Raw genomic sequence first — 72,089 nt, forward strand, 5'->3', positions numbered from 1 at the left:
TTTAGCAGATGACCCTGGTTGAAGGGCTCTCTCATAGACTCCCATGTTAAAAATGACACAGAAACTGCTTAATATGTGAAAAACTATACTCTTTTGAAAAAATAACATTAATTAAGCTTAATGAGGCAGGCAGAGCTGTTACCATATTTGGTAACCATATGGCATTTGGCTGTATTTGGCAGCCATATTTGTAGTCTTTATCAGACTTTAAGCATTATATTTGTCGTATTGATCATCCTTCAGCTGTATAGTATTCGGCTGCTTCTTTATCAATCGTTACGCATGATATCTGCCATATTCATTGCTATGGAGCTGTTTGCTACATGTCCACATCGCATATACTGTGTTGTAGAGCAACATCTTGTGATTCTGGCTGTGTCCATACTTTTTGTCTGAAGGCTTCGGTTTGGACAAAAGCAGCAGTTGTTTAGAGGGTGTTTTTACATTGGAAATGCATTAGGAGGGGGTCAGAGAGAGCTGCAGCTAGGGGCAGTTGAGAAACATTCAGGTTGCCATGGATACAGGCAGGCAGGGCTGTTACCATGGTGACAGGCACACATCCCGTGTGTGTGTGTAAGTGTGTCTGTGTCTGCGTGTATTGTTGCGAACTCCATTCCGCGTGATAGAGAGACCAGAGAAGTGTAAACCCAGGAACTGTAGAGACGGTAGAGCTCCTGGAGACGTTAAACCAAACTGTTTTGCCTGTAGAGCCAGCTGTTCGGGAAGAGTGCCGGTCTTTTCCTCATTCATTGGTGAAGTGACTGGACCAGAGCAAACATATTTCTAACTCGCTGTGCCATTTCCACAATCTTTTACAGGATCAACATGAATTGCAGACATTTGTAGAGCAAACACTTGTGATGGTCACGGTTTTTAAATTGTTTGTCTGAGTGTTTTGGTTTGGACACACCAAGCAGCTGTTCAGACGTGCAACCCCTATTAAAATACATGGATCTGCCCTAAGGAACAGGAGGCTGACACACCTCAACATTAATTAATTCAGCTGCTTTATGACTGATTACAGCTTGTGTTCAGAGTAATTCAGCCCTTGTTCTGCCATTCAGCTTCTATTCATATGCAGTTAGATGTGTTTTTCATACTTTTAGAGTTGTTCAGATAAGCTTTCAAGCAATGCTTCAGGTTCTGCAATCAAACTTGCATTTCCTTCAGGAGCCTTTACAAGCAGCGTATCTTCAGCATACATTGACCGATATTTTAGCCATTCAGCTATGAAAATGTTCATCTCACAGAGGACATTCCGGGTCAACTTTGTGCTCAACGTTTTTTCAAAAAACTAGAAAAGTGCATTTCCTGAAGAAAAGGCACGTTGATTGCTGCAGCTGAAGCATGCTTGCTTTGCTTTGCTGGAGAATCATAGCAATTCAGAGCTTTGTATGCCTCTGTGTGTCAGCCTGTCACCATGGTAACCGCTCTGCCTGCCTAATTAAGCCTAATTAATGTTGGAGAGAGAGGTGTGTCAGCCTCCTGTTACTCCTCTCAGGGCAGATCCCATGTATTTAATAGGGGTTGCACCCTCCTGAACAACTGCTTGGTGTGTAGTTTTTTGGCGCAGCGTATCTTCAGCATACATTGACCGATTTCAGCCATTCAACTGTCTCTGTCCCCCTCCTAATGCATTTCCAATGTTTCCCATCCAGGGTGTGTTGTGTGGTGACAGGGTATACCCCGCCTCTCACCCAAAGCTAGCTAGGCTAGGCTCCAGCCCCCCGTGACCCTCCACTGCAGGACAAGCGGGTTAACAGAAGATGGATGGATGGATGTCCAAACTGATGCCTTCAGGCAGAAAACAAGAAGAGAAGCGGGAGAAGAAAGGACAAACGGTGAAGCAGTTTATTGTGAAATCAGACGGCTTGATCACTGGACTGGAAAAGGCCAACGGGACCGTCCTCACAAACGAAAATGAAAGTCTCAGAAAGGCTGCCGAAGAACATGCCCAGTGTTCTTCCAAGTGTGAGGAGCTGGCCAACCAGGTCTGCACTCTGAGGAGTGACCTACAGAAGGCCAACAAGACAGTCCAGGAGAAGAACAGTAAGATCAGCCAACTGTCAGAGGACAGGTCCTCCTTAGAAGATCAGCTGAAATGTGAGCAGGAAGCAAAAGAACCAGAGGAGCTCAAGCAACATGACAGCGACCTGATTGCTGAGAGCAAGGATCCCTGCAACCAACTGTCCAAGAGCAGGGACAAGTACAGACCGTTGGACCCCGAACAAAACCTCCAAAAAGAGAACGTGTTGCAGAGACACCAGATAAGAGATTGGACAGGCTGTTCCGCATACACGAGCAGGGCAACCTAGACCCGGACAACCTAAGCGACCTGGAATACGCAGACTACCAGCACGGCTGGGACTACAACAAGAGCGTAGACCACCAGGACCGATACAGCCTGGGCAACCCGAAGATTGGAGATAATTGTGGAAAGGAGACAGGCGAAAGACAGACAGGACGAAAGAAGAAAAAGAAGACACACAGAAGATGCTGAAGTAGACCTAAGTCTCTGAATTTAACCTGTTTTTTTTCTGACAACCACCACTCATGTTCTGTTCTGGTCATTGTGTGTCTGTCATGTCAGTTTATAGCCTCACATTTAGTTTACATTGTTCACCTTGGCTTTTACCACTTTTATGCATGTTTTATCTTGTTTACTGTACTTGTATTATTTTACTTTGATACATTTTAATACATGACTGACTCCTGTCTACAGCACTTTGGTCAATGAAAGTTGTTTTTTTAAATGTGCTTTATAAATAAATAAAGCACATGGGGTGAGTGGTGACAGCTTTGCCAGCATCCTCTGATCTCCCACCTCCTCCACAGGATCAAGGAGGTGGAGTCTGCTCTGGCCCTTCTTGTAAAGTGCAGCTGTGTTGTTTCTTGTTCAGATTAACACCCAGGTACTGACAAGAATCCACTATCTTCTATTCAATTCAATTCAGTTTTATTTATATAGCGCATATTACAATCAGACATTGTCTCAAAGCGCTTCACAGGAACCCCCCTAAGAGCACTGTGGCAAGGAAAAACTCCCTTTAAGAGGGTAGAGAAGATTGAAGCAAGGCGTCTGGACTTGTAGAGTTTTCTAGAAGACGTTTCGCTGCTCATCCAAGCAGCTTCATCAGTTCTAACTGTTTGGTGGGGAAACATGGTTTATATGTGGTTACAGACCTCAGTGGGTGGGTCTGGGTAAAACTTTAAAAAACTTACAAACAATAGCACTAAATGTTTCCATACTTACCTGTGATGTTCTGGCTGACTGGGCCAGGTGTGTCTAACGACTGGCTAACGACTATGAAACTGCCGGAGGGGGACTGATTGACAGCCCTTTGTTCTTACTGTGAGTATGTGCAAACTTCCTGGGAATGGATGGAATCACTGCATTGTATGTGGTAGAAAGATGATGTCTGAGGCCACCACCTCTGTTAAGGGAAGGTTTTTCCAGCTTAACATAGATGGCTTCCTTAACTCCTCTTTCATACCACCTTTCCTCCCTGTCTAAAATGTGAACGTTGTTGTCCTCAAAGGAGTGTCCTTTGTCTTTGAGGTGGAGGTGAACAGCTGAGTCTTGTCCTGAAGAGGTGGCTCTCCTGTGCTGAGCCATTCTTCTGTGGAGTGGTTGTTTAGTTTCTCCAATGTACAGATCAGAGCATTCCTCACTGCACTGGACTGCATATATCACATTGCTGTGTTTCTCCCTGGGAATCTTATCCTTCGGGTGAACCAGTCTCTGTCTCAGTGTTGTCATAGGTTTGAAATGGACCGGGATGTCATGGTTGTTGAAGATCCTGCGGAGTTTCTCTGATACTCCTGACACATATGGAATGGAGATGTTTCTTTCTCCGCCTGGTGTTGTCCTTCTTCTTGTTGTTGGGGGGTCTTGTTTTTTGGTGCTTTGATGAGTGCCCACTTCGGGTAGCCACATGTTTGCAGGGCCTTCCTGATGTGGTGTTGCTCCTTCTTCTTCCCCTCTGAGCTGGTGGGTACAGTTTGTGCTCTGTGTTGCAGGGTCCTGATGACTCCCAGTTTGTGTTCCAGTGGGTGGTGTGAATCAAACAACAGGTACAGGTCCGTGTGTGGGTTTCCTGTACACTTCCACATTGAGGCTCCTGTCCTCCTCAATATGTACTGTGCAGTCCAAGAAGGCCAGATTGTTGTCCTTGGTGTCCTCGCGAGTGAACTTGATGTTATTATCCACTGCGTTGATGTGTTCTGTGAACCGTTGCTGACTAGTTTCTTCTTGTAGTTTCCGGTGGGGTCCCTCTTCAGTGTCTCATATGTGGCTGTGTCACTGAGGAGTTCTGTCACTTTGGCGTGGTAGTCCTGTGTGTTAAGCACCACTGTGCATCTTCCTTTGTCTGCTGATAAGATGGTGATGTCCCGGTCCTTTTGTAGTGCAATCAGGGCCTTCCTTTCATCACTGGAGAGGTTGGATGGCGGTGCTTTAGCAGTGGAGAGTGTGGCTGTGACCTTCAAGCGGAGTTGCTCAGCTTCTGTGTCTGTCAGGTTGTTGTTCTTGATGGCTGACTCTGTGCTGTCGATGAGGTCCACCACTGGAATCTGCTCTGGCGAGATGGCAAAGTTGAGTCCTTTGGCCAACACGTCTTTTTCCCGGCTGGCTCAGTTGTCTGTCTGAAAGGTTCTTTACCCATTTGTCCTGGGTGTCCTGCTGTGGCAGTGAGTGGTCTTCCCTCCTCCATGTGTGAAGGTTAGCTGTATTTTTAACAGAGAGAACAGTTTTCAATTTATGGAATTTGCGTTTTTGTCGTTCCTTACCCCTGGTGTGCTGTGCCGTCTGGACTTTTTCAGTCAGTTTGATGACTTCATCCACGACTTCGCTGGGTAGGAGGGTGGCAAGCTGTGATCTTGTCTGCTCCGTGGTGACCATGAGAGTGTCTATGGTGAAGTTGATCTGTCTGATCCTTTCGTTGAGGAGTTGGTTCTGGGCTTTCTGCAGGATGGTGTCTGCTCTGTGGCCCTTGACAGTGGATCCGAGTCGTAGGCTGTTCGGGGTTAACTTTTCCTGTCTGCATCTGAGGCTGAAGCGTAGGTGGTTCCTGTAGTCTGCCAGTTTCCTAGAGGTCTTTTCATGTTCCCTCACCAATCGTAGGGTGTCCTTCCCAAAGTGATTGGCAACATGTTGATGAAGATTCTCAGTCATCCAGGTCATCATACGTAGAGAAGATTGAAGCAAGGCGTCTGGACTTTAAGAAGAAGAAACCTTGAGCAGGACCCGTCAACTTAAGGGGGAACCAGTCCTGCTGCTAGTCAGAGAGGATGAGGGAGAGAGAGGAGAGAGAGAGGAGAGAGAGGATGAAGGAGAAAGAGAGAGAGAGAGAGAGAGGAGCAAACATGATACAGTACAGAGCAAACATGACAGCAAGATGAAACAGTGATTATATTGCAATGGATATCTATATATCGTCAGTCCATAAGTAGGAATAGTAATTTGATAGCAAGGATGAGCAGCAGGGGCTAGTGAAGTCGATGAGCACAGGAGAGATCAGGGACCAGACTGCAGGTCAGCATGCAGGTCTTGAGACCTGCAAAGAGAGAGAGCGAGAGCGAGGCACAGAACTACAAGGAAGACGGTAAACACAGATTATGAGACGATATTACCCAGTATGATCCAGACTAAGGAGAGTGGAGGAGAGGTCAGAGGGTGCTCAGAGGATCGTGTTTGTGCCACCCGACAACGTAGAGCAAGAGAGACTTCACGGGCCGGACTGCAGGTCATCATCCAGGTCTTGAGACCAGTGTGAGCCAGACTAAGGAGAGAAAAGGAGAGGTTAGAGGGTGAGAGGGAAACTGCTCAGTGGATCATGTTTGTGCCCCCCGACAGCGTAGGCCTAGAGCAGCATAGCTGTGCTACACACTAGGTCTAAGGCTAACTGTACGCCTTACTAAACAGAAAAGTTTTAAGTCTAGTCTTAAAGGTGGAGGCAGTGTCTGCCTCTCGGACCCAGATTGGTAACCGGTTCCATAATAGCGGTGCCTGATAGCTGAAAGCTCGTCCTCCCATTCTACTTCTATGAATCCTAGGAACTACTAGTAAACCTGCACTCAGAGATCTGAGTGTCCTATTAGGAACATATGGTACAATCAGGTCCTGCAGATACAATGGAGCAAGTCCATGAAGAGTCTTGTAGGTTAGAAGAAGGATCTTGAAGTGTATTCTTGAGTCCACTGGGAGCCAGTGAAGAGACGCTAGAACAGGAGAGATGTGATCCCTTTGGCTGCTTCCTGTCAGAACTCTAGCTGCTGCGTTCTGGATCAGCTGCAGACTGTTGATGGAGTAATGTGGACATCCTGACAATAAAGAGTTGCAGTAGTCCAGTCTTGAAGTGACAAAAGCATGGATGAGCTTTTCAGCATCACTCTGAGAGAGGATGCTCCTGATCTTAGTAATATTACGCAGGTGAAAGAAAGCGGTCTTGGAGAGTATCATCAGCATAACAAAGAAAGTTATGCCGTGCTTCTGGATGATGTTTCCTAGAGGGAGCATGTAGAGGGTGAACAGGATCGGTCCGAGCACAGAACCCTGTGGAACACCGTGGTTAACCCTTGTACCTGTGGAAGACACATCGTTAGTGTGAACAAAATGAAATCTGTCAGATAAATATGATTTAAACCAGCGCAGTGCTGTTCCTGTAATCCTGATCTCGTGTTCCAATCTGCGTAGCAGGATGCGATGATCTACGGTGTCGAAGGCAGCACTGAGATCCAGTAGAACGAGTACAGAGACGAGACCCCGGTCCGATGCCATGAGGAGGTCATTGGTGACTTTAAGCAGTGCTGTTTCTGTGCTGTGATGGGCTCTGAATCCAGACTGGAAAGCATCGAACAGACTGTTCCTACGCAGGTGGTCGTTTAGCTGACTTACAACAGCTCTTTCGAGTAGTAGAGATAAAGGTGAGGTTGGAGATCGATCTGTAGTTTCCTAGGACGTCCGGGTCCAGTGAAGGTTTTTTAAGTATCGGAATGATCACAGCAGTTTTAAAAGCCTGCGGTACATATCCTGTTTCCAGAGACAAGTTGATCTGTCCTAATATAGACTCTCCGATCAGAGGAATAGCATCTTTGAGGAGCCGTGAAGGGATCGGATCCAGAAGACAGGTAGTAGGTTTAGACTTGCTGATGCTGGTGGTCAGCTCAGGGAGGCCGATGGGCACGAAGCAGTCCAGGGTTAGATCAGGATCCGTTTCCAGAAGTGGCGGTGTATCCTCAGCCGTCATAGAGAGATTGTGGTTGATTTGTCCTCTAATAGTGGTGATTTTATCAGTGAAGAAGCTCATGAAGTCTTCACTACTAAGAGCTGCAGGAATGCGAGGCTCCACAGAGCTGTGGCTCTTTGTCAGCCTGGCCACGGCGTTAAAGAGAAAGCGCGGGTTGTTCTTGTTTTCTTCTATTAGTGACGAATAGTAGGCTGTCCTAGCTTTGCGAAGGGCCTTCTTATACGTCAGCAGACTGTCTCTCCAGATCCTCCGGGAGTCATCTGATTTAGAGGACTGCCACATCCTCTCCATCCTACGTGTAATCCGTTCAGTGATCGGATGTTTGAGTTGTACCACGGAGCTAGCCTCTTCTGGTTTGTAGTTTTCTTCTTCTTCAGTGGAGCAATCCTGTTTAAGACTGAGTGTAGTGTGTCTGCAGTGTTGTTGACAAAGCGGTCCAGCTCTGCAGGAGTAACATTTAAGTTGGTACCCCCGTCAGTACTTGGGACTGTGGGGATTACTGGTAGGATTGCTGTCCTAAACTGCTTTACGGCGTCTTCAGACAGACATCTGCTGTAGTAGACCTTTTCCTTGGTGCTGGTAGGTCTGAAAGAGAGAAGTCAAAGGTTATTAATGAGTGATCTGAAAGAACAGGATTTTGAGACCACACTAGCAGGTTCTCCGCTTCCAGGCCGTAGGTGAGAACCGGGTCGAGGGTGTGACTGTGGCAGTGTGTGGGTTCATTTACTAACTGAGAGAACCCAACTGAATCCAAGAGTGAGTTGAAGGCAATCTTCAGACTGTCGGAGTCGACGTCCATATGAATGTTAAAGTCACCCACTATGATGACTTTATCTGTGCTAAGCACTAAACTTGATAAGAAGTCTGAAAACTCCAGCAGGAACTCTGAATAAGCAGCAGCAGGTGGACGATACACTACGACGAGTAAAACAAATTCTGACTTCTTCCAGCTTCCGTGAGACAGGCTGAGAGTGAGACTCTCAAAAGAAGTATGAGTAGACTGAAGTTTAGGATTCATCTGAAGACTGGAGCGGTAGATTGCTGCCACTCCTCCTCCGCGGCCTGTAACTCTAGGAACATGACAGTTAATATAACAAGACGGAGTTGATTCATTTAAAGCAACATATTCTTCACCCTGTAACCAAGTCTCAGTGAGACAAAGTATATCAGTGTGATGATCAATAATTAGATCATTAACTAAGAGCGACTTAGAGTGTAGGGATCGTATGTTAAACAATCCACACCTGAGTGTTCTGTTACCTTGTTCTATGTGTTTGTGTGTGTTAGTGTGTATTTTTATGAGGTTATTATGATTAATATATCTTAACTTGTGTGCTTGATGAACTGTGGGAGGACGTGTGACCGTCACCACTTCTATAACATTATTAAGCTTAGTGTTTCTATGTGTAGTTGTATTTAATGTGTTTCTAACTGAGGGCGGCAGTCCTCCAGAAGCAGCAGAGAGGTGTGTAGGACAGCGACTCTGCCTCCTGGCCTCGACCCTGGGTTGACAGGTTGGTCTAATAAACTTGGCTATGTTTCTAGAAATCAGAGCTGCACCACCCTGGGTGGGATGGATGCCGTCTCTCCTAATAAGGCCAGGTTTCCCCCAGAAAGTTTCCCAGTTATCTATAAAGGCCACGTTGGTTTGATAAAAACAACAACACAAAAAAACTATTCAGCAGTGCAGAAACATGATGTTCAGTCCTGACACCGAACACACATAAGCAGAACACGTCCAGAACATTCAGTCCTGACACACAGTAAATATGGTCAAATGTATGTGGACAGCCAGTCAGGACATGCTTCTGCTGTATCCTCCATGTTTCTGCATCCCGTCCCGCCTATTTGTAAAGTCTGATGAAGGGCGATGAGGTCATCACAGACACACAGAGTGATCATCTACATCCTCATCATCTGCTCTAAAGCTGCAACAACGATCAATGAACGGAAGTTTGAAGCTTTTCAGGACGTTGTCCACTGTTTGTCCATCAAATGTCAGAATACACTGATTGATTAATCACAGGCAATCAATCAATAATGAAACAATCATCAGCTGCAGCTCTAGAAAACTCTCTGAACACAGACTGCACATGGCGTCTATTGACAGTGTTTAAAATCATGCCAAATGTCCTCTGTCATACTGGGCCTCGGCCACCAGGGGGCTGCTCGTGTGACCTGCAGGGAGCCTGTGAGGTCTGTCAGTGAAAGCAGGCGGTCCTTTCAAATCCTGTTTTCGGTGTCACTCTTCCTCCAGAGCGGAAGACTGAGAGTCAGCAGGGCTGCTGTGTGTATAGAAGCCTCCATCAGCAGCCTGCACGGTGATCTGCTGGATGAACTTCCTCCAGTGTGAACGGGGCCTCATCAGTTTCTCCCTGCTTGCAGTCATTGTGCTACTTCCTGTATTTGTGCTTCCAGCCAGGCTGAGCAAACAGTATCTCTCCTTCCAGCGTTAGTGCTAAGCTAGGCTGTTTGTTGTGTTGGATAAACTCTAAATTATTCTATTACAAGTCCAAAGTAAATGAGCATGTGTCTCATTCAGCAGGTGTGAGCAAAGAGAAAGAGCTCGATGAAAAGCTTCAAGGCTGATCTGTGGGGGATTTAGAAAGAACTTCTAATCAGAACTCTCAGACCTCTGCGGCACACTGCTGAAACGAGCCCAAAATCAAAGTGGAACACGTCACATGGCTGACAGCAAAGTCGTTCTGTTTTAGTGCTGTGATCTGTGTGGACTTGAAGTCAAACTGCAGATTCATTAAGTTGATTTTAGAACCAGAAGCCTTCCATGTCCGCCGCTGCAGATGGATGAGAAGCAGAACCGAGCGGCAGCTGGGAGGACAACGAAGACATAACGGAGTTTTCCAGGAAAAAAGGAAGATATTTGCGTTGTTGGGCTTTGGTGAATTCTACACAACAACCTGTTTGAAAAATCATACCACGGATCAAATATTCAAAATCAAACCTATATCTAACCCTGAGCCAGAGCCACCTGTGTGTTCTGAGGAGGCTCCGGTCCTTTAACATCTGTGACCATCAAACTGAACTCCTCCCTCTGAGGTCAGATCTAACACACTGTCTTGTAATTATTTGCATATTGGATTTATTGTAGACAAGATTTCACTGCACACAGTGTTAGTTGTATTATACATGACTTCAGTCTTCACTTCCTGGAGTTTACTTGAATGTTTATTAATGTCTAGAATTTATTAGGTTTTATTTTACTCTTACTACTTTACCTTATTTTATATTTCCAACCTGTTTTTTTTGAGTATACACGGAGCACCTGGAATGAAAGCACTTTCCCCCTGGGATCAATAAAGCATTTCTGGTTCTGATTCTGATTCTTTACAACAACGTTCAATCGGACCATTCATGTTTTTGCACTGTATTCATCCTGAACTGTAACTCTTCTGTTATAGATAAAGGTCAAACAGCAGTGTTGACTGGAGGACAGAGAAGTTACAGTGAAGACGCTGAGAAACACAGAGTATCAACAATGTAGGCTAACGAATCCAGCAGGGGGCAGTAACGCAACGTTGCGGCGCCAGCTGCAGTAAAATAAGACGAGGAAGAAGTAGGACCACCGTAGGTCGCCATTGTTGTTGTGGTCGGAGTGAGCGCATGCGTGTTAGGGGAGAGGTGGAGCTATGTCGTCATCGTTTCAGAAGAATCTCGTGTAAACACAGAAACGTGTGGTCGTGGTTTGTCCGTGATATCAAGGGAGCCGGGTTCAGATGTTCTGGTTCCGAACGGCCGCGTCGTGTGGACGAGGCCTCAGTGAGCGGATGTTCCGAAGCCAGATGATACAGGTCTGCGCTCGGAGGCCGGTTTGGTCCGAATGACTACCCGTAGACCACGTGACTGTTGTTGTCACACGCCGCGCCGCTGCTGCACGCGCATGCTGGACGCTCCGAAGCTAACGGACAATAACACGCGCTGTGGACGGACCTGGAGCCTCGCGGGACACAGTCCACTGTGGGAGACATGTGCTTCTCCACGGGGGACTCGGCGCTGACGCTGGCGGTGCCGCCTGTAGAAGCAGAAGCTACCGGGAGCTAGCATTAGCGGCTATGCGGCTAACTGGATCCGCCGGGTCCACAAACACCCGCCCGCTAAGGAACGGGTCCACGGCGTGATACGGAGCAGAGCGTGTTGTGTTCGTGCTGGACTCCACAGAACCAGGTTGTGGGAGTGTGGAGAAAACGGCAGGAGACGCGCCGGGGGTCGGTCCAGAGGACCAGCTTTCCAGCCGGGCTCGGTGAGTAGTGGATCCACAAAGGTGCTGTTTGGGTCGGACAGTGCGTGTTGTGCTTGTGGGGGTGCAGTGATGAGACGTGTGTTCTGCGAGCTGTCAGTCAGAACCACGTGGCCACAGTAGTCTGTACAGTAGGATGTAAACATTGTGGTGGAAACACGTGGAGTGGGTCGGGTCGGTACCGCTTCTCCTGAGGTGTGATGGATTTGAATCGGCTCGTGCTTTCATACAGATGTTACAGATGCAGCAGTTGTCATAGCGCTGTAAACTTAAACATGTTGACGCTGCGCCTGCGCAGAGTGTCTGACTGACGGATGCTCTCCTGTGTGAGGATGAAGTGATTTATGGAGCAGGTGGCCTGAGCCCGTGGCTGTGTCGTCACTGTGTCGTCACTGTAATCACTCTGATCTAGATGAACTGCATCGTGTCTCCAGCATGAAGCCACTGTTCCAGGCTGCAGGCCTTTATTGAGCATGTGCAGAAGTGCCCACTGTCTGTAGTGTGCGTGACGTCATGCATGACAGCAGTAACGGTGACAGGACATGAGGAAGGAGGTTTTTTAAATGTGTTATTAACAGAACAACAGAACAGAACAGACTCATTTTACTTTTATGTTCTTTTTTTAAAAACGTTTTATTTTGGTCATTTTTGTCGGTGGGAACATAGAGAGACAACAATACAAGTGGAACTAACTAAGAGTTTGGGAAGTGAGACATGTAATACAGTATGAGAAGAAATATCAGTTGCGAGAGCTGAACACACTTTCTGCATCGTTTCTCTCCAGTTTCCTTCTGTGAGTGTATTTCACAATATGAACACAGTGGTCAGCAGCAGGACAGGCTTTTTTTTACTGGCAGCCATGAAAACCTTCAATAGGTATGTGTCTGCTGCGCTCATCCCAACAGGTAGAGACACACGTGTTGTAGTGGAAAAACCGAGCGACTTTGAAATGATGGTGGAAACCTCCTTCCAAAAGACCTGTATACGTGGACATCAGCAGTCTCATGTCTTTCAAACCATGTGTGGTGTGAATGTGAGCATACCTTAAAGGAATGAGCGCTGTGTTTGAGGTGAAGGTGAACTGCTGAGTAAGTCTGATCTGTCGTGTGTGTCGTTTAATAGGCGGCATGTGTTCACCATGTGTAGCTGCTGATGTGGTTGTTGGTGAATGAGGACGGTTGCTTTGAGCGTCATAGATGTCGGTGTCATAGTATTTGTTGTGTTACTAGCGGTGGCTCGTGCAGGTGCCGGTAACATAAGAAGTGCATTTAGTTGGTGTGTGATTTCTGCATTTGGTGTTTTAGAGCATGCTCATAAGGGCATTAGGTATTAGGGCAGCAGTGGCTCAGTGGTAGAGCAGGGTTGTCCAATAACCGGAAGGTCAGCGGTTCGACCCCAGCTCCTCCCTAGTCATCGTTGCGTGTCCTCGGGCAAGGCACTTTACCCGCATTGCCTCCAGTGCGTGAATGCGTACGAATGAATCGGCGGTGGTCGGAGAGGCCGTAGGCGCACCTTGGCAGCCACGTCTCCGTCAGTCTCCCCCTGGAGCTGCGGCTACCACTGGTAGCTCACCACTGCCACTGTGTGAATGTGGTGTGAAAGAATAATGCATCTCAATGTAAGCGCTTTGAGTGCCTGCCCAACAGAGCAGAAAACTGCAATATTATTATTATTATTAGGTGGTGCTGGGTAATGATGTTGTGTTGTTGATGTGTGTTTGGTAGTTGTAGCTGCAGTGTGAGTTGTGGCTGTTGTGCATTTATTGAGTTGTCGAGTATGCGCTTGTATGTGAACATTGTGTTTTGGGAACAGTCAAAGGGGATCGATTGTGGGTTTCAGGTAGGGGTGTGCGATTTGACGATAAATGATCGTGAAGGATTTGAAGGAATCGGCGATCTACTAGAACGGGCGTGTGTGTGTGTGTGTGTGCAGTGGGAGGGCCGTGTGTGTACATCAGATGCAGACAGAGGCAGCAGCTGATGACGTCACCAAAACAATAACGCAGGCATTTGATGAAGAGGCTCCACATGAGGACTCTAGTAAACGGTGGACAGAGGTGACAGCAGCAGCTCCGTTTGTCCTTAGATATGATTCCCATTAAAGTTTGATCATTTGTTCTAAATCACATTGAACTTTAGGAGTTACTTAAGTCTCAACACAGAAACATGCAAATTAGCGTCAATGTAAAAACAAATTGTGATTAAAATCGAGATTGTGATTTTACGATTAAAGAATCGTGACATAACATTTTGACCCCTAGTGTCAGGTGAGAGTCCTGCAAGATAGCAGACAGAGGCGTCCATATGGAGCATAGGAGTAGTAGCAGGTGTGCAGAGTGCGTGTCGATTGTGGTGTGTCTTATGTTGTGTGGGAGGTTTGTACGTGTCAGTACTCGTCCTTTGAGTGTGTGTCGAGGTGTCGGCTCATAGCGGAGTGTTTTTGCCAGGCCCTATGCCTTTGACTGTGTTTGCAGAGGTAGTTGTGGTGAACTTTGGTGCCTGTTGGTTGTGTTAAAGGTAGGGTAGGCGAATTTGAAAACTCAGCGAGAGTCAGCCAGATTTGGAAAGTAAACACACGCCCCTTTGTGTCGGAGCTCACCCCGAAGCCACGCCTCCCAACCAGTCTCTGGTGCACGCAGGGCAGGAAGAGAGCGACAACCAGCCAATACTCTGCACAGGGGCGCCTCGGAGGATCGGCCGATGTTTTTTATAGCTTCCACAGACGATTCATATTGTTTGTTTTTTATAATAATAATCGGTTGCTGATTGTAAAGAGAAGTTACACTAATGTAACAAAAAGAGCATCAGAAATCCATCAGAATGGAGCAGTATCAGATACAGGTCACATTCGTGCCAAAAAATCGGATTTGGGTCACTTTAGCCTGCAGCTTGTAGCCTGTGTTTGTCAGCGTGTCTATAAGAGAGAACAATGTGTGAGCATTGTCGCTCCTGTCTGAGAAATAGGATGGTTTTAGGATCGGAGCATAGTTTTTGCCCTTTTTGGTTTGGTTTGAGTTTTAACCAGTGCAGCATGTCTCCAAGGTTGCAAGTGAAAGTGCTTACGAGGTCGTCAACAGGAGCCGTGGGCAGGGTTGGCGACGGTACAAAAGTGCGGGTGAACAGCGCACAGGTTAGGGTTAGGGTTACAACCAAGCGTCACCTAAAATGCCTTTGTATAAAGCGACGAATTCCAAATCATTTGGCTGCCAAAGACGTAACATTCGGGAGCGCTAAATGTAATCTACTACAACCTTTGTCCTGTGTGTGGTCTGAGACAGGTTGTGGGTGTCTGTGGCTTTCTTTTCCTTCCTCATGACACATAATTTGGGTGGAGGAGCAGGTGGCTGAATGTGTGTTTGTGCTTCCAGTTGAAAGATTAGAGAAATGTGTTTTTTAAATTGTTGGAACAGCTCCGATCGGCCCCTCTTGGTATTAACTGCACCCGCATGTAGAACGATACGTTTGACTCCTGGGTGGTCTGACATGACCCGGGGGAGTAGTCCACTTGCGCCGCACGTTGTATTCTGTGCTTCTTGTTTTTATCGACTGCAGTGTGTTTACAGTCAGCTCAGACAGCGGTTCATATTGGTTTCTGATCACACGTCTTTGTGCGTTTGTCACAGCAGCGGAACAGCAGGAGACACGAGGAGGCGAGAAGAGGACACGATGAGCCCGGCGGGGCTCAGGAGGACCTCTGACATCAGGAGGCAGCAGCGGTGGCTGAAGAAAAGCAGAAGGCAGTGCACAGATGTGAGTACATGTATAGTGGATCTGTTGGGTGAAGGGGAACCCTGCAGGGTGCGTGTTGTCTTTGAGTGTCCTAAAAAGCACCACACAAGTTTGATGTAGTGTTACGATTAGTATTGTTGTATGTTACATATGTTCAAGATTCAAGATGGTCGCCTGCAAACTTCAGGATGATGTTGTCTGTGCGGGAGGCCACGCACTCATGGGTGAACAGGGTGTAGAGGATGGGACCGAGGACACAGCCTTGCGGTGTGCCAACGTTTGTTAGGATACTGGCTGAAGTCCTGTTTCCCATCCTGACAGACTGAGGCCTGTCAGTCACAGAGGACCGGGTGTAGTCTGAGAGGTCTTGAATGCGGAGCATCCTGATGTAGGAGTCTTTATTCTCCAGGTGCGAGAGGGAGATGCGCAGGACTAGTCGGTGGGTCGTTGTTAGGGTTTGAATGGGAGCGAAGCCTGCTAGGAAGTAGGGGTGGAACGGGTCACTAATACCCCGGGAGCGGGATTTGGGCCTATCCAGATGTTTTTTTTCTGAGCGTAAACACCTCGAATCCGGCAGCATCCAGTTTGATTTCAATCCGGCTAGACCCACCCACGAGAGGCGGATCTAGCCGGATTGGCTCAAATGTGGCTCAGGTGCGAACACAAATGTGGCTAGCGAATCCGGCTAGCGACACGCTACTTCCGGTTCACGGGCCGCGACACGGAGCTGGAACGACTTTCTCCAGTGCGAACGTCCTCCATCGGAGACGGTGGCGTGACCCTTTGACCCAGGTTGTCCTAGATGTTGTTTGATGACAGCCCAGTTTGATAGATGAGTGTCGTTTAAGTCCTGATATGTGTCATGGAGTCCAATTGAAGAAGGATGGTAAACATTTTGATAATTGTGAAGCACGCACCGTGTATATGTGTGCGTCTGTCACACGAGGAGGACGGAGGATGAGAGGATGACAGAAGAGGGAACGTCAGAGCGCGGGAGAGCGTTGTTTAGCAGGGCGCACGTCTTGAACATCCTGTAGGCGGTGAGGTCGACGGTGAACGAGGAGGGTCACTTTGGGTGTCGTCAGCGTCGGCGGCATAGCGTGCGTCCATGCGGAGCGTAGACGACGTGCTCCGTGTGATGTTCTGTGGGAGGTTTGTGTGTTGTTAGTGTGTGTGCTGCGGGCAGGCCTCCTTTGAGCGCGTGCCTTTTGCGATGAGCTGCTGCGTGAAGGAGGCGTGTTGTCGGGAAGGCGAGCTCGTACGCCCGCGTGGCCGACCAAACAGCGTAAGGCCTGTAACGGTTTGTAGGTTTGTCATCGTCCTGACTTGTGCGAAGGAGTCTCTGCTCTCCACAGCTTTTAGCAGGAAAGGGGGAGGGGGCCGGCCGTGACGCGAGCGAGACAGTTGAACGGTTACTGCCGTTCCATACCGTTCCGGCACGGAGGTACCGTAGCGCGTGAGAGGTGTGTGTGCAGAACTCCTCATACGGCTCCTACACAGGGCACGTCACAGATAAAAGGCTGACAATGCAGTTGTGTTGTGAACTGCGAGCACAGTCGTGGTTACCTGGCGTTCAGGGAAGAGGGCGCACAGCTGACAACAGATAGAAGATCAGTGCAGCAGACCTCTGGTCTGTGTGAACGTGCGGATGAGCGTCTGCAATAATACATCCCGTCTGGCGGTGTTTAATGTGCGTCCAGCCACTGTAACACCGTGATCATTACCGGGATTAGTTTTTATCGCCACCTTGCGGACAGACTCTCTGTGCGCCGTGTTTCTCCTTCCAGAAGCCGTTTGGCAGCCGCTCATCTAAACTGTCCACGGTCGCTGTGCTTCCTCCCTCTGTCTGTGTGTCGTGCACCCGAAGAAGCTCTCGGCTTCTCCACATTCATCACGGCCACAATAAATTTTGACCAATCACAGCACGGTCGCTGCACAGCACTGAGAAAAAGTTCTGCCTGGACCACGTGTCTGAGAGCGCTGCACAATGGGCGGTCCGAGAGAGAAACGAGGTCATTTTGTGGGAGCGACGCTGGCAGCGAGGTGCGAGTTGTGTGTTCTGGCGGAGTACGGATCCAGCTTTAGTGTTGACGTGGATGTGTTGTCTGTGTTGCTTACGTGTAACTCTAGGTGTCCACCGTCTTTGCGTCTTACCTGTGAGAGGGTACGAGACGAGAGAGCGGCGGCCTGCCTCTGTGCCAGGATTATCGATGGCTGCTGTCACTTTGAGTTTCAGCTGGTGTGCCTGTGTGCAGGTCAGGTCAGTGTGTTTGCGAGCGTGGCAGAGATGCGGCGAAAGACGTGCGTCCTGTCGATGTGTCTTTGTCGATGTGTCTTTATCTATGTGTGTCTGGTGCTTTCAGGTGACAGAAGGGGCGTCACAGTGGGGATGTCCAGAGAGCACAGCGGATGGATCCGAGGTCACGCCCGTTGAGGAGGAGAGGAGGGGCCAGGAGGAGCACGGCAGAGGTCAGGAGGAGGTGCTGACACGGGAAGGTGAAAGCATAGAGGAGCAGATGAAGCCAGGCTACTTGTGTGTATGTGTAGAGTCTGGGTCAGAGTGTGTGTGTGTGTGTGTGTGTGCGTGTGTGCTGTGCTGTGTTGTGCTGTGCTGTCTGCATGTGTCACTTGAGCGTGTGCTGGTTAGGAAGTGTGTTTGTTAAGCTGGATCCATACTCCGCGAGACAAAGACATTTTTCCCCCCTGCAGACGTTACGCCCACAAAATGACTTCATTTTTTGTCTCTGACCGCCCGCTGATCCGCACTCCTGTGCACAGGGTCTGGGCCGAACTTTGTCTTTCAAGGCTGTGCGGCAACCATGCTGTGATTGGTCGGAATTTATTGTGGGCGTGATGAAGTGGAGAAGCGCAAGAGCCTCTCCAGGTATATAGGTAGGTGTATAAACAGCGCTGATACAACAGATTTAGATAAGACCATACTGGTTTTGCATGATGAGCAATAAAAGAAAGAAAGAAAGGCAAGTCAGGGTGATTTGTCACCAATAACTCCAGACAGCCATTCACACATACCAGATGGTGACTGTTATTACCATTCTATATACTCCTACATACCCGGGCATAATAGGCTCGTTAACAATGTCTGTATATCTTTGCTATTGTTACTTTTAATGTTGCATCTTCACAGCTCATTGCCGGACATCTCACGCTGTTGCAGGCACCCTCTCTGTATAATGCCCTCTTGCCATGGCACAAGTCTTTGTGGTGTGTTAAAAAACTCAGTAAAGTCTTTCCTTATAGTTTAGTGGGCGGGCCGTATGAGGAGTTCTGCACACACGCGTCTCGCGGAGTATGGATCCAGCTTTAGAGAGCTGTGTAGAATGTATTTATGTATTTTAGATACTGTATTAATCCCAGAGGGAAATAGTTTAGTGTCTTTAGCAGTGTCATACAATGACTAGCAAGGCGCGCCACAGGCTAGGGTGAAGTGTCTTGCCCAAGAACAGGGAGGAGTTGGGATTGAACCACCAACCTTCCGGTTACTAGACAACCCTGCTACCACTGCCACTGTGCCACTGTTGTATGTGTGTGATTGTGTAGACAACATGTTAGTAGTCAGCACCACCACAGGTTTGTTGTTGAAACATGTGTACAGTGTAGTGCCTTTACAGGTGGTGTCTGTGTGTATTAGAAAATGTATGTGTGTAGGTTGTTATGCATACATATGTATATGTGTATACATGCTCATTGACTTCATCAGCCCCTGCTGCTCATCTTTCCTATTTATGGACTGATGATATATAGATATCATTACAATATAATCACTGTTTCATCTGCTGCATGTTTGCTCTGTACTGTATCATGTTTGCTCCTCTCTCTCTCTCTCTCTGTCTCCCTCCCTCCCTCCCTCCTTCATCCTCCATCCTCTCTCTGTCTCCTCTCTCTCCTTCATCCTCTCTGACTAGCAGCAGGACTGCTTCCCCCTTTAAGTTAAGTAATATGTGCTGTATAATAATAAAAGTGAATTGAATGTTTGTGTTGTATTGCAGTCTAAGCCATGTAAAGTGTAAATTTTCTGTAATGTTTGTGTGACTTAGTGTAATAAAGCTTGTTTTACTTTGAGGAAAACAGTGAAGTGCGTGATTGTTGGACTTAGTATTTTTTGGCCAGCCAGCCCGCCTCCGCCTCCAATTCCAATTCAAAGTCAAAGTCTAAGTCGTTGGCGTTGGTGAGTCTCCAGGAGTCTCGAGCGTCTCGAGTCTCGTGATTCGTCTCGTCTCTGCGAGGCGAGGCGAGGCGAGGCGGTTTACAAGTACTAATGACAAGTACTTGATCCGAGACGACACCAGGGAGACGCAGCATTCCGGCCAACTTTGACTTGACTCACGCAGCATTCCGGCCAACATTCGGGTACGCAGCATTGTCGCACACAGCCTCCCAACCAACATGAGCCGCACTTTGCGGGTAGTCCCAACCGGGAATCGAACTGACGCTCGACTACTACCACACAAGCAGCTTCGCCTCCGCAGCTTTACCTCCGCAGCCACTGTGCCGACAACAGAACCGGTACACAGGCTCCACTTGTCCTTCACCTGCGGGACAACACGTTGTGACATCACCAACAGCTGGACAAACGCACACTGACAACTGCTTCAAAGACCGACCGCAACCTTTATTAGCGCATCAGCCAGGGCACACAACACAATTACAACACAATTACAACACTGTCCGTGCACGGCTCACAGGAACAGGCAAGAATACAATAGAGTCAAAACAACACCTAGGTGACACTAACATTACACAGCACATTATCACAATAACAACACACAACTAAGTCTCACTGACATTACACAGTACAGCATCTACACAACACTACACAAACACTATGGCTGCACAGCCAACATACAACAACAGGAGGAGGGTTCCTTTATTCATTACAATTCAATTCAATTCACTTTATTTATACAGCAATTAGAATCACACGTTGTCTCACCCCCCTAACAGCACTGTGGCAAGGAAACACTCCCTTTAAGAGGAAGACCCGTCAGCTGAAGGGGGACCAGTCCTGCTGCCAGTCAGAGAGGATGAAGGGGGGGGAGAGGGAGGGAGGGAGGGAGGGAGGGAGAGAGAGAGAGAGAAAGAGGGGATGAAGGAGAGAGAGAGAGAGAGGGGGAGAGGATGAAGGAGAGAGACAGAGAGGAGCAAACATGCAGCAAGATGAAACAGTGATTATATTGTAATGACATCTATATATATCATCAGTCCATAAGTAGCAAAGATGAGCAGCAGGGGCTGATGAAGTCCATGAGCACAGGAAAGATCAGGGGCCGGACTGCAGGTCAGCATGCAGGTCTTGAGACCTGCAAAGAGAGCGAGAGAGAGAGAGAGAGAGAGAGAGAGAGAGAGAGAGAGAGAGAGAGAGAGAGCGAGGCACAGAACTACAGGAAGACAGTGAACACACATTATGAGATGATATTACCCAGTGTGAGCCAGACTACAGAGAGTAGAGGAGAGGTCAGAGTGTGAGGGGGAAACTGCTCAGTGGATCATGTTTGTGCCCCTGACAGCGTAGGCCTAGAGCAGCATAGCTGTGCTACACACTACGTCTAAGGCTAACTGTACGCCTTACTAAACAGAAAAGTTTTAAGTCTAGTCTTAAAGGTGGAGGCAGTGTCTGCCTCTCGGACCCACATTGGTAACTGCTTCCATAATAGCGGTGCCTGATAGCTGAAAGCTCGTCCTCCCATTCTACTTTGATGAATCCTAGGAACTACAAGTAAACCTGACCTCAGAGATCTGACTGTCCTGTTAGGAACATATGGTACAATCAGGTCCTGCAGATACAATGGACCAAGTCCATGAAGAGCCTTGTACGTTACAACAAGGATCTTCAGGTGTATTCTTCAGTCCACTGGGAGCCAGTGAAGAGACGCTACAACAGGAGACATATGATCCCTTTGGCTGCTTCCTGTCACAACTCCAGCTGCTGCTTCTGGATCAGCTGCAGACTGTTGATGGAGGAATGTGGACATCCTGACAATAAACACACAACACACAGTCTCCGATGACATCGCACCACACTTCCGTGGACTCGCCCCTCTGGCCGCCTGCAAACACAAACACACAAACACATCAACCGCTGTCACCACTTACACATATTACACATCACTACGTAAACACTGCCGTTACACAAACGCACATGGATTACAAATACAAATAACACTAACTCCACTCATTACACATCCGTCCGCTCAACGACCGCTAACGTACCGCACTCCACACATCCTCGGGGGGGGGGACTCCTTCAGCTGCCACACACGCTCACACCCCCGGCCCGTTCCACACTCCGACACAAACGACCACAGCAGGACCTCTGAAACACAACGCACACAAGTTCAAACACACCTGCAACAGCACACTTCATGTCACCCACACACTTACACTACTGAACACACATAACACACGTGTCCTCAGGTAAGCGACCGCCCTCTCGTTCCCAACGCTCCAGGAGGCGTGGTCTAACCTGCTGCTCCCCCGCCCACATCCCAACACCCAACAAACCGACAACACACTCATTAACAACACGGTTATTCAGCAGCGACAAACACAACACTTACATTGATGACAAACACAACCCAGGCGAGGTCCAGTGCTGAAGATAAGAGATCAACATGATCAAGCTCTTCACTCCTACATCTGCACAAATGTACACACAAACACAAGTACACACATTACATAACACGTCACAACTGGACTGACCACAACATGATAATCCCTTACCTGACCCACGGCTGCTACAGCTGCTGACGCTGGCTGTCACACTTCTGTTACCATAACCCGGGCCTACCACACAAAGACATAAACTTTAACACTTCAGGACTACACATCTATCTACTTACACAAACTCATCTCTGACAACACACTCATGCTCACAGACACAACACACACCTGCATTATGACATCACTCAGAAGCTTCATCACACTCTTCTCCTTGACCTACACAACACACATTCCACTCAATTACATGTGCTTGGGCAACAGCTACTTCAAAGCAACAAACACCACTGCATGCATGCATATATGTATATGTATGTATATATATATATATATATATATATATATATATATATATATATATATATATATATATATATATATATATATATATATATACATATATGCATGCATGCATATATACATACATATATATATATATATATATATATATATATACACACACATATCTATTTATACATGCATATCTACATCCTGCATGTCCATGTTAATTGCAACTGAACTCTCTGAACTTATTTGTCCCGTTTCATTTGAATGTTACTATGCTCTGCTCTGTGACCTTAACATAACAACATCTGAACGACAAACTTACTTGAAATGTTTGCTTCATTATTACTTTGAAGCACTTTGTGCATCTCTTATCAATACATATTTCAAACATGGCTGCTTGCTGCCTAATCACTACTTTCACCTGTTACAATGAAGGCACTTGACTGATGATTTGTCAGGATCATTTTACAACCATGTGGAGATTTAGAGTCAAAAACACGTCAGGGCCACTGTCATCAATTCATCGTTATCGGCTAAATGCCATAAATAATCCGGATTCATTTTTTTATTACAACACAGGAGTGATGGCTGCTGGAAAAGTGCCTCTGTACACCTGTTTAGATATTCCACTCAATAATAATACAATATATTATATATATATATATATATATACAAACACATACCTACCTACTAACACCGGTACACTACAGCTGCTCACTCACAGCTCACCCTGCTGCAGCTCAGCACACGCCTGCAGAAAACACACACCACACAATCAACACATGCCACCGTCTCAACCTTCTCACCTACATGACACACACACATTTACCACACCGACAGGAAACACCTCGCAGGACCTTCAGGAACAAAACACAACGTCACAAAAAACACACAACACCGTCTGGTTAATAACATAAACTACACACACACGACACTTACATAGCACCTGCATCCGCACATGCCTGTCGCTCTGCTTAACAGGCTTCAGCCTCAGCTCCTGTCAAACCAACCAAACACACTCAGTTTATAATAGGGATGTCCCGATCCGATCACGTGATCGCAAATCGGGCCCGATTACGTGATTTCAGACTCGATCGGAATCGGATGTTACCTTTTTTGTTACCGTTTTTCGGCCGCGATAAATGACATTTGCATGCTGGTTTGTTTTCCTCTCTCTCTCTCTCTCTCGCTGCCAAACAGACTGGATGACAAAAGGCGTCACTCCGGTGCGTCGTAGCGTATAAAGGCCGTCGGACTTGGCCCGCGGCTTCTGTCTTAAAATGTGTCAAATCAACAGGTAGATCTTATTTTTTAACTCATTGTGCAGACCTCTGTCAGCTCGCTGTCTGCGTCACAGCGCTGCAGGGCTTGGACGTTACAGCGACACAGAGAGCTGTGAAGCTGCACAACACCGTTTCAACACTTTGCCACAATTCACCGCGACACTAAACATGCTCATGTATAGAACCTGCTCTCAGAGAGAGTCAGCGTTATACGAGTGAAGTTCTCTGCCTTCTCACTGGCAGCAGTCGCTGCAGCGCCCCCCAGTCTAGTCCTCTTGCCCAGTCCTCTTGTGCCAGCTCTGCTGTCAGTTTCTATGTGTTTCTGTCTACATGGTGGCGTTTGTTTCACTGCAGCTGTCTGCAGCGGCCTGATGCGCATACACACATGCAAACGCAAACGCGTGCGCACACAAGCACATGTGCTTACAGGTCAGCCCACTCCCAGAGAGTGCGTGTTGTTTGGCTCTGTTGCTCATGACGTGCTAGTTGGTTTGACTTAACTCCATCGACTATACTCAGATAAGCCATGGTAATACGCCTACCACTACTCATAATAATAATATTAATATTATTAAAATAATAATAATGTTGATGATTGGGGCCTTTCCAGTGTTAAATGTTCTTTAGAAATTAAACTTTATTGATCTTTAAAGGGTGTACTTGCATTATATGTCGTTATCATTATATTAGTTGAACATAGTCTCAAAACGACAATATTATCGATTATCGCAATAATTTCTCTTGGCAATTAATCACCCAGCAAAATCTGTTATCGTGACAGGCCTAGGTATGACAGTTACTTTTGGTGCGAGGTCTCGATGAGCTGCTGCGTGTCTGAAATCCTATTTACCGCCTTTATAGAGAATCTTGAAAGTATCGGATCGGGACTCGGTATCGGCACATACTCAAAATCAAACGACTCGGACTCGGACTCAAAGGCAAAAAAACCTGATCGGGACATCCCTCGTTTATAACGCATCACAGCATGTCATCGCCAACAAACAGGATCACTGGTCCCACTCCAACAGGGGCCGTCACAACAACAACACTACACAACTCTACATCACAATGTTTCTCTTTCCTCCTCTGGTTCTACTTGAAACATCAACACTATCATTCACTGACATGGACCCGTTTGGCCCGTTGCTTGTCTGAACTGACCCGGTGCGTCCAGGTGCACATGTTCTCTCTGTGACACAGGTGCAGCGACGTGCTGACAGGCCTCCCTCACCAGAACCTCTCTGAGCTCCTCTGGTACCTCTTACTGGAACACTTCCTAGCTCGTATACAGCTGCTTCTGATGGGTCACAAAAGCAGCTGCTCACCATAAATCCAGCCTGCAGACACATGCAGACACACAAAGGACTACAAGTACACAGCTACGCTACGCTCACTCACCAATCACCGACTTTGTTTTACATATGAAATCTCCGCCTTCGTTCACACTGCAGACCTCTGCACTTTAACCCCTGACCCCTGACCACAGGCACGTCACCAACTCACCTGTTTGTTCATCAGGATATAGATGAGGGGGTTGATGGTCTTGGCAACAATTGATGGGATGACGCTGGCAACGGGACCGATGAGCCCGGGCTGGCCAAAGGTGGCCATCGTCGCAATGATGCCTCACGGCGTCCGGCAGAGCAGGTACCGCACCACGGTGGTGACGACCATGAACGGGATGTGAAACTCCCGACAACGGGCGGCCGTTCTCCTGACACGACCCACCTGACAAGAGGGAGAGAGAAACATGTCTCAGAGTCTCATTGAGGCGCGTTTTGACTGGCTGAATCAGCGGGATGTGGGGTTAATCGTACGACTACTGCTCGCCACTTCAATGCTCCTCACACAAAGAGGCGTTCTATATACTGACTCGTTCTGTTCTAACATTACTCACTGAACTGGTAGACCACAGTATGTGCAGATGCAGCGGTGTTTGTCTGATACAGTGGTCAGCAGCACTGGGGCCCCACAAGGGACAGTCCTGTCTCCCTTCTTCTTCACGCTCTACACCTCTGACTTCAGCTACCACACAGAGTCATGTCATCTTCAGAAGTTTTCTGATGACTCTGCCATAGTGGGATGTATCAGCAAAGGTGGAGAGTCTGAGTACAGGACTGTGGTTGACAGCTTTGTTACATGGTGCGAGCAGAACCATCTGCTGCTCCATGTGGCAAAGACAAGGGAGCTGGTTGTGGACCTGAGGAGGACCAAGACACTCGCGGCTCCAGTTTCCATCGGTGGACAGAGTGTGGACATTGTGGAGGATTACAAATACCTGGGAGTGGTGTTGGACAATAAACTGGACTGGACTAACAACACAGAAGCCCTCTACAAGAAGGGCCAGAGCCGCCTCTGTGCCGCCTCTGTGTTCTGAGGAGGCTCCGGTCCTTTAACATCTGTCGGACTATGCTGAGGATGTTCTATCAGTCTGTGCTTGCCAGTGCCATTTTGTTTGCTGTTGTGTGCTGGGGCAGCAGACTGAGAGCAGCGGACACAAACAGACTCAATAAACTGATCAGAAGGGTGCAGTGTCAGACAGAAGGATGCTGTCTGAGCTGCAGGGATCCTGGAGAACAGCTTCCATCCTCTCCACCACATGCTGCTGAAGTGCAGGAGTACGTTCAGTGCCAGACTGATCCCTCCCAAATGCACCACTGAGCGCCACAGGAGGTCCTTCCTTCCTGTGGCCATCAAACTGTACAACTCCTCCCTCTGAGATCAGATCTAACACACTGTCTTGTAATCTTATCCATATTGGATTTATTTAGACAAGATTTTACTGCACACAGTACAAGTACTATATATGACTTCAGTCTTCACTTGCCAGGATTTTACTTGAATGTTTATTAATGTTTAGAATTTATTAGGTTTTATTTTTATCTTACGCTTATTACTTTACCTTATTTATATTTCTAACCTGTCTTTTTGAGTATACATGGAGCACCTGGAATAAAAGCAATTTCCCCCTGGGATCAATGAAGTATTTCTGATTCTGATTCTGAAGTTGACCTGGAAAAATATGGACTATGTCTGCACACGAGGAAGTAGTACTGACCCGCTCAGAGGACACAGTGGTTCAAAGTAACGACACTGATGTACAATCAAAATCTCTAACTACTGAGCGCTAACTGGAAACACAACACTCACACCAGGACAAACCATCACCTGATCGACAGCTGCTGTGGCTCCTCACACCGGGGCCAGGGCCAGGACCAGGACCGGGGCCAGGGCTAGGGCCGGGCCAGGACCAGGACCAGGGACTACGGCATAAACACAACAAGACATAAACTTTAGAACTTCCAAATCTGTCCGACTACACAACATACAGAAAAAACACATACCTGCAGTCTTGCTTACATTTCCACCATTTCTGTTCATCTCCGTCATCTCCTTCTCCTTAGCCTACATAAAAAACACATTCAGTTCAATTCTGTTTCAATTCAACAGCACGTCTCACAATCTCAACCGTCTCAAAGCACTTCACACACCCAGAGCCTCAACCCCTCAGCTACAGCGACAAGAAACACTCCCTTACATATGTGTATGTAAGGGAGTGTATATATATATATACCCCTCTCCTAAAACTTACAATGTCAAAAACAGTCCATTCCATTCCACATATTATACACTCAGGGACACATTTTACACAATAACTTACTTTTAGTATATACTTGTAGATTATTCCCAGCTCACAGAGCCCACCAAAAGAGGAATTGAACAAAATTAGACTACAGTGATCCCTCATAGACCATTAGCAACCAATCAGGATGCAAGAACGAAACAGGACACAGACTATGTGCTGCTAAAAAACATGCAACACTGCACAAAACAAAATCCACATGACGACCGCAGGCTGTGAAACACACTAATCATCCACTCAACTCGAAACACCGGCACAGATGTTCATTACATTGATTCAATATGAGCAACGCTGCAGACATGACAACTGGCCAGAGGACCGTCACTGACTCCCTCCATATGCAACAGTTCATAGCTAAGGAGCGCTGTGTCCAAGCATATCGGTTAATGTCACTTAATAATATTCAGGCAGAGATCCACATTTGATCCACTTAAATGAGCTGTTCAGATCCTCGGGTTTCACCAACAAATGAAAAATAGCCCTTTGTCTAACTCTGGCATATTTATACATTTGTTATTTAATATGCACTGTCCCTGAAATAAATTAATACATAAATAAATCGATAAATAAACAAATCGACAAACAAAGGCCGCTCATAAGCCTGAGCCAACATACAAAGTCAAGTGCGCCTTTCATTCAGGACTCAAGGTCCAAAAGTTTGGAGAAAAAAGGGCCAGATTAAAGCAAGAGATTGAAGATTAAAGCAAAGCATCTGCAGAATTTCCTTCAAGAGAGATTGTGACCTTCATGTTGAAGTCCACTGAGTTGATGTGTTCTGTGAACCGTTCCGATTCATGGGTCTTTAACCCAGGTATCAACAGGAACTCTTCTCTCCACTTCTTCTATGTACAGATTAGCCACAAATGGAGACAGGTGATCCCATTGTACTGGAAGCAAGTGCTGTTCAGGCAGAGGTCCGGCAGGTCGCAGCTGTGGTCCGGCATGAGGTTGGTTCTTTCCTTCAGTGTGCCGTCTTGTGTGAGACATCTTCCTACCATCTCTTCGGCTTCTGAGGTAGGGATGCAGGTCACTGTGTGAATCTTTATTTTGCATCCTTGTTAGTTACACGTGTCAGGTGAACAGAAAGGTGACGTCAAATGAGACCCATGGTGTACTTGGTACCGCAAGCCCAATATGACACATCCAGACTCACCAGGCATACATATACACATTCCAATGGCAGCTTCAACAGAAACCCACAAATCTGAAATATGAGCAGGTTCTGTACTGGCCCAGCTTGATTCAGCTGTTCACCATGTCTGTCCAGATAAGAAGGACCTCTGTGAGCACCTGCTGGGTGTAACCCCACTGGAAAAGAGAGGGGGCTATACCCCAGATGAAGGAGTAGCATCGCCTCCTGAGAGAACTCCTGGAACATGTTGAGGCAAATGCCAATGACCTGCTACTTGAGCAACAATGTGAGGTGGCCGAGTAAAGGAAATGCACTGGTCTCGAGTCAGAGAACACAGCTTTCGCTTTATCTGCACGATGAGCACAAGACCAAAATGGCTGCCTTTTTGACGGACATTACGTCACATAACGTCATAATGAGCTTCATTTAAAGCTGCAGTCGGTGTTCGCTCTTTCAAGAGGAGGCTGGACCTCCTAAAGTCTTCAGGGAGAATGTGAGCACTTCACAAAACTACAAGCTGATTGGAAACTTCACCAAAAAGTTCAACACTTTCTGCCTCTGGCAGCAGCTCCTCCTCCTAATCAGAATCCTTTCCTCCTCATCGGACAAGTCCAAGAATTTTCACAAGAGCTGACTCGTGCAGGACACCTACAGCTTCGATCATTCATCTGCAAGGAAATGCTGCGTCAAGAGACCATTTTGAGACAACTGACCTTGCTTCTGGCCGTAGTCTGTTCCCTGGTTCCACCAGTACACCAAAGTAGCCCCAATACTACTCAAACTCAAGTTAACTTTAGGATCTTTGGATTGCAACTTTTTTGGTTAGGCTCTTTTTGGCACAATGTTCATCTTCAGTCTAACGCAATTTAAACATCAGGTCAAATCGGCCTGTAATTGCTACATGCCTCTGTGCAGACAAGCATACAAAAAACAAACAACACTCTTACAATTATCAACGTTACTTTCATGCACAACACTTGCAGCGTCCAACTTATCTGACATACTACTACCACATGACGGCATTCCTGCGAGGCTACAGTGGCTATCTGAGTACATACAAACTAGCCTACAACACCCTTACACAACTAATTAATCTGGCAAAGTAAAGCACAACAACATGTCTTGCACAAGATACAAATCTGAAAACTTTCCTTTCACATCACCCAAAAACACTCCATCTTCTACACTGCAGAGCACGCTAGCATGCCGGTTCGGCCTACAGTGCTCGACGACCAAGAGTGTGAAGGTTTCTTCACATTAAAAGGGACTTTCTATCTGGGGGTGAGGCTCTGGGTTTCTTTAAAACAACTTTTCATGCACAACATGCTACACAAATAACAATAATGCCATTAACACAATAAAACCAATAATAGTGTCATCAACCTTTACCAGAACCCCTCCTGCTGACGGGAAGACAGGACAACTCCAGCCGTCTCACAGGTCCAGACTGCAGTTCTGCATCGACATCTGACGACACGCGGGGCCTGTGGACACAGTGAAACAAAATCAGCTTCACCATCGTACCTCTTTGGAATAACATCTGTCAAAGGATTCATCAAGTGTTTAGCTTTCCATGGCAGGCAATACATCATGTATTTAACTGATGAACACACAATGCATTTCAAACATTTAGCATTTTGGAGACGTCAGCGTGGCTGGACTGCACCCACTGGCATGACTGTTATGACGAGCAATGGCATAGATTTTTTCAAATACAGATTCTATGTAATGACTGTAACTTCATGGCATGATTCACACACTCGAAACGTGCGTTCAACCTATAATGGCACATCTTGCTTGTACTTTTTAAAGCCACCTTATCACAACAATGTCACTCACTCAACTGTAAACAAACACACAACATTGTGTGGGACAATTTATTGACTACAATACCAAGGCTTTGACACTAAGGGGAAACCAGGGCACTGTTTGGCAGGACACAACCACCCACTCCAGATCCTCCAGTCCCTGTGTAAAACACACAAAAACATAACACCTGCAATTGCGTAAACTTCAAATCTGTCTTTATCAAAACACATTCCAATGTTCCAAACTCACAAATATGAGCAAACCACAAAAACTTCCATCAACAACTTTTATTCAGTCATTTCACAACATGGCATTGACAAAAATAAACAAAAGGTCGCAGGCCGGAACGCAGCGATGCCGGGGAGTGACGTCACCGGACCATCTGGAAGACAAGAGACAAACATGTCAGTGAATCGCCAACTCAAACGCACACTGCATTTAAAAATACACTTCGCTTGCTCCACTCACCATTCCTCGTCAACGGCGCGCCCTGATTGTCGAACATGTCGTGCTCATTTCTGCAAAGGCAAATTCTGGACACGACTGTATTGACTGAAACGGATCCATTACAAAAAGCATGTTTGGGTTTGTGGTGACGCAAGTCTGGCCAAAACTGTCCAGGTCAAGACCACCCCTCTGGTACAGAAGACCATTATTAAACAAGGTTAACATGACAATGACAAACGGGATTAAAGGGTTAGGGTTAGCAGAGTAGGGACACTTACAAGCTGTGGAAATGTGGAAAACACATTTATTGACCAAAAAAACAAGCAGGTCAACTTTTGTCCCCCAGCTCAGATTCTGGCCTTTGCTCCACCCCCCACCACCACAGTGTTAGGTGGAGTTGGGGTGGCAGTGGGTACCTGACAGATAAGCAACAGAAACAGAGAGAAAAAGCACAGGTTTCTGGAATGACGTGACCATGCGATGCAATGACACCACAAAACGCAAGGGGTGGGACCAGAAAAGGATCTTTGTCCTTTTCAAGCACTGACCCCACCTCTCACCTGTCCAGGTGAAAGGCAGCACAAAACCTTTGTTGACAACCCAGCAGCAATTTGCCACACCATGACACACATTATTCATTATTCATTCATTTCCCACATTTCCCCCATCATTGGTATAAAGGGACCGTTCTGAAAGTGCTGAAATCCCAAAAAACCAGCACCCCGACACATTTGAATATCATGTTGGTCACAGAACCCATACTTGCATTTCCACAATTCCCTTGTTCAAGTACTTGATTAAAACAGTGACACCTTCATTGTTGGTTTGAAATGCCACCGATTGATTTCCCAGTTGTCCACAGCTTTGATCCGGGTTTGGATGTGTTTGCTGATAGCATTGCTCATTTGTAGTTGCAACTGTGCGTTTTTCCATTCTTGCTCTTTACTTTAGCAGTCATGTGCTGCTCTGTTCCAACACCGTGTTTGAGTATGTTTGTATTTCATTTGTCCACAATGTCTCCTTGCTGTAACCGTTTCCACGCATATGTTACATTGAGAAATCCTTGGTGCCTGTTGTGCGACACATTTGGCGTTCCTTGCTCCTTTTTTGGTTGTTGTGTGTGCTCTTAGTCCCGGTCAAGTCACCCAAACCACACCTCAACCCCCACAAAACTAATCGACTAATCCACAAACTCAACTCCAACTAACAACATGCCGGCATTCTAGGATCTAAGCTACAACATCCACAACCTTGACCCTACATTGCACAACACAATACCACCCAGACCCTCAGTCAGTCAAACAGTCAGGGCACGTTGGTGCACGCCGAATCCATCTAGAGCCAAAGTCTTGGTGGGATTTCCAACTCGGAGAGACATTTGAAATCCTGTCCATTGGGGTTCCGGAGACAGGGCAAAACGCTCTACTTGAGTGTTCGGCCAAACCTAAAACAAGTCCTCTGACATTTCAAAACAATTTCTGCATTTAAAAAAAAAACACCAGAAAAACACAAGTTAAATACCTACAGTTTCACAAGGTTTTACATTACCTCCACATCTGCAATAGACTGTTGGTGCGGTCTGAGAGAGAACACTAAAACAATTACTGTACACCACGCTGACAGGCAGAGGCGACGATGCGCAGATGCTTCAAGGTGCTCTTCATCTGCGGAGGAGAGGACAGACCATATTAGGACAGTAACCTTCCTTTGGTTAATTGCCATTGGTGACAATCTGTGACGGGGAGTTCATCGCACCTGGTTGAACTGCAGAGGCCACCGAGTCCTTCAGCATTTCTTCAAGGCCTACGGGGGATAAAACGGTCACAAAGCAATACTGTAAGTAAGCTGCTGGGGTAGGATGCGTTACCATGACTTGCAGACTGAATACCTACACATCCGGGCTTCTAAAGTCACACAGCAGTATTGCACCCATCTTCACTGGTAGGATGTACTACGATGAGTTGCAGACACATCACCTCACCGGCAGAAATCCACCCTTCGGTGTGATGAATCGGTGGTCCTGTGAAGAAAAAAAGTGCTAAGGAATAATGTTCACTGAAAGGACGTGTTAAGATGACTAGCAAACACGCTACCATACTGCAGAAATCCAGCCTTCGAGGCGACAAATCAGTGGTCCTGCAAAGTCAAAAAATAAAAACATCACAGCAGCATGGTGAGTGTCTTCACTGGCAGGTTGTGTTAACAAGTTGCAGACATATTACCTCACTTGCAGAAGTCCAGGTGTCCACTCAGCGGTTCTGCCGAACAATAAAAATCAGACTGGTAAGCAAGCGTCTTCACTGGAAAGATGTGTTAACATGAGTTGCAAATATACTACCACACTCGCAGGAATTCCACCTCTCAGGTGACGAATCAGTGGTCCTGTGCAGCTAAAAACATAATAAAACACATTGGTAAGCAAGCATCTTCACTGGAAGGATGTGTTATGATGACTTGCAAACACACTACCTTACTCCCAGAAATCCAGCCTTCCAGGTGACGAATCTCTGCTCCTGCAAAGAAAAAGAGTCACAGCAGCATGGTAAGTGTCTTCACTGGCAGGATGTGTTAACAAGTTGCGGACATATTACCTCACTTGCAGACATCCAGGTGTCCACTCAGCGGTTCTGTGGAACAATAAAGTCAGAGTGATAAGCAGGCATCTTCACAGGCATGCTCACTAGCATGTGTAGAGAACAGTTGCAGACACGTTACCTTCCCTGCAGAAATCCGGCCTTCCAGGTGACATCAGCGGTTCTGTGAAGAACAAAAGAGCCATGAACGCACTCATATTTCCTCCAACAACCAAAAAGCCCATGATAAAAAGCACCCATAGTGGCTATGCTACCTAGCTGCCTACATCAAAGTGAAAAGTGACCCTACACTTTCGGCTACCGGCTCGTCCTAAGTTTGAATTAGACTTTCTTTACGCGCTCTACCGCTACACCTTTTTTTAGGAAGCATAGTTTGTTCTAAGAATTTACCTTTGTACGCTACAACTACTTGACATATTTACAGTTAAAGGGAACACTGACATTTCATTTGCTGCCTAGTTTAGACACCAACACTTTAATCTGTCTCACTTCTATTAACTACTCTTATTGTTGATGAAGATTCTCCAAATTAACCTAAAGGACTATTTTTCTTACGCTCTGTTAAAACACTAATGACGCACGTGCTACTTAACAAACCACGTTTTGCCACCATATAAGGTGATATACGCAACATCTAAACTTCACTTTCAGGACGCCAGGTTTGGGCCATTAATTCTAGCCTCTACACTACCGCTTTGACTAGTTTGCCTGGTATCCTGTCCTATTTATTACACTAAAAAACTACTCTGGGCATTTTACACCAAACAACTCCACAAGACCAACAACTAGCCCATCGTCAACAACCCACCTACAACCATCACAACAAACCAAATGCCCAGCACCAATAACCTATAACCACTAGCTACCAGCTAACATAACGTCTGCATCCCTAATGTTACTTATAACTACTAACTCTCTCCTACCCTACTTAGCCATTAAAGTTATATATATTATAAATTTGATCTACTAGTAAATAAGGTCTAGGCCATGTTTTCCTGACGTCCTTTTCTTACTATGCTGCTAGCACGTGGTAACGAAGCACAGACTTTAAACGCCTACTTAATCACATCACGTTTTATTGGATTTTTGGCTAGATAACGACGAATGTTTGTCCTATTTTATATGCTTCCTGTCACAGCACCTAATGGTTTAATTTAACTCCTACCTCTCCTACATTGTTCTATTTTATATGCTTCCTGTCACAGCACCTAATGGTTTAATTTAACTCCTAGCTCTGCTACATTGTCCTATTTTATATGCTTCCTGTCACAGCGCCTAATGGTTTAATTTAGTCTCTCCTACACTATCATTCGTTTGTTTTCTGCCCTACATTGTCCTATTTCCAAGCTAACGCCTCCCAAAGCTCCTACATCAGTTCAGGAGCACCCGTCCTGCAGACGTATTAAACGCCTGTCTCCCCATCTCCTCAGAAATGGACTTCAAGTTTCCACAACAATTGCTGATTGATTGGACATTGGTGTGATGCTGCTCGTCATCATGTTGACGTGGCACACACACTGAGTGTATGATCCAGAAGGTTTGTCCAGGTTCTGATGCAGTTGCTGAAAGCATGGATCATTTCTTCTTCTCGTCTTCAACTCTTCAGAGATCCTCACAATGCTTCTTCCTTTAAGGAGTCATGAGCTGTTCCATTCAATGCAAAGTTGATCCATTTCTTTTGATTTTCTGTCCACGTGGATTCATTTGTCACATGTGCTTTGCTGTCAACATTTTCATTTCAGCGTTTCAAAACTGGTCAAGGCTGCTAGTGTTGTAGCATCACACTATTCATTCCCCCTTTGGGTGTTGACCATTCACAGTCAACAAAAAAAAACCATCAATCAAACCAATCCATCAAACCAATCCATCAAACCAATCCATCAAACCAATCCAATCCACCAAAAACCACAGTAACACATGGTAAGACACAACAAACCCACAACACAGAACCACCACAACAACAACACTAACCAGATGCCGGCATCCACACACCCCCTAAACAACAACCTCCTACACACCTGTCGTCCCTAAACACTAATTTAATCTTACTTAATCCTACCTTAACGCTCTAATACTAATTTTATATTATATATAAATCTATATATTATAGTTATTATAGTTAGGGACCCTGACTCTATTTAAACATCTATTTTATTTTTATTGAGCCTATTTTAGTCGTCTACTGACATAATTATTTAGGTTAACCTAATTTCTTTGTCACGCCTTTCCACTACGAACACTACTTTTAATTTATTTATCTATGTAGTCTTATTTATCTATGTATCTTAGTTTATGTATCTATGTTAGTTTATTTAATTATACTATGAATAATATAATTTTTATCACTACACTATACCGCCTGCGTGAGGGGAGAAAACATGAGGTGAAAAAACACCATGCCATACAGAAATAACAAGAAAACCGATGACCTGACACAGCGGGACATGAAGACGTCTCCTCAGACCACAGGCGGGGCCTGGCTGGTGGATGACCAGGTGCAGGCAGAGGCACTGGAGGCGCTGGTGCTGTGATGTGGTCGTCAGCTGAGGAGGACAAGATGGACCATGTTTAACACCAAATATAACACATGATCTGCAATGCAGAGTTAAAACACTGCAGACATGAGGGCAACACGAGTAAAACCAAACGCTGATGGTGCAGATGTAGCTGTAGGCCTCGGAAGTACTCGCAGTTGAGGACCAGGCCGAGTCCGAGCAGAGTCTTCAGGTTGGTGTGTCCTACCATCAGCAGTGAAGCAGCCAGGAAACATCCACTCACCTTGCCGAGTTCAATCCACTGCAACGTCTCCCAGAAAGCACCAAGGAAGGCCTTCAAGGCCTGAAGAGGGAAAATCAGACGTGATGACACAATTTACAACTAAATTCAACTTTACAAAAAAAAACACTTCATGACTTCATTGTAAATTCACAAGCAGACAGCACCTGTCCTCAGACAGCCTGGATCCACCTCTGCAGTCTGTGCATTGTTCCTGAGCTCCATGTGCTCTGATTATCACTGCTTTCAGCTGTGTGTCTTCAACCTGTCTCCTGTTCACCACTACATGGAGACAAGCTTTGTTAGTTTGGAAGCATTGACGTCACACTGATATTTATGAAGAGTTTGAATGTAACACTTATTGTTGAACACAGATAATGCTGCTTCCCTTTTATCTCAGGGACTCTGTAATGAAGTCCAGATGATCTGCAGCCATTCACAGTGTGGAAGCACCTGCTCTGGCTTCTAAAGACAAAACAACATTCATCAACTTGTGTCTTCATCTTCACTGTAAACTCAAACAAGCCAACGGCCCCTGCTGTAGCTCCTCGCTGTGCGCCATGTGCCCGCCAGCAGCAGGCCGCTGCCTCTGCTTCCAGGCCTTTCTGTGGAACCAGGCCTTCTCTCTTCTCCTTCGGTCGAACCAGGGCCCTTTCTTTAATCTTTCGGTGGATGTTACACCAGAGCTGGCGGTGACGTGCAGTGATACTGGCCAGCTGCCGTCACACCACCAGTACATTAGACCAAGCAGCTGAACTTCCACACCTGCTTCAGGTTGTCTCCAAAATGGCGCCAATGCATGGCCAACTTATCACTTCCTGAGAACTTCTTCTTCTTCTTCTGTTTAATGGAGAGTGACAACCAACGTTTGAGGTGCATTACTGCCACCTACTGTCCTTCTCACCAAACCTCCTAAACACTGACTGTGTTTTTTATTTTTTATTTATTTATTTAGTCAAATGTCCACAGGATGTTGTTTTTGTTTGGCTTCATCAATCACACTATTCATTTTTATACATATAAACAATATATAAAGACAGAGCTGTGGTCATTCCCCATGCTGACCAGTAGAAGCAGACATGAACATTATTTTTGTCGTCTTTAGGTTTGAACTATTTGATTGATATCAGCAGATCAGGTAGTCCTGCAAACAGCAGCAGTGTCGGTGTACGACGTAGCTCCGTTCACACACAGTAGCTGTTTGTGGACTCGTATTCCAGCTAGCCGGCTAGTCGCTAGTTACTGCACAAAGTTATGGAAACCAGGATAGGTTCTTCAGACTTCTATCAGAATCAGAACCCGAATCCTTTATTTTTCTGTCTCTCAGTGGTGCATCGTGGGAGTCGGAGTCTGTTGCTCAACGAGCTCCTACAGTACAGCACAGTCTTTTATGATTTTTCTGTGGTTGCGTTACAGTGCCACTACAGCAATTTCATATTGTTAGTAATAATGACACTGTCACAAAAAACAATTAGAGATGTTTAATTATCTTTCTCTGCTTGTAATTATTTTACAGTTTTAACTTGATTTACTCGGACATTGCACTAGGAGTTCAGCATCAGGTGGTCCTGCACAATGCATGTAGACAAGACCAACAGAAAAGAAAGAAATAACCCATTACCAGCTTTGGCTCCATAACCCCCTGTTGACAAACCCACGAAACTAGGGGGGCCTTTTCACTTCTTTCACAGTACACTGATATAGACCCCAACAGTCTCTTAGCATTTGAAAGGACACCTGCAAATTGTCTGTTTTTCATTTCCGCTCGGCCCTCGCGTCTCACAGCATGAGTCTCTTCATTTAGCCAGGGCTCAGACTTGGCTTTAGGTTGCCTAGCCTTAAGCAGGGCCACAATGTCCAGTACAGTCCGGCAGGTGTCATACATCCAGGAGCTGAGCTCAGATGTGTCATGGAGAGAACTGGGCAGCAGTTTTTTTGTCCGATTGAAACAGATGACCAGAGGAAATTTTTTTTTTATTATTATTTTTTTTTATTTTAGATACTTTAGTAATCCCAGAGGGCGCCACAGGCTAGGGTGAAGTGTCTTGCCCAAGGACACACAAATAAAATGTTTATTAAAATAGTTTAGCATTTCTCTTCTGTCACTTACTCTGAGGCCAAGTATGCTGGCTGGCAGACTGACAGAGTTACAGCAAGCGGACAAGGATTTAATGGACGCCAAGAACTCCTTTGGGTTTTTGAGACTCTCTGTTGTTATGGAGAAATAGAATTCTAATCTTGCTTTCCGAATAATTGAGGTAAATTTGTTTCTTAATTGTCTAAAATTCAGACAATCAGATCCGAATCCTGACTTGTGTGCCCTGGCCCAAGCAGTATTTCGCTCATGCATTCCATCTGACAGCTCCGTTGTAAACCATGGCTTATCACGTCCTTTCACTTCAATTTGCGGAAAGGGGCGTGTTTATTCACAATACTCAAAAGGTTTTTGTGGAAATATTTCCAGACCAGTTCAACGCCATCAAAAAGTTAAATTCTAGCCCAATTAAAATGGTACAAGTCATGTATAAAAGCTTGTGCCTCAAACAAATTCATATTAGGTTTTTCAGCTAAACGAGGCTCACTTCTAGGAATCCTTGTGTCTCGTACAACTGCAATCACACAATGACCACACATCATTAGAGAAAACACCTGATGCAACGTATTTAAAAGGCATGTTTGTTAAAAATAAGTCAATAAGTGTAGATTTTTAAGGCATTTAAGATTGGGTCTGGTAGGTGACTTAATTGTGTAAAATGTAAAGCTTCACTTTGTGCCTTCAGTGGATCAGACACAGATGTGAGCCCGTCCCAGTTCAGATCACCAACAATACAATTTCATTCTATTTCAATTGTGCCAAAAGTTTCAGAAGGGTAGATAGAGAGCTACTGGGCGCAGATGGAGGCCTGTAACATCCCACTAACATAATGTGGTGGTTTTTGGTTAGTTTAATCTCTGTTGCTAAATGTTCAAGCTCTTTACTTACAGTCTCAGAAAGCACTAATTTTGCATCAAGGTTCCGCTTAACGTATATGGCTACTCCACCACCTTTTCTTTTCTTTTCGTTTCAGACTACAATATCAGCATTTATTGAGTTTATCCAGATCTTAACCATGTCCAGTTAAGGGAGTAAACTCCGGACATTGATATGAATAAACCATTGACAGTAAAAACTATGGACAGAGCTTCCCCATAGCGTTCTGAAGAGCTGTTTGGAAGCCCGGTGGGCGTTTCTAACCGTAGCCATCTTGACAGTGCGTCACTCCATGTACCCCCCCCCCCCCGGATCTAAAAATGGACAAAGAGGTGGGGCTGAGTCAGAGGGGCGGGCGGTATTAACACACCCACTTAGCTCCGAACTCGGCGAGAGCTAAACCTAGCATGTTTAGCACAGGCTAATCGCGCTCGGCGGAAGTTGCTAGCCGGCTAACTACCAGGATTTGCTTCACTTGGCTTCCCACTGTTCCCTGTTGCAGTTCATTTAAGAGGGGTAAGTTAACATCCGATTGTGCAAGTGGAATTAATGATATTCAACATAAAATTAATTGTATATTTTTACATTAAATCGAAGTCTAATCGATTACAAATATGGTTATTAGTACTCGTTTGCATCGTTATTAGACTATTAGTTCATCATATTAAAAGTAGAAATTAAACAACTGGTATTCAATTCTCAATGCTGGCCATTGACAGTAAAAAATAATTGCTAAGTCATAGTTTATATTGGAATTGGTGAATAGTAGTTTACAATAAATTCACCATCAGTGCTGTATGTATAAGTTATATGCTAGTGCACTGTAAACTAAGATGATCATTACTTTAAGACAATTAGTTTGAGAGAGATTACCCTGGCTACCTCCACCATGCCTGCCACACGCAGCAGAAACTGTGAGTACCAGTCTACTTTGAAGTGATTGACATGACAGGAGTACTGTCAACTGAAACTAAGACAGACCTGTTATAAACTATTCGACTGTCATTACCTGATTCATTAATTATTCATTTTTCTCCCCATAGACACTGTGTGGATCATTGCAGACAGGTATGGCCGACGTGGTGCCCAGAGAGATGCAGAGACGGTGGGAAGCAACCTGAACCTCCCTCATATTCGTGTGTGCCAGTTTGGCTCAGGGTGGACTCCGGTGAAGAGGAATTCTGCCTTTCTTGAATCATTCCCAGAGAGGAAGAACAGCGCCAGATGTCCTCACCATCCATTGTAGCGGCAACGACATGGGTGTGGTTAACAGTGTGCAGTTGGTGAATAGGATAAAGCAGGACTTCCACCAACTTCACCTTCAGCACCCTTCCATGTGTGTTTCTGTTCTCCTCCATCACCAAATGCTGTTAATGGAAGGCTGGTGCTAAACCAGCCACAATTGACATGGCCATGAGGTTTGTCAACAGTGTTATGGCTACATTTATTGTGAGTATCAATTTGCAGGAAATTTGCATGAGCTTTTCATTGAGCATCCACACAGTAGACACAACAGTCCAGGGCCATTTCATCAGATGTAGCTCATTTCACAATAAGGGAAATGTTTTTAAGTAATATGACTAAGTTTAGACTAACTATGTGTGTGTGTATGTGGATTCATTACATCTGTTGCCATAACACTGTTGACCTCAGTGCCTCTGCAGTTCTTTGACTCTCGCTTGGCACACGGAAAGTGGCACTCGGTTGTTACATTTACCTTTTTTATTCACACAGGCAATGTTGTAATAATTAAATGCATGTTATTTTAGCACGTCTTCTGTCTTCATTGCTGACTAAGAATGTAATGTCACAGGAAAGTGTAAACACAAGGCATCTGGACTTGTAGAGTTTCTTGAGTCAAGAAAACGCTACGAGTCCAGATGCCTTGCATCAACATGTAAACAAACACATAATATTGGTAGAATGCGGTGTAACTGTAACAGAGAAAGAACCAAATGCAGACTTAATGAATGGTCATTGTACACACAGTCAGGCAAAATGCTGCCCACTCTGGGAAAGGTGAGTATAATAGTGACAGAACTGTAGGTGTCCACAAGAGAGATCAGGGAGAGCAGGACGCAGGGCAACTCTGCAGCAGAGGAGGTCAGACTGCCGTCCTGCAAGAACACAGAATGGTCAGTTGAATGACAGCGGGACACAGGGAAAATGAGCACAGAACTGCCACGTGACGGAAACTGAAGAACTGGCTACCAGTGGAACACCGTGATCACAGAAGGAGAGGCAGGTAGTGATGATGTCGCATGTAAATCCACTCAGCTCTGACACTTCGCCCTGTAGCCACTGCAGAGTCCCTGGCACACATGATGGGAAAGAAAAAAAAAAACAACCAAAGCACACCCTTACAAATACACTGCTATTCCTTTAAAGTTAGTGACCTAAACAAGAAAGACAACAGGATAAGAACAGTAAAGAACATTTATGTGGCCTGTCTTGGATAAAAGCCCACTCACCACGGCAAGGTGCAGGCCAGGAGTGGGAACACAAGACAAACATGCAAGAAGTTAAAACCACGCAGACACACATAACAGAGACACTAAGGAAGAAATAAATAGACTGTAGGACAACACAACACTTGAACATATAGTATACATTACAAAATACATGATACAAATGAACTATGAAAGTAATATGTAATTGTAAGCAATAACGTATCTATATACCTTTGTAATAGTTCTAACAACAACAAAACTATTCCTTAACTTAAGAAGTACAATGCCTGAAAACCTAGCTTACTTGTACCTACACATAGTTTAATGAATCACAAAAATGAATAGTTTGATTGTTAGAACATCTGTAAAGTAGAGAATCGGAAAGAACACTTTTTAAATGACATTTGACAAATCATATGACCCAAACCCTTTTCCCTAATCTCCATAAAAATGAATTAATTTTGAGAGTCTTTTACGGACAATCTTGCCTTCTTTTATTTTATCTGTCTCCTGTCGTGCTATGTGATTTAATCTCACTTTGCAGTACCATGCAGAAGCCATCTTCACCAGAACATGGACATGGTTTGCTTCCACACACATGTCAAACATGTGACTGTTCAGCTGTGGGAAAAGGTTTTTCCCTCCACAATCAGAAAGAACCTGGGTGACAATGGCTTCTGTTGTTCCTCTTCCATATGGAGTCTTTCCCTTATTGGCTTTTAGACGATGCTGAAAACATTTTTCTGTTGTTTGACAAACTGCAGTGATGCCCAGTGATGGTTTCTGTAAGCCACCTCTGTCTTTCAATGCCACAAATGGATGTGGTGATTCGTCAGATGTCAGTGCCTGTGAGCAAAGCAAGCAAGTAATCTTCTGCTTCATCTTTTTCACAATGAAGCCAGTGATGTAAGAAATTGCTGCTTCCTTGTACTCAGACAGGTAGTTCACATCAGGAAGGTCAGAGAAGGTATCATCCTCAGCCACAAGAACTTCTACAGACTCCACATCCACCCTACGTGCAATGTTCACACATGCAGGTGTTGAGTCAAGGATGGTTGTGCTGTCACGAAGGAGGCAGTTACCTGTGCCGTTTTTTACCTGGTGCCTTACAAGGAGGCGTTTGTATGCCCCTCGGAACTGCCTTGCATTGGGGTTGTTGTTGTAACCTCCACGTGCTCTGATTGCAGAGAAGAACAGCTCCAAGTGGTCCTGACTGAGTTTGTAAGTCAGAAGGTATCGACATAGAGCAGTTGGCTGCTCTACCAGGTCTTCATAGATGGCCATCACACTTCTGCAGCAAGCAATGAAGCCATAGATGGGTGTCTTTTTCTGTGTGGCATGCACATGTACAAGACTGTTGTCTTTTCCATGTATTTTAAGCCCTCGGAGAAGAGACTCTGTTTCTTTTAAAACGATCCTGACACGCTCTTTGGTGCTTGGTTTGATAGGTGCTTTATGTCCCTTTCCAAGCGGATTGCGGCTGTTTAGAATGTCAAAAGCAGAATCAACTGTGCGCAAGAAGTGAGCTGTGGCTGCACATCCACTGAACTGTGGATACTTGAGTTGTTGCTCACAATACTCCAGAGCGGTAGCTATGCTGCTGCTGAAGAGCTGGGCTGCAAGATGGACTTTCATTTTCTGATTTCGCCACTGAATGTGTGCCATTTTCAGTTTGTTACCAAGACGCAAGCCTTCTTTGTCCTGAAGCTTGTGCAGTTCCTCAATGTACTGCCATCTTATTTGCTGGCCGTCTTCCCTTACCAGAATTCCAACTGTGGAGAAAACATTGCGAAGAAGCTTGAGCATATGACATGGATCCAAGAGAACATGGACTTTTTGTGTGCAATCTACTGGATGGAAAAAATAAGATCTCATGTCTGTGATATCCAATTTTGCACCAAGCTCCCTGATCATGGAAATGTTCTGGGAGGGACCATCACATGTCAGTGAGACAACCCTCACTCCAACCTCATGAAGTCTAATAAGACTCTCACGGATGAGGTTTGCTCTCTCTTCTCCAGTCATGCTGTTAATGAGAAAGTATGCGATGGGAATCTTCCAAGACTCATTAATAGCAACAACCATGAGAACTAGTGCTTGGGTTGCCACAACATTTTCTATCTCACCAGCACCAATGTCCACATAGCCATGAATCTGGTTTCCATCGAACTCTGTTTGCTTGTGAATGTACATCTCATCCAGCATCAAAGAGCAAACAGTTGGTTTACCCCCCTTCTTCTTCTCAGCAACATGGCTTTTCAAAGCTGTAAATGATGCAGTGGTAAAACCAGGATCTGCTGAGACAGTACTGTACCATTTCCGAATAGTCTGAGGATGAGGCAGGGCCAAGTGAAATTTATCTCTGACATAGTCATAGGCCTTTGCAGAGTAGAAGTGCAGTGTAGCTGCAAATTGCTTCATATTTTCAGAAAACACTGGCCTTTTCTTCTGGTGAATTTTTTTTAACATCTCCCTGGGAATATCATTCAGGGCATCAAGAAGAGAAGCACATTCCGTAGATATAAGGAGTTCCTTCTGAAGCAATGTTGTCATACTTTTCAATGAAACAACTTTTTTTTTCAATCTCCTTGTCTCCTGGGTTTTTAACCTGAGCTTTTTGCGAGCTACACATAGTTTTCCCTCTGCCACAGTAGCTTTTCTTTTAAGTGTTCTTGGAGACTCTGTAACTATGTAAGAGTGATCACCCTGAATGCAATGCTGTGATGGCGCGGTGTAAGAGTGACCAGATGCTGAGACTTGTTGTTGTTGAATGCTGCTATCCAAACCAACACTGTCACACACATTTGCTGTCAGAGTAGCAAGGCTGGTGGCACTGCTTCTGTTGTCTACATTTGCAACCTTCTTAGTACTATCAGCAATAGGATTCTCACTTAACTCATTACTTATACTTACTGGTACCAGTATTTTATCTTTCTGTAGTTCTTCTTTGCCCTTGGAGAAAGAGAAAATAGTAGGTACAGCACTGTTCTTGAGGCAGATCCGTCCCTAAAACACATCAGATGAAAATGTAAAGATGTATGACAATATTACAGTGAATACGATGTGACCAATATTCATAAAGATGTTTACACATTGTAGTCCTGTAGATAATGTATGTATGTGTTTAAAAACAACACAACCTTCATAGGTATAGAATGCAAACATTTTTTAAATGAATTATTGGAGCTGATAGATGAATACTGGGCCACACATGAAACTTCTCACTACAATGGAATGATAATATTGTTTGGCTGAATTATATATACATTAACATAGATTTCATGATCACTTTAAGCCACAATATGAAAAAGGTGTCTGTACCCTGGAGTCACTGGTGAAATGACAAGTCTCGAAGTGTTCACTGCACAGACGAGAAGACTTGTTGGGAGTCCAGTTTTGTCTTCTCATGTTGACCATCCACTTGTCAAGCCTATCTGGATCACCTAGAGGAAAACTTGACATTGCAAATAAATATGTGGTAACATTATTATTTCACAGCATTATCACAGCAGAATAATAGAAAGATTCATTCGTAGATGCCCTTCTTGGCACTGAGGGATGCAATAAAAATACAAATGAAGAATTGCAAATATCAACGCAGATTGGGGTTAAATGTTAAACAGGTGAGCACTGATTCTTGAATTTACACATTTTATTTCATGAGAGACAGAATTAATATATCTAATGTCCGGTGGTGTGCATTCACAACAGGTGAGCGGAGCGACGGGATGATCTGTTCGCCATAATTGGCATCAGCAAAAGAGTAATTAATTTATTAAACGCCTTTCATGCGACAAATCAGCCCATGGTATGATGATGAAGCTTGACATAATTTATTAAAATATATATGTGCAAAGGTTTGATTCGGTAGGCAACAGTATTTATATAGTTTACAAATTGAAACTATCTTTAGACCTGATTTTAAAAAAAGTACCAATGAAAGCTTTGGTTTGGGTCATATGCTGTAGGATTAATATCCTGATTAGTCCCATTTAAACTACGGTACTATGGACGTTTTTAACATCTTAGATCTTCATGAATTAAACTCTAACATGTGTATATGACGTTCTCACAATATTAATTGCGACAGATTTCTGCCTGAAGAGCCAGTCTCACGTTAAAGCTAAACCTGAGGCGATTACATGGATAGTCAGGTATTTACTGAGAGACGCTAGAGCATGACACTTGCCTGGTAATAAATGTATTAAAAATCTAATGTCACTCACCGAAAATACTGGAGCACAGACCTTTTGCATGGTCTGTTGGTGCAGTTAACAGCACAGCAAGCCATTTGTAGACGCGATGGACAATATCCAACAAACACAACTGCGGGTCAGTAACATCAGCTGACACCAACTGGGATAGTCATCCGGAAGCTTGCGATGCCTGTTGCAGGGGTGCTAAGCTAACGCGAGAGCAGAGCTAACAGCTAGCCACCTGCAACAGCTGTTCTGTCACCTGTCACTCAACAATGCCACGCCCTTAATTATGCATGATATCAAGACTTTGTAACGTCTAAACGAGTGAGTTATAAAAAAATTCACCCCCCCTACAATTGACACTAGAAGAGAACCTATCATTTGAGACCAGAGTGGTTTTTTGTACCAGGCTGTAAACATGTTCTTTTCTGCTGTGAAATCGGCCATTTTAACATGGGAGTCTATGGGAAATTACTCGCTTCTGGAGCCAGCCCCCAGCTGTTGCAGCGTGAATTACAAGTTTTGACACTTCCGCATGGGCTTCCACTTTGAGCCCCGAAGGTTGCCGCTTGGAATAAACCCAAGACCAGATCTACATTTAAAATCTGCAGGTGTAAAACTCCGTGCAGGTACGTCAGTGCCTGGATTGGTCTCAACATTTCCTGAGGGCAATAACAATAATACAACTAGAAATGTTTGCTTTATGTTACCATCTTTTGGGTTGTTAAAGAGTGTGCTCACAAAAGGCGAAGCTGTATCAATAGTGAAATGGACCAGGAGACAATAAGAGTGATTGGGCTCAAGCATATGCAACCATTTTGTTTCGTCTAAAGTCACAAAAACGGCCAGCTGAGATGAAGTTGAGGTTATTTTATAGCTGCTATCCTGACTTGTTAACTTCTCATAGTTATCAAACTGCATTTTGAAGTAGCATAGCTTGTAAGTAATGGTTATCAGACCCATTCGGCATATCAGAGAAACCACACAGCAGTATAAAGCACAGTACAGAGACATGTGACATCATGAAAGGAACATAAAGTTCCACTGTTTTACCTCTGTTGAAGTTGTTAGTACATCGGTAGAGATGATAGCTGAAGGTTCAACAACTGGAAGCCAACAAGCAAAGCTTGTAGACGGCAAACAGGCCAATGGATGAAGGCTGGTAAAAGTGTGCCAGGCAGGCCAGTGGCTGGAGGCTAGCAAAGGGGAAGGGGTAGCAGGCAGGCCGATGGTTGGAGGGTGGAGGTAAGCAGGACGAAGTTAACAGACAGGGTAATGGCTGGAATGTAGCAGGTAGTCCCAATACTGAAGAGAGAAGCAGGCAGGCTGATTGCTGGAGAGTAACAGGCAAGCCACTGGTTGGAGATTAGCAGGCAGGCTGATTGCTGGGGTGGTAGCAGGCACGTTGATTTCTGGAGAGTCTGGAGGCTAGCAAACAAACAAGGGTGAATAAATTCAATTTAAATCAGTTTTATTTATATAGCGCATTTTACAATCAGAAATGGTCTCAAAGCGCTTCACAAAAACTCAGAGCGTGAGACCCAGAGCCTGAACCCCCTTAAGAGCACTGTGGCAAGGAAACACTCCCTTTAAGAGGAAGAAACCTTGAGCAGGACCCGTCAACTTAAGGAGGAACCAGTCCTACTGCCAGTTGGCCGGGTAGAGGAGGAGAAGAAGAGGGAGACAGGACAGAGAGGATGAAGGAGAGAGAGAGGAAGGAGAAGAGGGAGACAGGACAGAGAGGATGAAGGAGAGAGAGAGGAGAATAAGAGGGAGACAGGACAGAGAGGATGAAGGAGAGAGAGAGAGAGGAGAAGAGGGAGACAGGACAGAGAGGATGAAGGAGAGAGAGAGAGGAGAAGAAGAGGGAGACAGGACAGAGAGGATGAAGGAGAGAGGGAGGAGAAGAAGAGGGAGACAGGACAGAGAGGATGAAGGAGAGAGGGAGGAGAAGAGGAGGGAGACAGGACAGAGAGGATGAAGGGGAGAAGGAGGAGAAGAAGAGGGAGACAGGACAGAGAGGATGAAGGAGAGAGGGAGGAGAAGAAGACGGAGACAGGACAGAGAGGATGAAGGAGAGAGAGAGGGAGGAGAAGAGGGAGACAGGACAGAGAGGATGAAGGAGAAGAGGGAGAGGAGAAGAAGAGGGAGACAGGACAGAGAGGATGAAGGAGAGAGAGAGAGGAGAAGAAGAGGGAGACAGGACAGAGAGGATGAAGGAGAGAGGGAGGAGAAGAAGAGGGAGACAGGACAGAGAGGATGAAGGAGAGAGGGAGGTGAAGAAGAGGGAGACAGGACAGAGAGGATGAAGGAGAGAGGGAGGAGAAGAAGAGGAGACAGGACAGAGAGGATGAAGGAGAGAGAGAGGGAGGAGAAGAGGAGGGAGACAGGACAGAGAGGATGAAGGAGAGAGGGAGGAGAAGAAGAGGGAGACAGGACAGAGAGGATGAAGGAGAGAGGGAGGAGAAGAAGACGGAGACAGGACAGAGAGGATGAAGGAGAGAGAGAGGGAGGAGAAGAGGGAGACAGGACAGAGAGGATGAAGGAGAGAGAGGGAGAGGAGAAGAAGAGGGAGACAGGACAGAGAGGATGAAGGAGAGAGAGGAGAAGAGGGAGGACAGGACAGAGAGGATGAAGGAGAGAGAGGAGGAGAAGAAGAGGGAGACAGGACAGAGAGGATGAAGGAGAGAGAGAGAGGAGAAGAAGAGGGAGACAGGACAGAGAGGATGAAGGAGAGAGGGAGGAGAAGAAGAGGGAGACAGGACAGAGAGGATGAAGGAGAGAGGGAGGAGAAGAAGAAGAGGGAGACAGGACAGAGAGGATGAAGGAGAGAGAGAGGGAGGAGAAGAGGGAGACAGGACAGAGAGGATGAAGGAGAGAGAGAGAGAGAGAAGAAGAGGGAGACAGGACAGAGAGGATGAAGGAGAGAGAGAGGAGAAGAGGAGGGAGACAGGACAGAGAAGATGAAGGAGAGAGAAGGTTTGGTTTTCAAAGTCCTTTTAATGACCACTTACCAAAACTAACAAAATTTCAACATGTGAGTAAAGAACAAATACAAAAATTTTCAGGGTACACAATCAATCCTGACCATCACAAATGAAACAACTCTCAAATCATAACTTAAAGGTTAACTCCCCGTTTTCTGCCACAGCACACAGCACCCCTCCCACAGTCCATACATGTACGAAGTCCTGCAGCTTGTCTAGTGTTTTGTGAAAGGTGTACTCCACCCGAAGGCGAGATTTTAGCAGTCCTTCAAAAACTGGCACTACATCCACACACCCAGAATCCTGGGTTTTGTTCCTGCGTGTCAGCCAGATAGCCAACTTTGCACACCCAGATACAAAATTCACCAATGTACACACAGATTTCAACAATGCCTGATATTTTGGGCCAAAAATAAATAAATCAAAAGAAAACCTCATCTCAAACCCCCGAAACAGCCTTTTCACCAACTCAAAGAGTGGTCCTAGCCTTGGACACTCTACAAACAAATGTGCGAGAGTTTCAGTTTGCATGCAAAAGACACACTCTAATCCCACCCCAGGGTCCATGTGCGCTCTGTATCTGTTCGTAGCTATTGCACCATGTATAACCCTCCATTGGAGATCTGCTGTTCGCTTCTCAATGGGCGGCTTATACAGGGACCGCCAGCTGCCCTTCGGGGAAGCATCTGGGCCAAAGAACTCAGTCCACCTCGACTCCCTGACTTCCGAGAGGGACTGGAGATGGAGAACTTTCACACAGGTTGTGTACAGATCCTTTTTCCCTGCATCCTTGAACTTGTCCAGGTGTGGTGTTTTAAAAGACAGCAACCGACCCCCCTCCTCCTGCCACTCCCCCACTGCAGGAGAAACAGACAGAGCAGGGAAGCCGTACTCACTGCCTTCGCTCCATTGCTCACACAGGGTAGAGTCTCTTACAAAAAGTCTTAAAGGGGGTGGAAGAGCCTCACAGACCTCCACCACCACCCTGTTGAACAAACGAACAGAGGTGAGTTTACTCCTCTCTCTCAGAACGTCCACCGGTAAAGCAGTCAGCTTCATTAAATGACCAACTTTAGTGCAACCGGCACTTCTGAGGTTAGCCCGCAGGCTAGCAGATTCCAGGGATAAAGTCTTTAAAAAAGCACTGCAAAACAGTGGCTCTTCAAAAACCCACATGCCCGGAGTCTCATTTCTTGCACGTTGAAATTTAAAAATCCTCCAGGCCTGCAGTACAGAGCTGTAGAATGGTGTAAGTCCAGATAAGTCAAGAACCTCGCTCTGTATAAGGAAAAGTTGTTTATCGTAATCCAGCCGGCCAGCTCTTCTCATGAGGAGCCGAGCTGTGTCTAACCAGCTCGGACCACTGTTGTAGAGGATCTGTTGCGCTGTCTGTAGTCTGAAGGCAGCAATTTTAGACTGAATGTCAATTAGACCTTGCCCACCCTCGGCTACAGGTAGGTATAAAACTGCTGCCCGAATCCAGTGCTTTCCAGACCAGAAAAAGTCCAGGATTATCCTCTGGATGTCCTCTATGAAGCCCCTCGGCGGTGTCAGAGGGATGAGTTTGTGCCAGAGAGTCGAGGCAACCAAGTTATTAACAACCAGAACTCTCCCCCTATAAGACAGCTGAGGTAGCAACCATTTCCATTTAGACAACCGAGCGCACACTTTATCCCTAATTCCCTCCCAATTCTTAGCTTTAAAGCCCTCAGTGCCTAAAAACACTCCCAACACCTTCAACCCCTCCCTCTTCCAATTGAGACCTCCTGGTAGAAAGGGCACTGCCTGATCCCTCCACTGGCCTAACAGGAGAGCCTCACTTTTACCCCAGTTCACCCGTGCAGAGGATGCCTTCTCATAAAGGAGCAGGGCATCTTGCAGACGACGAACATCCTCCTGACTAGACACAAAGACGTTCACATCATCTGCGTAAGCAGACAATACTAATGCACGCTCAAGCCTGCAGGACCCAGGTAAAGAAAAACCCCTGAGCCGATCCCTCAACCTGCACAGCAGAGGTTCAATTGCCAGACTAAAGAGCTGGCCGGAGATGGGACAACCCTGCCTTATGCCCCGCTGTACAGAGATCGGCCTGCTCAGCCCAGCACCCATTTTTATCAAACACTGTGCATTGCAATAAAGTGTTTTTAACCACCTTACAAACCCTTCACCAAAGCCAAAAGACCTAAGCGTGAAAATCAAATACGAGTGATCCACCCTGTCAAACGCCTTCTCTTGGTCCAAAGAGACAACACCAACATTTACATTAAAACAATCACACACATCTATTACATCTCTAATTAGAAAAATATTGTCCATAATATACCGGTCAGGAACACAATAGCTCTGATCTGTGTGAATAATAATGCCTAGAGTTTCTTTTAGTCTATTAGAGAGTGCTCTAGACAGTATTTTGTAGTCTGAGCAAAGTAAGGCAACTGGTCTCCAGTTCTTTAAAAGTGCCAAGTCCCCCTTTTTGGCAGCAGGGAGAGGATTGCCCTCTGACAGGACACCGGAAGAGATCCAGATTTAAAACACTCCAAGAAAACTCCGAGAAGATCATGACCAATGATATTCCAAAAAGTTTTAAAAAAGTCCATGGGCAGGCCGTCGATCCCTGGTGCTCGTCCAGACTCCATCTGATTGACGGCAGATGTCAGTTCCTCCAGGGTCAGATCTTTGTCCAGATCAGCCTTTTCCTCTATGCTGAGCTGGGGAAGATCTTTCAGGAGCTCTTCCCGACACTCCAGATCACAAGGTTCCGATCCAAACAGGCCTGCATAGAAGTCCATAGCATGCTTCCTCATCTCAACTGGGTCAGTGGTAGTACTTCCCCCCGGCAGCCTTAGGCATGTCATTAGCTTTCTCTCCGCCACCGATCTCTCAAGATTGAAGAAGAAAGAGCTCGGGGCATCCATGTCCTTTAGCTGGAGAAAACGTGATCGGATAAGGGCTCCCTTAACCCTCTCCTGCAGGAGTGAACTCAGCTCCGACCTTTTCTCCTTCAGCAAAGGGGCAGTGATGTCATCTGCACTCCTATTTAGGCCTTTTTCTATGTTCTTAATATCTAACTCTAGATCATTAATTGCAGCTTTAATCCTGGCAGAAGAGTGGGAGGTGTACTGCTGACAAAAAGCACGTATTTGTGCTTTACCAACCTCCCACCACAACTTAAGGGAACAAAAATGTCTGTCCCTCCCGCCATTTATGTTAAGAGAACCAATGTTAAGGCTCCTCATAGATAGGTCAAAGAAAGAACAGAGACAGATAAAGACAGTTAAAAAACGGAGGAGCGAAAATAACACCCAGTGCTGCATCATCATTTACTTCTTTTTACTCTTCTGGCTTTGCCACCGATTTTCCTCAGAGTAGTGACGTGTTTCTTAAGCCGGAAACGCTTCTTTTCATCTAGTTGGTCGAAACCAACTTGTCTTTTAAGGATGTTAACTGATCTGATGAATTTATCAGTGTCCCTGAAATAATCCTCCACTCTGACAGACTTTTTGAAAGTTTCATCCAGAAACAGATTTATCTCTTCTAACGAGTAAAGGTCTGTGCTCAAGCTGGAAGAGCCAGAGATGGATGTGTTATCTGACTCATAGTCTTCTTCCATATCTTCTCTGGTACATGAAGCCTGGCTGGCAGACAGCAGGCCCTCTTCACTGCAGGCTGCTTCCTGACCAGTGTGAGGCTTTGCAGGAACTTCCATGTTCCCAACCAGCTCTGCTGCAACGTTAATGTCTGCAGCCTGAGAGGAGCTCATGACACCACCTGCAGGCTGACTTTCACTCCTGCTCAACCCGGTACTGATGAGATCATTGGACCTCTCTGACTCTGTAACAATCACCACGTTATTTACATCAGTCACCGGAGCAAGAACTTCAGCAGAGGCGGCGGCTTCCGCCGCGCCGGGGACAGACCCGCCAGCCGCGGTGTCGGGCGGATCCGCCGCCCCGGCGCTAGCGGGGCCGCCCGCACCCGCTCCCTGCTGCTTATGAGGACATGCAAACCTCTTGTGTCCCACATCACCACACTCAAAGCACTTCATCTGTCCTGAGCTCGCGTACACCATGTAGGAAGCGTCACCCTGCTTCACACGGAAAGACACCTCCAGAGTCTGTGTCGGCGAGTCCAGGAACATGACACCTGTCTCCTCAGAGACTGGACATGCTTCAGTTTGGGGTCCTTACACCCCAGGCTCACCGTTTAAACCCACTGGCAAATTTTCCAAAGCGGCGGAGCTCCTTCTCTAACAGCTCATTAGCTATGAACGGCGGAACGCCGGATACGGTGATCCGCGTCGAGGGAGCTGTGAGCGGGGACACCTGCACAAACAGGTCCCCGAGGAACACGCCACTCTCAATTAATTGGTGGACCTGAGGTTCCGTTTTTAGGAACACGACAACCGCCTTGTTCATACGAGAGGCGAACAAGATGTTGTCGTGTCCTACCTGTTCACCTGCCGCCAACAGAACCTCCTCCACGGAGACCGAGCCGTCAGGAGGGACTATCCGCGCACCTTGCCGGATAGTTGGAGGCGGCGTCACAGACGCCATACCTCCCGAAAGCAACCAGACCCCACAGAAAAGTAAAGAAAACCGTCTTACCTGATGATGCAGAAAGTAACAGTAGAAACACCAGTTGAAAAACCGACCAGAAAACCAGTTTGAACTCCGCGCCACTCACACACCGCCACCCACCACTCACGCTCACACTCACCGGAAACGGAAACGATAGGAGAGGAGAGGAGAGGAGAAGAAGAGGGAGACAGGACAGAGAGGATGAAGAGAGAGAGGAGTAAGAAGGGAGACAGGACAGAGGAGGATGAAGGAGAGAGAAGGAGGAGAAGAAGAAGAGGGAGACAGGGACCGAGAGGATGAAGGAGAGAGAGAGAGGAGAAGAAAGAGGGAGGACAGGACACGACGGATGACTATGAAGGAGGGAGACGAGAGGAGAAGAAAGAGGGAGACAGGACGAGAGGGGAGAAGGAGGAGAGGGAGGAGAAGAAGACGGAGAAGAAGACGGAGCCAGGACAGAGAGGATGAAGTGAGAGAGAGGTGAGGTGAGAAGAGGGAAGACCAGGACAGAGAGGATGAAGGCACGAGAGCCGAGAGGGAGAAGAAGAGGGAGACAGGACAGAGAGGATGAAGGAGAGGGAGGAGAAGAAGAGGGAGACAGGACAGAGAGGATGAAGGAGAGAGGAGAGAGAGAAGAGAGGGAGACAGGACAGAGAGGATGAAGGAGAGAGAGAGGGAGGAGAAGAGGGAGACAGGACAGAGAGGATGAAGGAGAGAGAGAGAGAAGAAGAGGGAGACAGGACAGAGAGGATGAAGGAGAGAGAGGAGAAGAGGGAGACAGGACAGAGAGGATGAAGGAGAGAGAGGAGAAGAGGGAGACAGGACAGAGAGGATGAAGGAGAGAGAGAGGAGAAGAAGAGGGAGACAGGACAGAGAGGATGAAGGAGAGAGGGAGAGGAGGGAGGGAGACAGGACAGAGAGGATGAAGGAGAGAGGGAGGAGAAGAAGAGGGAGACAGGACAGAGAGGATGAAGGAGAGAGAGGGGAGAAGAAGAGGGAGACAGGACAGAGAGGATGAAGAGAGAGAGGGAGGAAGAAGAGGGAGACAGGACAGAGAGGATGAAGGAGAGAGGAGGGAGAGAGAAGAGGGAGACAGGACAGAGAGGATGAAGAGAGAGAGAGGAGAAGAAGAGGGAGACGAAGAGAGAGGAGAGGGAGAAGAGGAGAAGAAGAGGGAGACAGGACAGAGAGGATGAAGGAGAGAGGGAGGAGAAGAAGACGGAGAAGAAGGAGAGAAGAGACGGAGACAGGACAGAGAGGATGAAGGAGAGAGGGAGGTGAAGAAGAGGGAGACAGGACAGAGAGGATGAAGGAGAGAGGGAGGAGAAGAAGAGGGAGACAGGACAGAGAGGATGAAGGAGAGGGAGGAGAAGAAGAGGGAGACAGGACAGAGAGGATGAAGGAGAGAGGGAGGAGAAGAAGAGGGAGACAGGACAGAGAGGATGAAGGAGAGAGGGAGGAGAAGAGGAGGGAGACAGGACAGAGAAGATGAAGGAGAGAGAAGGAGAGGAGAAGAAGAGGGAGACAGGACAGAGAGGATGAAGGAGAGAGAGAGGAGAAGAAGAGGGAGACAGGACAGAGAGGATTGAAGGAGAGAGAGGAGAAGAGGGAGACAGGACAGAGAGGATGAAAGGAGAGAGAGGAGGAGAAGAAGAGGGAGACAGGACAGAGAGGATGAAGGAGAGAGGGAGGAAGAAGAAGACGGAGACAGGACGGAAGAGGAAGAAGGAGAGAGGGAGTGAAGAAGAGGGAGACAGGACAGGAGAGGATGAGGAGAGAGAGAAGAAGAGGGAGACAGGACAGAGAGGATGAAGGAGAGAGAGAGGGGAGAAGAGGAGACAGGACAGAGAGGATGAAGGAGAGAGAGGAGTAGAAGAAGAGGGAGACAGGACAGAGAGGATGAAGGAGAGAGAGAGAGGAGAAGAAGAGGGAGACAGGACAGAGAGATGAAGGAGAGAGAGAGAGAGAGGGAGAGAGAGAGAGAAGGAGGCAGGACAGAGAGGATGAAGGAGGATGAGAGAGGAGAAGAAGAGGGAGGACAGGACAGAGAGGATGAGGAGAGAGGGAGGAGAAGAAGAGGAGAGGGACAGGAGAGAGGATGAAGGAGAGAGAGAGGAGGAGAAGAGGAGGGAGACAGGACAGAGAGGATGAAGGAGAGAGGGAGGAGGAGAAGAAGAGGGAGACAGGACAGAGAGGATGAAGGAGAGAGGAGAGGAGAAGAAGACGGAGACAGGACAGAGAGGATGAAGGAGAGAGAGAGAGGAGAAGAGGAGAAGAGGGAGGACAGAGAGGATGAAGGAGAGAGAGGGAGAGGAGAGAAGAAGAGGGAGACAGGACAGAGAGGATGAAGGAGAGAGAGAGGAGAGGGAGACAGGACAGAGAGGATGAAGGAGAGAGAGGAGAAGAGGGAGACAGGACAGAGAGGATGAAGGAGAGAGAGGAGGAGAAGAAGAGAGGGAGACAGGACAGAGAGGATGAAGGAGAGAGAGAGGAGAGGAAGAAGAGGAGACAGGACAGAGAGGATGAAGGAGAGAGAGAGGGAGGAAGAAGAGGGACACAGGACAGAGAGGATGAAGGAGAGAGAGAGAAGAAGAAGAGGGAGACAGGACAGAGAGGATGAAGGAGAGAGAGAGGAGAAGAGGAGGGAGACAGGACAGAGAGGATGAAGGAGAGAGAGGGAGAGGAGAAGAAGAGGAGAGACAGGACAGAGAGGATGAAGGAGAGAGGGAGAAGAGGGAGACAGGACAGAGAGGATGAAGGAGAGAGAGGAGGAGAAGAAGAGGGAGACAGGACAGAGAGGATGAAGGAGAGAGAGGAGGAGAAGAAGAGGGAGACAGGACAGAGAGGATGAAGGAGAGAGGGAGGTGAAGAAGAGGGAGAGACAGGACAGAGAGGATGAAGGAGAGAGGGAGGAGAAGAAGAGGGAGACAGGACAGAGAGGATGAAGGAGAGAGGGAGGAGAAGAAGACGGAGACAGGACAGAGAGGATGAAGGAGAGAGAGAGGAAGGAGAAGAGGGAGACAGGACAGAGAGGATGAAGGAGAGAGAGAGAAGAAGAAGAGGGAGACAGGACAGAGAGGATGAAGGAGAGAGAGAGGAGAAGAGGGAGACAGGACAGAGAGGATGAAGGAGAGAGAGAGGAGAAGAGGAGGGAGACAGGAAAGAGAAGATGAAGGAGAGAGAAGGAGAGGAGAAGAGAGGAGACAGGACAGAGAGGATGAAGGAGAGAGAGGAGGAGAGAGAGAGGACAGGACAGAGAGGATGAAGGAGAGAGAGGAGGAGAAGAAGAGGGAGACAGGACAGAGAGGATGAAGGAGAGAGAGAGGAGAAGAGGAGGGAGACAGGAAAGAGACGATGAAGGAGAGAGAAGGAGAGGAGAAGAAGAGGGAGACAGGACAGAGAGGATGAAGGAGAGAGAGGAGAAGAGGGAGACAGGACAGAGAGGATGAAGGAGAGAGAGGAGGAGAAGAAGAGGGAGACAGGACAGAGAGGATGAAGGGAGAGAGAGAGGAGAAGAAGAGGGAGACAGGACAGAGAGGATGAAGGAGAGAGAGAGAGAGGAGAGAAGAGGGAGACAGGACAGAGAGGATGAAGGAGAGAGAGAGAGAGAAGAGGGAGACAGGACAGAGAGGATGAAGGAGAGAGAGAGGAGAAGAAGACGGAGACAGGACAGAGAGGATGAAGGAGAGAGAGGGGAGAAGAAGAGGGAGACAGAAGAGGGAGACGCTAGAACAGGACAGAGAGGATCCTTTGGCTGCTTCCTGTCAGAACTCTAGCTGCTGCGTTCTGGATCAGCTGCAGACTGTTGATGGAGTAATGTGGACATCCTGACAATAAAGAGTTGCAGTAGTCCAGTCTTGAAGTGACAAAAGCATGGATGAGCTTTTCAGCATCACTCTGAGAGAGGATGCTCCTGATCTTAGTAATATTACGCAGGTGAAAGAAAGCGGTCTTGGAGACCTGCTTAATATGAGAGACAACCACATGTCTTGATCAAAGATGACTCCAAGGTTCCTCACAGTCGTACTGGAGGCCAGAGTAAATCCATCCAGGGAGGAAAGTATTATCTGATAAACTAGTTCTGAGATGTTTAGGGTCCAAAAACAATGACCTCAGTCTTGTCTGAGTTTAATAGTAAAAAGTTGGAGGACATCCAGTCCCTTATGTCCTTTAGACACGCCTGTAGTCGGACTAGCGTTTCTTCAGGCTTCATGGATAAATACAGCTGGGTATCATCAGCATAACAATGAAAGTTATGCCGTGCTTCTGGATGATGTTTCCTAGAGGGAGCATGTAGAGGGTGAACAGGATCGGTCCGAGCACAGAACCCTGTGGAACACCGTGATTAACCCTTGTACCTGTGAAGAAACATCGTTAGCATGAACAAAGTGAAATCTGTAAAAAAATCAAATTAATATTAATCTTAAATCAATAAGTATGATTTAAACCAGCGCAGTGCTGTTCCTGTAATCCTGATGTCGTGATCTGTGTAGCAGGAAGCGATGATCTACTGTGTCGTAGGCAGCACTGAGATCCAGTAGAATGAGTACAAAGACGAGTCCATGGTCCGAGGCCATGAGGAGGTCATTGGTGACTTTCTGACCTGCCTGTCTCAATCAAACTACTGAACTCTGAACTACTTCCCGGAAGACCCCTAAACCTCTGGGTTAGGGAGAAAGATCGCCTTCGTGCTATTGCTTAGGGATAAATATTCCTGGAAGACTCCTAAATAGGGATGCACAATAACTGTTTTTACAACCGATAACAATAACCGATAACTTCCTGCTTCTTGTAGCCGATACCGATAACAAACAACAATAGTTCCAATTCTTCAAATGAACCTTTATTGTTATTTCAAGTTAGTAAAACTCTGTTAACAATAAAAATAAGGGTTCTACAGAACCAAAAGCCTATGGCTGCTTTAAATGCACAATAGACCAAGGATTCCAGTTACTTTTCAGTTACTTCTCTGAAATCAAAATAAATTAAATGTGACTGTCAAATCAGTGTCAACATTATATAGTCATATTAACAAGTGCATGATATAATACAAAAATAAAGCTTTCAGACATAAATGTAATGCACTAAAATCAAACATGTAATTAATAAATTTCGTTTCTTTATCATCAATCACCATGTGCAGCAGCAGAAAACAAGCGCTCGTTGTCAACGCCAGTGCAAGGGGCAGAGAGGTATTTACGTGCAAGATGGGCAGGGGTTGGAAAACGGGACTTGTTGCTTCTCCGGTCTGGGCTCAGGGGAAGCGTGGGCCCAGCGGTCTTGTCTCTAGTCAGCTGTTCACACGGATCGACTAGTGTCCATTGGTTGCACTCAGAGTTGCAGGTAGCTGATAATCTACTCCATAGACTGCAAGCGCATCGCTTTTGGTGCTCCTCAGCACGTAAAACGTGCTGTTCCATCGCGTGGATATGTCTGACTGCAGCCGTGCTGTTTTCACTCCTAGTCCTGTCTGTAACTCCGCCAGACGGGAGGTAGCGACTTGGGAGAGTCTGAAATGTCCTACGTTTTTCGCCCATTGACACACACTCAGATATACTCCTTTGGCTCAGCAAAGCCTCGTTTACAGCCAGCTGTAAACTTCCGCAGAACACAATTTGCACAAATTGCAAATGCATCGTCTCTCTCTGAAACAGTGAAAAAGTCCGTTTGTTACCAAACCGCTATAAAAACAAAGAAGAAGAAGAGGGCCGAGGTTAGGAGGGCAACAGCCAATGGCAACAGCCCTTTTCTTCTTCTTCTTTGTTTTTTATGGTGGTTGGCAATGCAACAGCAGCATGTATCGTGTACTATGTGCGAAATTAGTATTACTATTTTTCGTTCTATTTTATCGGTGAAAATCGAGTTATCTGAATGACGTCATTTTTTTCAATATCGGACCAATAATTATCGGTGGCGATAGTTATTGTGCATCCTACTCCTAAACTTTGCAGTTAGGAGAAATGTGCACTTCATGGGCCCATTAGAGAATAATATCTCCTTTTTGATCGTGGTTACCGTATTTTTCACTGTATGTGAGACTGCGTCTTATAATGCGGTGTGCAGCATTGGCGCGAAAATTGGTAAATAAAGCATTAAACTTTGGGACCAACTTCAAATCACTTAATCCCTGTCTCAGCATCCAGCTTACCGTCCCTCACCAAAGACAACTTCTGCCTCTCTAAATCCAGCTTTGCCTGCTCCAACTCATGTTTTGTTTTTTCGACTGACAGCACCTTTTCGAACTCAATGCCTTGCTGTGCCACTGCCACCAGCCCCTCCCTAGTCCTTCATGGGGGTTAGCGGCGTGTATTTATGCACTGAAACCTGCTGGTCCAGTAATCGGCTCCCGAGCAAAGATTGGGGGAAAAAGGGGAAAAAAGACACTCCAACCGCCTTACCCAACACTACCAGATCCCACCCCCAGGCGCAAACCCAAAGTGGAAGCACCTCTGAGCCGACAGGCCCCAGCCCTAAACACACAGCCACACATCTCTCTCTGGCCCCCACAGCTGCCTTAAAAAAAATACAACACCAGCACAATAAACTCTGCATTCTCCTAGAGCATTAACCACTGCAATCAACCAATTCCCTACCCTGGACCTGCAACGCCAACAGTAAACTGGAAAAAGGACGCATGAAAAAAAATTGTCTAAAGTCAGCAAAATTCACCTACCACAACCGATTGGACGGCCCCCCAATTTGGCAGGTGGTGAATGCAGGAGTGCATGAGAGTGCAAGATGAACGATGTCTGACACTGACCAGCAGTGCGGAAGCAGTCCACATCTACGTGAAGTCAAAGGAGAAATAAACAGCTGAGTTCCCGTCAAAATGAGCTTCATGATAGAAAGTTTTATCATCTGCATAACACAACACTTTGTATGTCTTAGAAACACGTTTAAAATCACATTTTAAAGAGTAAAAATCAACACTGAGACTTTTTCAGATCATCAGTCAATCGTTCATTCATAGAGAGCCACTTTGCGGCAGCAAGCTCCAGTGCTCTGACGAACTTTAATAATCTTGACAGCTGAACATGGATGACTGACAGCTGTCCTTCATCACAGCACAAATCCTCCTCATCATAAACATGACTCTGACTCAAGGTTTGAATAAAAACTGCAGGAATTTACTCTAAAAATACAACAATTCATATTTACACTGAATGAAAATCATTTCAAACATCAGAGTGATCCTCTGTCGGCTGATCAGTTTCATTTTACACACACTGAAACTAGTGATATTTTCTGGTTTATGGTGAAACCACTCACACAGCTGATTGTAAACTTATAACATATATAGGTTCACTTTATTCATAGAACCGTGTTTACATTCATAAACAATCGTTCTATTTCATATCAGTGAACCTGTAACCCTGTGACAACAATTGTTTGTTTTAATGTAACTAAGGCTGCCCTCTTGGCCAGGTCTCCCTTTGAAAAGAGATTGTTGATCTCAATGGGACAAACCTGATTAAATAAAGGCCAAATAAAATCAATATTGCCAAATCAGTCATGAACAAGGTGAGTGGCACCCAACAGGAAGGCAGCTGTCAATAACAGAACAGAGCACAGGCAACAATTGCAGGCAAATGCAAAATAATCTATTATATAAGTTTGTTGAACAGAAAGTGATTCTGGGACAACCATTGAAGTGGATGGGCAAGCAATACTACCCAAAACATAATGTGCAAGTGCCATAAAAAACGGAGACCAAGAAAACAAATTCTCTGTATGTCCACACAATATGCAGTTTGACAATAAAGCTGACTGTGACTTTGACAAAAGTCACCCATCACAGCTCCGAGAACAGCTGAGGGGATGGTGGAGCAGGCAGGTTCAGCGTATAAAACCTGGTTAAAGTTTGAGGAGGATGCCCAACCAGCAATGTCGCACACCTCTTCCAGTGACACGCCTCTAAACACTGCCCATGATGCAGCCATCCCCCGTGTAGAGTGGGGGATCACTCGTGATGGGGATGTTGCCTCGCCTGTGCATATGGGCTAGTGCAAAGAGGTCAACCATCCAATGGGCAAGACTAGTTTCATTAAGGCCTGCCCACTGTGGCCTCACCATAAGACACAAACAGATTGTTGGTGGAACAATGGGACAGAGTGTGGTCTACATATGACCTAAGAGCCCTCACAGGACACAAAGTGAAGGTTTTCATCCTCCTCCATATGGCGGAGGATGAAACGACTGCAACACCAAAGGCAACACTTTGGGCTGGAAAGCATTCCAGCCCAAAGTGTTGCCCCCCCCCAACTTTGTCACCATCGTTTGTTGGGTGTGGCAACAAACAAATGGCGATGGCAACCAGAAAACCAGTCTTCAGGCTGAGAAGATGAAGATCCAGACCAGACAAAGGTTCAAATAGGGGCAAGCGAGCACCCCGAGTAACCGTCCCAAGATCCCACGAAGGGAGCAACATCCCCTTTCTGGGGTGCTGCCTCCTCACCGCCTCTGTGTGGCAACTTCCGGTTGAGTAAACCATGATGTAGGCAGCACAAACACAGGCTCCTCGGTCTACAAGAACAATGCCGTATTTTTTCAAAGAATTTTTAAGTAATAACGACAAAAGGTGAAGAGGCGTTTACAATATGCCCAGGAAAAGCAGGAAAAACGTTTTCTCAGATCGAAATAACCCACTCGGACAAGGAAGAATCAGCCGAAGGGACACAGATAGCCCTGACGTTAGGGAGCTACAGGCAGGTGCTGCTATGGCTAATTTGCAAACGATACTAGAAGAACTTCGAGAGTTTCGGCGTGAAAATGCAGATACTCTCCGAGAAATAAGAGTCGACATTAAGGGCAAACAAACAACAGAATCGATGACGCCGAAAACGAATCTCTGAGAACGGAGGATAGAGTACAGGCGCTAGAGGAGGCTACAAGAGAGCTGCTGAAGCTACAGGCTAAGCTAGAAGATAAGCTAACGGACAGGAGGGACGAGCAAGACGGGACAATATAAGAATTCATGGCATTGAGGAGGGGTCGGAGAATAACTCCACGTCGATGATAGTATTTGTGGAGAGCCTGTAAAGGAAAAACTGGAGTTGCCTCCATCCACCGACTTCATGATTGAACGTGCACACGGTGCACTTGGCCCTAAGCCACCTGCCGACGCCCCCCCAAGGTCCATCGTTGTGAAGTTTTCCCGCAGCAAGACTAAAGAAGAAGTCCTGAAACAGGTGTGGCGCAGAAAGGGGTTTCTCTATAAAGAAAAGAGAATTTATGTGGACCATGACTAACGCTCCAGAGACACTGAGGAAGCGCCGGGAATACGTAGAGGCCAAGAAGGTACTGAGGGAGAATAAAATACGGTTCCAGACTCCTTTCCCGGCCAGGCTGAGGGTGTTCTACGAGGGAGAAGAACATGTCTGTACGGCTCGGCGCTGGAGGCTACTAAGACATGGCTAAGAGAGGTTTTCCTGTGACGTTATATAAACCTCCGATGAGCTGGGCAGACAGAATCAAAAACCTGATGTGGCACAAAACCCCGTCCCCGAGAGGAGAGGAGCAGCACCAGGAGGCCCAGCATGACGGATTTAAGAATAAACTTCAGGCTTTCAGACGGGCAGACTGTTGAGCTCACTTCATCTAGATGTGGATTCCCTATGGAAAAGAGACACTGAGTCGGATACTGTGGGACTATCAAACGCAGAAAACAGAGACAACTGGGTCAGGAGTAATGGTATTCAAATCATTTGATCGAGGAGGACCTGACACCTCCTATGAACATGGTACATTTTGGTTATTTAGAGGAGGGCCCTCCAACAGGTACGTGTGGAGGCTTTCCCTCCGAGCCAGCAGAAGATCTTGGCTCCATCAGGGTCACTAACAAGACCTCAAATCAGGAAGTTCAACCTGAGGTACTGGTGAAATGCACCAGGTTTATGTTTTTGTTGACTGTTCTATTTTCGTCAGTTACCACGTTGTTGTTCTTTCGTTCATTTGAGTGGAGGGGGGGTTGTAAAAAGACTAGAACTCACTTTAATGGATAAACACAAAGTACCACTTAGGTTGGCTTCTTACAATGTGAAGGGTGTCCTCAATCCAATTAAAAGAAGTAAAATTCTGGCAAAATGAAAAAAGATAAGGTGGATATTTTATTTCTCCAAGAGACTCACTTGACTAAATCTGAGCATGCTAAACTTAAGAGGCAGGGTTTTAAACCAGGTATTCTCAGCGTCCTATGTGTCGGGACACAGAAGAGGGGTGGCAACACTGATATCCACTAGGGTAATTTTTGAAAAATCAACAGAAATCATAGACAAAGAAGGAAGGTATAATATGGTTGTGGGTAAATTAGAAGGATCAGAAGTCACCCTCTTAAATGTTTATGCACCCCCTGGTGCGACATGGGGGTTCTATAGACATATTCTGGACCTTATGATCACTAAGGCTCAGGGAATGGTCATTTGTGGTGGTGACTTAATATGAGATTGAACCCACAGTGGGACGTTTCAAGACCATCTCAGTCTCAGAATACTACAGTGGGTAAAAAGGTGAGAAAAATGATAAGAGAGATGGGCATTTGTGATGTTTGGAGGGAGTTCAATCCCACATCCAGAGACTATACTTTTTACTCCTCACCACACAAAACTTATTCAAGGATTGATTATTTTTTTATGTACAGTAAAGATATTGGTTTTGTAAAGACGTGTAAAATTGGAATAATGGATTTGTCTGACCACAGCCCCGTCTATCTAGATCTAAATTTGAAAAATACAAAAATACACAATTCACCTGGAGGCTTAATTCAACTATACTTACGGGAAAGATGAAGGAAGAAATAAAAGAGGAAATTTTGTTATATCTGTCTGAGAATGACAATGGGGAGGTGTCTCCACTCATGGTTTGGGATGCCGGGAAGGCTGTTTTACGAGGGAAGATTATTGCAAAATTAGCTCAACAAAAGAGGCTCAGAGAAGAAAAAATTAGACAGTCTAGAAAAAGAGTTATGGAAGTTAGAAAATCAAAATAAAAAAGATATCCAATTAGACATTACTCAAAAATAAATGAAATTAAAAATCAAATTAAAGAAATTTACGAGATGGATATCCAGAAGAAACTGATTTTTTGAGACAGAGATATTATGAAGTTGGTAGCAAAGCAGCAAAAAACCTGGCATACAAACTAAGAAAAACAACAAGCAGAGAGGTAGTGTATAAAATTAAAGACCCAATGACCAAACAAGTGAAACATGACTTCCAAGAAATTCTCACTTGTTTTGAAAAATATTATAAGAATCTGTATTCCCAGAAGGTCCATGAGGGGATCAGATCCCCTGAACCCCTGCTGGCCTCGCTTAATCTTCCAACAGTTACAGATGATCAGAATCAGGTCTTAATATCTAGGGTGACTATGGAGGAACTGCAAAAGGCAATCTCAAGACTCAAACCAGATAAATCGCCAGGTTCTGACGGGTTTACATCGGGTTGGTATAAAACATTCAGTGACTGTCTGTCTCCGCTATTGCTGAAAACAGTCAATTGGGTCCTGGAGAAAGGAGAGATGCCACCCTCCTGGAGGGAGGTGATTATAGCTTTGATACCTAAACAGGGTAAAGATAAGACTGATTGTTCTAATTTCCGTCCAATTAGTGTTTTGAATCAAGATTATAAAATCTTTACATCAATCTTAGCAAAACATCTAGAAAAAATACTTCCAGATATTATACAGTTGGAGCAAACAGGTTTTATCAAACAAAGGCAACCACAGGATAACGTAAGGAGGACACTGCACATAATTACTCATATAAATAATAATAATTTGGAGGTTGTCCTGTTGGGGTTGGATGCCGAAAAGGCATTTGACTCAGTTGATTGGTCTTTTTTATATAAGGTACTAGAAAGATTCCAATTCCATAAAAATTTTGTGAATACAATACAGACACTATATGATAAACCATCTGCTAGAATACGAGTTAATGGAGGATTATCAAATTGTTTTAATTTAGAAAGAGGGTGTCGACAGGGTTGCCCCATCTCCCCACTCCTATTTGCTATTTTTATAGAACCTCTTAGTCAGTGGATAAAACAGAATGAGAAGATAAAGGGGATTGAATTGGCACACGGGGAACATAAAATTGCTCTGTTTGCGGACGGACATTTTGATATACCTGGGACAGCCATCCTCTTCCCTCCAGGAGCTTCTTCCAACCCTGCGTGAATATGGGTTATTTTCAGGATATAAGCTCAACACCCATAAATCCCAAATATTGTCTTTTAATTTCTCTCCTAGCCAATCAATTAAAGAGGAACTTCAAGTCAGTTGGAACCTAAAGTCAATTAGGTATCTAGGAGTGAATATTCCAAAGGATCTAAATACGATTATATCAGAAAACTATGACCCCTTAATCTCTAAAATCAAATCTGATCTGGTCAGATGGGATCTGGTGCCATTTTTAGGGCTGGGGCAGAGGGTTGAAGCAATAAAAATGAATGTACTGCCCAGATTACTATACCTCTTCCAAAATATTCCTGTTAAACTTCCTAAGGCTAAATTCCAAGAATTAACAAATTAATAATACGATTTGTTTGGCAGGGAAAGAAGCCAAGAATTCATTATAAGACTCTTCAATCAGCAAAAGACAAAGGTGGCCTCTCCCTTCCAAACATCGTAAACTACTATCGAGCATCACTGATAAAAACACCTGGTTGATATTTGTAACCCTCCTATAATGCTAAGTGGAAGAGATAGAACTTCAAATATCTAGTAATATCCCAATACAGGCAATCATAGGGGACAATGGGCTGGTCAATCACCTTAAAGATACTAATCCATGGATAAAGATACCAATTAGGGTCTTGCACAGGGTAATCGGTGAAAACAAATTTAAGCATCCATATTGGATCTTGAGATGGATAGGATATGACTCTGATTTTTACCGAACAGAATGGACACGGCTTTTAAACAGTGGGCTGATAAAGGGTTAATAAATATAGTGAGCTCTACAAGGGGGGCACGATGCGACAATTCCAAGATCTTAAGAATTGCTTTGTTTACTAGCCGGGATTTTATAGATTTTTGCAAACTTAGGCATTATGTAGAGAAAAAATGGGTAGAGAAGAACGACAATTATGCCCGTCGGGCATACTGAAGAATTTTCTTCTAGGTTACAGGTCAGATCCCGGCCGGGGAAATATATCAAAGATATATAAGGTGTTACAAGAGTTAAATGGGGGAGATACTATATACATAAAGGAAAATGGGAGAAGGAGAGTAACATAACACTGCAGTTGGAGACCTGGGACAAAATAATTCTACAACAATGGAAAAGTACATCATCTCTTTCTTGGAGAGAATTTGGGTGGAAAAACATGGTTAGGTTTTTGAAAACTCCAGCTCTGGGGTCCTCTCTAAGAGAATGCACTCTTGCTGGAGATCCTGTGGGAATAATAAGGCAACTCATTTCCATGTGTTCTGGGACTGTCCGGCTATTTTAAAATTTGGGAAGAAATTAAGGGAAAATGAAAATCATGAAAATAGTGATCCCCTTGGAGTTTAAGGCTTTATACCTGGGCTTAAGACCAGACACAGTAAATGGTTTCAAGAATAAATATATGTATGACATTTTCTGCTTGCCAGTAAGAAAGCGATTACAAGGAGATGGCTCAACTCAACTCAACTTTATTTATAGAGCACTTTAAAATCAACCAAGTTGGCCAAAGTGCTGTCCACAAATACAAAAGCATGTAAACACATGAAGATAAAAAAAACGATAAAAACATAGTAGAAAACATAAAACAGTAAAAGTCAACATCCTCAGACTGAGTTAAAAGCCAAAGAGAAAGAGGATTTAAAAGCTACAAGAGAGTCAGCCTGCCTAATGTGCAGGGGCAGATTGTTCCATAGTTTGGGGCAGTGACTGCGAAAGCACGATCCCCTCTAGATTTCCTCTTTGTTTGTGGGACTATTAAAAGAGACTGATCTGCCGACCTGAGAGAGCGTGAGGGAGTGTATGGCTGAAGCAGGTCGGACAGATACTGTGGGGCGAGGCCATTAAGACATTTAAAAACAAATAAAAGAATTTTAAAATCAATCCTAAAATGCACTGGGAGCCAATGAATGGAAGCTAAAACCGGAGTGATGTGCTCAAATTTTTGGTACCTGTTAAAAGTCGGGCTGCAGCGTTTTGAACTAATTGCAGACGAGACAGCAGCGTCTGGCTGAGCCCAACATAAAGTGCATTACAGTAGTCAAGTCTACATGAGATAAAGCATGGATTAAAATCTCAAAGTGATGTCTTGATAAAAATGGCTTGACTTTGGCTAGTTGTCATAAATGATAAAAACTGGACCTGACAACTGATTTGATCTGCACATCGAATTTCAGACCACTGTCCATTTTTACCCCCAGATTTGTGGCTGTTTGTGTCACATGTTGACTCAGAGGACCCAGATCCACATGAATTTTGGAAGCATCATGAGGCCGAACAACATGACTTCAGTTTTTTTCATCAGTTAGGCTGAGAAAGTTTAATGACATCCATGCCTTAATCTCCGCAATACACTCTAAAAGTTGTATAAACAAGAAGCCGCTCCCTGTTTTAGTGGCAGATAAATTTGACAGTCATCAGCATAACAGTGAAATGTGACACCATGCTTTCTGAAAATAGATCCAAGAGGAAGTATATACAGGGAAAAAAAGAAGAGGGCCAAGTATAGAGCCTTGAGGAACGCCACATGTGAGAGGTGCTGCACGTGACTCCGCTGTTCCAAGTTGTACACAAAAGTTCTCCCTGTTAGGTAGGACCTGAACCAGTCTAAAGCACCACCTTGGATGCCCACCCAGTTCTCCAGGCGAGACAAGAGGATCTGATGGCCACTGTATCGAAGGCCGCTGTTAGGTCCAACAGAACCAGAGCAACACAGTGACCCGCGTCTGAAGCTAAAAAAACATCATTAAAAACCCTCAACAGTGCTGACTCCGTACTGTGACGGGTTCTAAAACCAGACTGAAACATCTCTAGAATGTGGTGCCCCTCTAAAGCTGGCAGTAGACAATTTTCTCCAGAATTTAGAAAGAAATGGGAGTTTAGAAATTGGCCTAAAATTAGAAAGCACAGAAAGATCTAGGCCAGGCTTTTTAACCAGTGGTGTCACCACCGCATGCTTAAAACTCACAGGTACACTCCCACTTGACAAACTGCTGTTTATGATGTTAAGCAAATGTGGTGCCAGAATAGAGCAGACCTCTTTAAAAAGACGAGGTGGGACTGGATCACAGGGAGACCCAGCTGGTTTCATATGATCCATTAGGTCTCTCAGAAAGGGCAGGCTAACATGCTCAAACTGGTTGAACACAGCCGAGCATGTGACAGAGATGGAAGGATCATAAGAAGGGTTCAGTGTACTCAAGAATTGATTATTTTTTATGTTCAACTTAGATAGACACAGAATAATAAACTGTGATATAGGAGTGAGGGACATTTCTGATCACGCGGGGGTTTACTTGGTATTACACTTAGACAACAAACCTAAAGAAACTTTGTGGAGACTTAATACAAATCTTTGAATGACCCCGCATTTTCAGAAATATATAGAGAAAGAAATAAAAGATTATATTATCTCTCCAAGTACACTTTGGGATGCTGCTAAAGCAGTTCTTAGGGGTAAACTTATAGGATGGTCTGCTCAGAAGAAAAAGGAAAAAGATAAACAAATTAAAGAACTGGCTGAAAAACATATGGAAAGCAATGACTCTGTGGTCCTACAACAGATTCTACATACAAAACAAGCCCTAAATAATATTTATGAAAGTCAGATAGCAGGAAGGGCTAAGTTAATTAAACAGAACTTTTATGAAAATGGTCCCAAATCTAAAAGACTTCTAGCATGGAGGATACGTAAACAACAGGCAGAGAGATATATACACAAAGTGAAAGATCCCCTGACAAATGAACATGTCATAAATTAGAGGATATTCAAAAATCATTTGAGACATATTATACTAATTATATGCACAGCCTGAAGCAGCTGGTATAAGTGATGTGTCCAAATTCCTGACTAGCTTAGACCTACCATCTATAGGAAACGGAACAGAACAAAATAATAACTCGAGAGATAACAGATGCAGAAATAATAAGCTATATCAAGACTGAAATCAAATAAAATGCCAGGGTGCTGATGGCTACCCATCTGAATGGTATAAAAAGTTTAGGGAAATAATAATACCGATGCTAAAAGGAAGTTTCAACTATGTACTAAAGGGGGGAGTTCCCCCTATGTCATGGAGACAAGCGGTAATCTCAATAATCCCCAAGCAGGGTAGAGATAAGACAAACTGTAGTTCCTATAGACCTATATCTGTTTTAATATTGATTATAGATTATTTGCATCGATACTAGCTAAACGATTGGAAGATATAATCCCAGACCTTATAGACACAGACCAAACCGGCTTTGTTAAACATAGGCAGATCCAGGACAATGTGAAACCAAGTTATTGGTTGTATAAGGTCTCTCTACTGCTCCCCCTCAGGCAGAATCAAAATAAATGGAAACCTGTCGCAGCCAGTTTTCCTTGAGAGGGGATGCAGACAGGGGTGTCCCCTTAGCCCCACACTTTTCGCCATGTTTATTGAGCCATTGGCTCAGGCAATCAGGGAAACCAATGAGATATCCGGTGTACAGGTTGGAGATGTGCAGCATAAGATTTGTTTATATGCGGATGATATCCTGTTGGCTCTTACAGAACCGAATATAAGCCTGCCTAAATTAATATCCCTTCTCCAAGATTTTGGATCATACTCTGGATATAAGTTGAATTTAAATAAAACCCAGACACTTGCCTTTAAATATAAACCACGGGTAACAGAACTGGGATATGTAATTTTAAATGGAACGGTAAGGCAATCAAATACTTAGGGGTCCATATTCCCAAAGATCTTTCATCCATTTACAATATTAACTAGCAATCCTATAACCGGCAATATCAAAATGGACCTAAATCGTTGGTCATTACTACCTATGAGTATGTGCAATCGAATAGAGATAGTGAAAATGAACATATTACCAAAGCTGCTTTTCCTCTTTCAATCACTTCCAGTTGAAATGCCCCCTAAACAATTCAATAATTGGGAATAAAATGATATCCACCTTTATTGGGGAAAACAAAAACCCAGGATTAGATTCCAGACATTACAGCTTCCTAAAGATAAAGGGGGAAGGGCTTTACCCTGCCTGGTAGACTATTACAGGGCAGCACAATTACGCTCTTTGGTGTATTGGTGTGACCCAACGTATGAAGCTAAATGGAAGAACCTAGAACAGAATCAGACTACGATACCTCTCCAAGCTTTCTTGGGAGATAATAAGCTACAGAGAAAACAATCGGAAAAGTTTAATACGTGGATCATGTTCCATTAAACATCTGGTATAAACAATTTAAAAATGACAACTTTGAAAGAAACGTACGAATATTACGGTGGATTGCTTATGATACAGAATTTACCCCAGCAAATTTGGACAACAGGTTTAAACATTGGATTACTAAGGGTATCACCTCCTACTGTACTATCTCATCTAAAGAATGCCTGACTGTTTCAACGGTTTCAAGATATCTTTCATTTGGAGAAACAGAAAACTATTAAAGCATCTGGAGAGGTGGGCATGAACTCTGATAAAGATATTTGTTGATGCATATAAGGTAATAACAATAAGAAAATAATTTCCAGGATTTACTCATCACTGCAACTAAATAGAGGTCTCTCCACAACCTACATTAAATCTAGATGGGAAAGGGAAATCTAATATAACACTTACCGAGGAGGACTGGTTAAATATTTGTAAAACACAATCTATAACTACTAATTCGGATCTTTGGAGAGAGTTTGCCTGGAAAAATACTGTAAGGTTTTTCATAACACCCAAATTGAAAGGACAAAGAACCAAATGTCCTGAACACGGTCAATGTTGGAGAAAATGTGGTAATATGTCAGCTGGTCATTTTCACATTTTTTGGGAGTGCCCTGCTACAGCCTTGTTCTTGACAGAGGTGATGACGAAATTAGATCAATAATTGGACTGACGCTCACTTTCAATTTAGCACCACCTACCTAGGTAATCTGCCGACAGGACTAAAAAAACGGATACATATTTATTGCGGATATTATTAGTGAGCGGTAAAAAAATCTATAACCAGGAGATGGTTGAGCGAGGAACCTCCAACGGTGGTGGAATGGAGGGCGGTAGTGCAGGAAATCTATGTTATGGAAAGGATGACCCTTTCCCTGAGGGGTGCTGCCGAAAGATGTGAAAAATACTGGAGGAAATACACACAGTATTATTAACAATTAATCATTTATTTTCTGCCTGTATTGTATGTAGCCCGTGAATGAGTCTTCTGTGGGAATGTGCTGTAGGCGAATCCTGATGTTAGTTTCTTACCGGACTGATGACTGACCTATTTGTTGTTCTATGTCTGTTCTGTGGCACGCTCTGTATATATATATACACTGTTTTTACGTATTAAAAGAAAATAAAAATTAAATTTAAAAAAGAGTGTACGTAATCTTCTCTAAAGGCAAACACAGACACATCTCTTTGAGCCATCTCCCAACTTTGGCCGATCAATATTTTTCCAGCTTAAAGCAATAACCTTTTTTGCTTGTAACAAACATATATCAATAAACAGTTGCTCTCTAGGTTTTACCTTATATCTCTTGGGAGGAATGCCTAAGATAAAAAATTTAGGTTCTAGTTCAATATTGATTTGTAGGATTTGCAACAATGTGCCTTTCTCTGCCCTGCATTTGACACACAAGTCTAAAACATTTGGATTAAATTTACTTAATCTTGCAGGAGTCAAATAAACTCTCATCAGCCATTTATATTGCAATAATTTAAGCGTGTGTTTAATGTTTGCCTCTGAGCTTTTATACAAGCTAAATTCCACTGTTGCCATTAACAAACCATAAAAAAAGGGGGTCCTCAATTAATACTTCCTCCAGTGCAGATAACTGGGA

The 72,089-nt window shown here is 45.3% G+C and overlaps 2 long non-coding RNA genes across 2 annotated transcripts; one reads left to right on the forward strand and one right to left on the reverse strand.

Annotated features, from left to right (window-relative positions):
* The first annotated feature begins 10,902 nt into the window (after nt 1–10,902).
* LOC114431721 (uncharacterized) lies at nt 10,903–18,011 on the forward strand. The gene is made up of 3 exons (XR_003670193.1): nt 10,903–11,505; nt 15,125–15,251; nt 17,594–18,011. It is a non-coding gene; the product is annotated as an uncharacterized LOC114431721 (long non-coding RNA).
* Nucleotides 18,012–32,121: 14,110 nt separating this feature from the next.
* On the reverse strand, nt 32,122–32,550 carry LOC114432564 (uncharacterized). The gene is made up of 3 exons (XR_003670289.1): nt 32,460–32,550; nt 32,323–32,370; nt 32,122–32,231 (listed from the first exon to the last, which is right to left on the reverse strand). It is a non-coding gene; the product is annotated as an uncharacterized LOC114432564 (long non-coding RNA).
* Nucleotides 32,551–72,089: the final 39,539 nt, after the last annotated feature.

The sequence above is a fragment of the Parambassis ranga genome, chromosome 2 (genome assembly GCF_900634625.1).
Source record: "Parambassis ranga chromosome 2, fParRan2.1, whole genome shotgun sequence".
NCBI lineage: Eukaryota > Metazoa > Chordata > Actinopteri > Ambassidae > Parambassis > Parambassis ranga.